Here is a 72,089-nt window from a genome sequence, read left to right as displayed (position 1 = left end):
GCAGAAACAGCTTCTGAAGTAAACCACTAGGAAAGTAACTTTGAGTTTGTCAAAGGCCATGCACAGTTGAACTCTCTGGAACAAATAAAGCTTCTTATAGTAAAATACACAATAAGGACTAAAGGTATAAAACTTTTTTACTAACATCCTTCTGAGTAACAAAATGAAAATATGCTAAACTTTTAAAATTGAGCTGGGTCTAGCAAATTCTGCAACTTTGGCAAGTACTCTCTCTGTACACACTGGTCTCCTGGTGGCTTGTGAAATTCTACTTCGTTTGTTACTTCTCTTACATCTTGGAGATGTTCAACATATTCAGCCAGATTTGATCGTGACAGCAAGGGCCTCAGGAGCTATTGTTCCAGTGACAGAATAACACGAAAAAAACCCAGAAAAATTGGTGCTGTGGAATTCTGAATAAATAAATTCTGAATTTCCTCTTGAAACTGAGAGAGTGTGGTCCTTGCCATGCCTCTTAGCATGATTCAGGAAATGTGTATTCTAATTACAGAGGGGACTGCACAGGTGCGACACTTGAAAAAGAACCTGTATATGTTCCTTCTTATTCAAAGCAACAAGGTACTCATTCCATAACCTTTTATGATTGCAACTAGGTAGATCCTGTAGTTATAAATCACCTGCTAATCTTCTCGTTGTTGCTTATGGTAAAACCAAGGAGTATCTAGAGTAACTGTAAAACCTTTAAAACTGTAGAAATTCAAAATTACTACTAAATTCATTGACGAAAGGGTGGTATTCACTGCTTTTCCTCACAATATCCAAAGAAAGGAGTGACCCTAAAGAGCATATTGATCAGAAGTACTTTCATGCTGAGGAAATTTTATGCCAGATAATGGATCTAGAAACTTTTTTCCTTACAATCCTTTTATGATTGCTCTAGGATTCTTTCTTTAAAAAATAGCTTAGTCAGTCCATGCAGAATGAAAGCAAGAAGTGGCTAGCCCGTCTTAAAAGTGTACTGAATAAAAAAAAACTATGGAAAAATATACTTCATGATGAAGTCCAGAGAGGAAATAACGAAATACAGCTCTACTTAGTGTCAGTTATCTCATTTTCATAGTCAATTTACTAAAATAAGGTCTCTGTACAAAGGCATGTTTACACTCACTTTCATATGTGTATTGTCATTGCAAGTAGATGTCCAGGGACATCATATGAAACTGCTGCCTAGATTCATGACTATTCATTTATTCCAGTAGATACAGATTTTTTCCAGGAAATCTATATCTCAGTTTTTTATTTTTTTTAAAAAAGGGTGCCAGAAATGCCAGCATTAATATTTCATGGCTAGCCAAGTTGATAAAAAGATCCAGCAAGCGCATACACCCAGACTAGATGGAGGGTAATTGAAAGGCCGATCAGTGGGAATGTTTTTTTTTTAAGATCAAGCAAAAGAATTCCTTCTTAAATATTATCTTTGTTTCCTCTTTAGAACTTTAAAGAGAAAAAATGTAGGGGATCTGAACTGCTTGGAAGAGTTCTTTTCAGATGTATTTTCACTAAAACTGATAACTGAAACACCTTTTTTGAGCCATTAGATTTTGTAGCACTGTCTAAAATTATTTCATGAAGGTTTTCAAATTAAGCATTTTCAATATTTTTTTATTCCTCTCTTTTTATTCCTCTCTTTTATTCTCTCTTTATTCCTCTCTTTATTCCTCTCTGTTTTCTCATTCTTAATAATTAACAAGATGTATTTGGACAGAATGTAAATGAAATTTGATGAGGAATGTTTTCATTTACTCAAGACTAATTTTACTGCCAGTGTTTGTTTCTCATGTATTTGAAATTTATACTGAAGTAGAAGGCATAGACACTTCATATTACTGAAGTCTCCAATTTGGTGGGCAAAGCTGAAGAACAGAGGGCTTCTGTCTGCTACTGCAAAAAGGCAGAGGTGAGAGTCCCTTGAGGATGAGCTGGGAAAGGGGCCATAGGATACATTTTTATTGACTCTCTACATATTTTACAGGTTTGAAAAAGTAGCCAGCTTAGGACTGCACTCAAACATTTGGCTTCATGGGGTAGAGTGAGTTGAATCTGTTCCCTGTTCTCCTGTGTGCTGCCCTGATATGTGCACAGAGGACTGAATTTCAGCCAAGTTTAGGTCCTGATGTAGAGAAATTGTACTGCTCAGACAAGAAAGCTCAGCACATGCCTAAACTGAGTTGAACATAATGTGAGCTAATGTTCTCTCCTGAAAAGGTATCCTGACAGGAATTTGCGAGACAGAAATGAATAGAGACAACAGGAGTTGTCTGTAAAATGCAGGCCCAAGAAAAGATGCAGTCATATCTTTGAAGATGGTAATTGTTTTGCTAGAACACAGAGATAGTCGAATTCTTGAAATCTAATAAAAGAACTTAAATCTATTTCACTTACAAGGAGATGATATGCTCTTATTAAAAGGCATCCGTGTCATACTACCAGGCATTAGTGTCTTTTGGAAGCCTGTGTTCAGATATGGCCTATGTAGGTTACTGCCTTGAAAATGTAGTAAAAAGACCTGGACAGGACACACTGATCTCACTGTTGATCAAGTATATACTGGTCTTCATTTTCCAATGCAGTATGTATGTCAAAGCTCTCCACTCTTGAAGTACTCTTAGAAGAAATCATCTTTAGTTTGTGGATACAACATCTACCACAATGTGATGCTTGCTCATGACCAGTGTGCCCAAGCACTACAGTATAGAAATAATTATAATAATGACAATAGTAATAATGATATTATTACAAGTGACTTAGATAACCAAATATCAGTCCAAAAGAAGGAACTACACAACTGCTAAGCTGTTGCCACATTGCATGGTCCAAGAGGATGTTAATAGCTCCTGGATTTCTCCCAAAGAAATCACAAGCTGACCTTCATGTAGTGTGTACATACTGTCTTCTACAGGTTCTAGATACACTGGCCATAGATATATTTCACAATTAGACTGATTTGTCTGGAGGTCATTTGAACTTAGTATCTCTTTAATTTTCAGAAGCCTTTCCTGATGTAAGAAGTTAATTTATTGCATCAAGAAATGTTAAGCTAATTTATACTAAGTGACTTATACTGCAGCCTACTTAAACTCTTTTCCAACAAAAGTCAGTTATTTTCCAAAAGAAAGGTTTTATCTGATGCATTTCTATATTTTATTTGAATTTTGTGGGTAAGATTCATTCAGAATCAGTTTGCCGAATAGACAGAAGTCTGAAGAAAAGACACTGTATATGTTAACAGAATTTTATGGGAAAGAATAAATATTGTATAGTTGCATTAAACAGCTTATACCTGCAGCTGTACCCATGGTAAGGGTAAAATAGCTACTGGGTAGGCGGTGTACCTAATGCATTTCTTACAGTAACTGCAGATCTAACTAGCCATAATGCTTTTGCAGGTGTAGAAATCCTAAGCAACCACAGGGCTATGAGCTGACTTTTCATGTTATTGAAGAAAGTTAGTCATTGATTTCCAAAATTGTTCTATAATAATTTAGTGCCTCCCAGACTGATTGTTGAAGGTTTTGTTTCGAAAAATGGCACATTTTTAACTCTCTGCTGCTGTTTGAACTGGAAGAATGGCTTTTCCAGCATTTAAGTTCCTGCTTTGGGACCTAGGTGTTTTTTTCCTATTTTGGATTTTTTTTCTTCTTACATTCCAGCATACATTTAGCCCTTGGCAGATTGAAAGGTGTCTCTGTCAGGAAACATCATCTGAGGGAACACAAGATACTTCACAGCACAAAAAAAGGTGTGGTGTAGGAGGAGAGAAAACATCAGAAGCATTGCAAAAATACCTTTATGTTTAGTGTTCCACAGCTTTGAAACTTTTCAGCAGCTTTGAACCATTAAAAAGTGTAACTTACTGACAACTTTTTACATGGAATGTCAGCTTTGTGTGATTTGAAACAGCTGAGATAATAAGTTTCAAATGAGAGGATTATAATATTGAAAGGAAATGAGTATGTATTGTACCAGCAGCACCTCTCTATAAATGACTGGTGTAGATCAGGTGATGGAATAGCCAGTCTTATATTTGTACTGTTCTTAAGAGTTAATTTTCTACTTTTTTTTTTTGCTTATCTGAATTAAAAATATATCTTTGGCACTGTAATCGAATTTATTCTGGTATTGAAAAATATGGGCTTAGTAAACAAAGATACTGTTTTCTAGCAAATGTCCTTTACTCTAAGAAAATGATAGAACAGAAATATAACTGTGTGAGCTGAGAATGGTTCTTAAAGTTTGCCATGAGGTGTCAGCAGCTCTTTAATTTTCAGAAGCCTTTTCTGACATTAGAATTTCCCAGCAACTTGCTCAAACTCTTTCAACAGTGTTGGAATATTTCCATCAAATAAAGATTTCTGTTTTAGAAGTCCTTAAATGTTTCCATATGCTAAAAGAGATGGATTTTTCTGTTTTAAATACAGATATACCTGCACATAAGTTCTTAAACAAAAGCAAAATAAATGTTTTTCTTCTAATTAGCTTAGTTAATTTACCTGCTGTCCAGTATGTTCACTGCCTCCACTAAGTTAAAAACTACATAATTTCTGTAAGAATTTTAAATGTCACATTATTAAGGAAGTCAGTAATAATATACATCAAGAGTGGCTTGGAAATAACACGTTTAACAAACTTCAGAAATTTAAAGTTAGCATGTTAAATTTCAGTGCAAATACTGTATCTTCAGGTTTCCCCAGGTGGCAAGGTGTATTAAGAAATGGATGTCTATGTCTGGAAATGCTGTTCTTGCCATTTTTATTTTCCCAGGTTAATTAAGCTGTTGAATGTAATACTAGTTTTGGGAAAGTAGAGGGAAAGTAGAACTGGAGGAAAACCATGAAAACTGTGTTTCTTTGTACAGTAGCCTCTGGGTAAAGCTAAAACCTTATCCAGGATTAAGAGATTAAATCAAAGCCTATATTCAGGTAAACTAGCTACCACTACCTATCACTGTATTATCTCTGTGTCTTGAATACATCAAAATGTAACTACACTCAGATAATTTGTTCTTGAAAAGCTCTATCCTAAAATGGAAGTTTACTGGAAAACGAAATACATTCCTGCATCAAACCCCAGCGAAATTGTAAGGAATGACCTTAAGTACTGTCATTTTTCTTTCAGATGTTAGGGCTTACCCTTCCTGCTAATCCTGCAAGTGCCTCTTACATTTAGTAACAAACCTTACAGCAGTGCTATTCCACTGATCTAGCCAAAAAAATACATAATGATCTACAAGCCTGAACTCTTAACGTTAAAAGCAACATTCAGTGTAGGGCACTGACATATCATGGCAATCTGGGTCTGTACTCAAACCTGCAGATTTCACCATGAAGGCTACAGAGAAACCAGTGGGGTTTAGTCTGATGTAGGTGGTTCCTTCTGCTTAATGGTGGGTCATCACACCTGATCGCCACATTTTTATTCTGAATGATATTTCATGGGAGTCAAGACACGGAATGTGGATAGAAAAGACTGAAGCATGCTTAATCATTTTTCTTTCTCTTGAATGAGAGACAAAAGAAGGTGTGAGGAGGATATGGCCTGAGCTGGCTAGTCTGTATTACCATCTAGCATGTGTGGAAAGTGATTTAAGGTCAATAGGTCACACTTCACTTTGAAGTTCAGATACTGCCACATCTTTTTGAAGACATGATCCTGCAAAGTGCTGAGCACCCTGGCTGAAGGCCAGGAAAACACATAAACACATGCTTAACTGTAATCATAGGACTAGGCCCCTTGTGTTAAAGTTGACATGTGTTGAAGTGCTGGTCTGGAGCAGTGCCAGAAGGTTCAGCATCCTTCAGGATTGATTCCTCAGCCAATAAACTAAGGGCTGCAGCTTAACAGTAAGCTTCAGATTCTGTTTACATTTCCTGCTTTCATTTTAAAAATAAACCAGTGGTTGTTAAACACAGAAAGTCCTTGCTCTTTTGAGAAAATAGACATAGATGGGGAACAAAAGTTCATTTTAATAGATGCAAGAAAGGAACGGGATTCTCACTTCATTTGGCTGCATGCAAATCCCCTCTTTCCCAAATAATCCCTTAATGACCTGCTAGCACATAGCCTATTCAGTGTCTGTTTATGTGGCCAATTGAAGTCGTGCCTTTGGGAGCTGGTTTTTGCAGTGGTCTCTGGTTGCAGTACTCTGTTCCTGAACTTCCACGGTAGGATTTAAGTTCATTCCCACTGCTGAATAGGGGATTTTGCCATTTTAGAATGGTCAAGTGGTTGTCACAGCTTTCTTCTGATGGTTTCTGTCAGATGCAGAAGGCAAGAGCTAAAACTGAGGCTTACAGAAAATTGGGATTTCCAATGGGCTGAAGTTCAGTCCTGCCTAGAAAGAGTTTATATCCTTAAACTGTGAACACATATGCTGGATCTGGGATGCATAGTTATGAACTAGGCTTTCAAGTCTGAAAAAAATTGCAATCAGGTTAGAAGACAATTCTACAGACTACTGTGCAATATCAAATGTATGTACAAACCACCACTATTTCATCTCCGGGCTATCATCCTCCTTCCGCCGTCAACCAAATGTTGCACAAGCATTGCTGTAGCCAGAAAGGTTTAAGATGAACATACCTCATTGTCCAACTAAATCAGCACTAAGAGAAGTATTTAATATGATTACAGTTCATGGTGGTTTCTCCATGGAACATACAAAAGATTGGCTTAAGTTTGCTTTGGTTGCTAAGATCATAGCAAAACTGGTTTTGAAACTGTTTTCTAAATAATTGGAAACTAAATCAAACAAGATAAAACAAAAATGTAGATATTATTGAATCATTTCTTAAGGTTTAACAATCTTGAAATTGTCTAACTGCTTTAATTACATAATTTTTTCTGACACTAAATACGTTGAAGTACTATGAGAAAAGCCATTCTAACTGACAGTAAGAATTATCTAATTCCACGTAAAAATCTGTTCCTGCAAGATGTCTCTCTGTCAGACTCAATTTTTCAAACACTAGAGGATGACCTAGGCCTTAGGTACTTATCAGATGGATCCAAAAGAACTTCCAGATGTTACTGATCCAATTTTCATGAATATGAGAATGAGAAATCATTGCCTAAGTGGTAATGCATCTCCTTCTATAGTTTCCAAACTGTATTAAAAGAATGACTCTTTACTACTGAAAGCCTTTTTCCTTCTAAAGGGTTACAGAAGTGCTAGCCAAACACAGTAAAACCTTGTTGATTTTTGTTTGTTTGAACTCAGTTATTGGCAAATGATGTTAAAACCAGGAATTATTTTTTTCTTTTTGACTGAAACATTAAAGTCACTCTCAGAAGTTCAGAGTTAGTTCAGAAGCCACATTTCGTGTCTCTTTCTTCAGATGTATAATAGGAATTCCCTTTTCTAGCTTAATGTATTTTTGAATAGGTGTCTGGTACCTAAACCTTTTGGTAGAAAGTGGCTCGACTAGATGATTCACAATGTCCATTTAAGGCACATATTTATCTGTGGACTCTACAGGGTCTTAAGAGTACCCTTAATATGAATTGTTAACACATCATCATAGTTAGGCTTCTCACTCCAGGCACAATTAGAATAAAATTATTGAATAACATTTTTTGGTCCATTCACCCTACAGTGCTAGAAAATTACATCACCTTGCAGTTAATCCAGAGGCAGAAACCTAAGGAATAGACGGTGCTTTTGTATCTTCTGCCATCAGTTCTGCCCCTTCGTACTGGGACTCCATAATGGTGTCTGAAAAACACACATCATGTGACTGTACTTGGAACATCTCCAATGTTACCAGGTTTCACAAGTAGAAGCACCACTGATTTCTTTGCCCTGGTATTGTTTTGGGGGGAAGGGGACTAGCTGAATCAAAGATAGAATTTCTAAACTGATTCAGATTAGCTTGATCTGATTGTGTGAAGGAAGTTATTTTAGAGCATTTCCTTTATTTTTCTTAAAAGAGTAGCCTAAAAGGATCTTTTACGGGGATCCTTTTCATGCTCTGTCTTTGTTTAGCTGTTGTCTGCTGGTACAAAGTTGTTCAAACAGACCTGAACTATGAGTTGTGGCACTGTGGTAAACTGCCTCCTCTGGAAGATTTTTAGAAGCCCTTCTTTGAAGGTTTGGCCTTTAGCCTATGAAGGTCAAAACACATTTGGGAACTTATATTATTTGTCACCAGGGAGAGGCTAGGGTAAGCCTAGAAGCATATTTCCTTTCTGAATCCACATGATTAAAATTAAAATAGTATGTCTGGTATGTATACGGAAAAAAACACTGGATTTTCTTCTGTGTCTTCAAATAGATCCAGCAGGCAACTAATCCAACATAATATGTATCATATATGGAATATGTTTGTATATGTGTGTATATATGTCTGTATATATAAAACATATGCAAAATTTCCATGTCAATACATAACTACATTAATAGATTAGCCCAACAGATCTTTGCAGGCAAAGTCCTGATTCCATTAGTTTAAAACTTTGGAATTGCCTGGGAAACTTGTGCAGCCAGCTCCACTGGAAATGATGGTTCACAGATATTTTATCTCCAAGTTACAAACAGTAGCTTTGCCATAGGGTATTGCTACTGAACTGATGATGAAATTCAGCAGAAGAATGCCTCAGATGCACCTTTCATATACAGAGTGAGCTTTAAATTTCAAATTTAATATCTAAAACACTGACAGATAGGAATACATTCTTCTTGAACTGGTCTATAACATAAAAAAAGAATTATTGCACAACAGTAATTTTTAGCATCATTGTCGATCACTAATCTTCAAAACTGATAAGATTGGTAGGAGAATATAATAGTTCTGTAAAACAAACATCCTTGCATTTAAAAGCAGCCAAAATTTTTTTTACAAATTTAGGATTAGACTTTAATAGCATGAGAGAATCTTGATGGGATGTGGAGTTGGCCCAATTATTCTGCACTAATTTTCTGTTTTGTCCAGGAAATCACTAAAAAGAAATGGCAAACCCAAAGATTTATTTTATTTTAGATGTATTATATAGATGCTATGAGCTGAATCAATTCAGAGCTCTGGATCTGATGCTCCATATCTCCACATATTAAAATGCAAAAGAAATTGAGTAAGGGGAAAGAAAATTCTTTGTAAACTGATCCATAATATTTTTCATAAACTTTGCTCTAGCATACTACATTACATGCAAGAGCTAATGAGTCACTAACTCAGAAATCAGGAGATTTGTATTATATTACTTACTCCATCATTAATCTGTTTTATAGTCTAAGCAAGATACTTCCCTTTGTCTGACTGAATTATCCTTTTCCCTTTTTCTTTTCTATATAGAATGTAAACATTTTTAAGATTAAACTGACAGGCTATATTTTGATTACATATATATGCCCTAGGACTCCAAGTGCTGGATCAAAATCATCTCACCTGCATGATTTGAAACACTTCTCCAGTATAAACTCACTCTGAAGATACACTTTTGGGGTTTACTTGTTTGTTTGTTTTTTGGAATGACCTGGTATTAGCAACCTGTAAGTACACTAGGTCTACATTGTATTTTTGCATTTATTTGTGCTGTAGGCTTTTTAGAGGAAAATGAAGGTCCATTGAATAACAGTGAGATTTGCATCTTACACTTTTGACAGAGATTATATAATATTGTCAACATTCATGTAATATGGAAATGTGAAGTGTAACATTTACCAATAGCTTATTAAAGTGATCAGTGGAAATAATTTCTCTTAAACAAAGTTAGATGCACTCATTCCTCTCTCACTCCCTCCCTTCTCTTCCTTCAGAGAAGAATCACAATTACACCTCTGAAAAGAGGTCTAGTGTTCACACTTCATCAAAGGAAGATCAAACACTTTAAACTGTTCCTTTTTAAGTTAATAGTTTCCAGACTATCATTAGTACTGTCTTACTTTTAAGTGAGAAAAATCATATAACTGAAAATAAAAGCCATATCCAAAGATTGCAAAAGTTTGATCTACAATATCAAGTAGACAACTTTATTGTGACTTAAAAAGTGTAGGACAGAAATTGTACAGAATTTTAATTGGGTCTGGTCCTGTTTAACATCTTTATTCATGATCTGGATATGGGGATTGAGTGCACCCTCAGTAAATTTGCAGACAACATAAAGTCGGGTGGGAGAGTTGATCTGCTCAAACGTAGGAAGGCTCTGCAGAGGGACCTGGACAGATTAAATCAATGGGTTTAAGACAACTGCATGAGGTTCAATAAGGGGAAGTACTGGGTCCCCCGACTTGGGTCACAGCAACTCCATGCAGCACTACAGGCTGGGAGAGCTGTTCAGCAGAAAGGAAGTTGGGACTGCTGTTTGACAACCAGCTCAGTATGAGCCAACAGTGTGCCCAGGTTGCCAAGAAGGCCAGTGGTATGTTGGCTTGTATCAAGAATAGTGTAGCCAGCAGGACTAGGGAAGTGATCATCCCTCTCTACTCACCACTAGTGAGGCCACACCTCGAATACTGCGTTCAGTTCTGGGTCTCTCACTTTAAAAGAACATTGAGGTGCTGGAGTGTGTCAGTGAAGGGCAACAAGGCTCATGAAAGATGTAGAAAACATGTCTTATGAGGAACATGTCTTATGAGGGAGCTGGGTTTGTCTAGTCTTGGGAAGAGGAGGCTCAGGGGGGACCTCGTTGCTCTCTACAACCACCTGAAAGGAGGTTGTAGTGAGGTGGGGCCCGATCTCTTCTGCCATGCCTATGGTGAGAGGACCAGAGGAAACTGCCTTAAGCTGAGACAGGGAAGATTCAGATTAGATATTAGAAAAAATGTTTTCACTGTTAGGGTGGTCAGGCAATGGAATAGGTTGCCCAGGGAGGTGGTGAAGTCACCATTCCTGGAGGTGTTTAAGGGGCATCTGGATCTGGTGGTGGGTGACACGATTTAGTGATTTAGGGGTTACTGTGGTAGCGCTGTTTTGATGACTGGACTTGATGATCTTCCAGGTTTCTTCCAACTTTGATGATTCTATGAAATACTGCCAAGTTATGGACTTTATGTGCTCAATATAAGTTTTTAATGCTTCTGTTGTGCTATTTCTCTCATTGCTTGTATAGGAAATAATATTCAGGGTGATGTTTTGTACATCAAACAGCATTGCCCAGTCTGGATTTAGAAGAGTATTTTATCAAGTTGTAAATAGAAGCAATTGCATGATAAACATTTATTGAGGAGTCTTTTTATGTATTCTTTCCATCCTTCTGTGTTGCCAAGGTGACCATACAGAGATAAACCAGCTTAAAATGTAAATAATCATATCCCTGAATATTTCAAATTCAGAATGTCTACTGAGTAACATTAGAACTGTCAGACTTACACAAGTCTGAAAGATCTTGCAGCTTTTAGTTACATGTCTTTTAAGGTTATAGCCTCACAAGAAGGCAATCCACTGAATTATGTTTTTCCTCCCATAACTTGCAATGCAGCAGTATTCTGCTATAAGAAATGAATTGTTCAGAAAAAGTAACTGAAGGGTAAGACTCAGAATTACTGTGATGTCATACTATGATGACAGTCTCCGACAACCAGTCTTAAGCTGATAACCTTCAATGTACAGTTTTTACAGAAGTTCACCTGACTGTCAGCAGCTAAACTGCCATCAAGCACTGGCTTAGGTTTTCTTTCAAACACTTTTTCATTTCTTTAGATTTCAGCTTCATGGAAAAAAAATACTCCCACAAAAGACTTAACTGAGGCATGTAGCTCCAGGGACACTTCACAGCTGAAAGTCTCAAGGTTATCATATTCATCCCTCCCATGCTGTACCACAAATGCCATAGGAGATACACTATTTCACCCAGTTGAAAGACCAAGTTTCAGAGGTTAGTTAATGTCCAGCTTCCAGAAAAGCACTCTGGCACAAGAGCTCTAAAAACTTTTCCTAAAAGTGCCAGTAGCACATTAAAAAATCCATACAGAAAAATCAATGATTTCTTTGTTTTTCAGATTCAGTAAAGTGTGGTTTCCAAAGATCACACAGTATTCATGTGCATTTATATTATGCTCTTTTAAGAATATGACTCTTAACATAGATCAGCCAGTGACATAGGCCAGGTAGCCCGGTCTGGTACTTAGTTTTTTGGCAATTTCCAGGCTTTTAAGTTCTGCTATTGATGCATAGGCAGAGCATTCAGAGCAATCAAGTTCCTACAAAAAGATCCTATGAATTCAGGATACTAACTTATGCTTACGTCTTAAGATCTGTATGGCATGGAAGAGAACAAGATTCCTATCTTCTCCATGACGGTCTGCTAGCTATGGCATTTACCCGGGAAGTAGAAGAACAAAGTTCAGAGTCTTTCTCAGACAAAAATTTTCCTTTTCCTGCTTGTCAGAACAAAGTCTTGTCCAGAAGGTTGCAAGCAGGCTGTAACTCAGCTGGTCCCTCCTGTTCTTTTCTCCACCTCCGCTGTGCTGGACTGGATTCCACACATTTGGCAGATGTTACCATAACTGTTGTGCCACGTAAAGGAGACTGCAGGGTTAATCGATGCATAGGTAGCTGAAGTCTTCCTCACCTCTCAGGAAAGAGGAACAGAGAATTTACTGTGTTGCACCATGGTAGCAGTCAACTCATGAGCACTGGCATGGGCATGGTCCATATTCATGTTACCAATCTCCTTTGGTAGTATATTATGCCCACCAGGAAGCGGTGGAGCCTTCAGTTATCTGTGTAAAACATGGCTTCTGCATTTTTCCTTTAAGTGCACCACTAGATTAGGGAAGCCATCTCAGAATGTTATGAAAATTTTATAAAGATTACATATTTTTTTTGTACCTGTAAAACAATAGGAAAAAACACCATAAGCTTTTGAGGGGCAAGGCGAGAAAATCTGTTCAGAACCAGAGATGAGATTCAGAGTAAGATGAAGCAGAACTGAAGAGAGACAAGTCAGAAAGTGCAACCAGGAAGAAGGAAATACTCAGGTACACAGATGCAGGCATCAAATACAATTAGAAGAATGTGTCAGTGGTAGGATCACCTCAATGAGTAGATGGAGAAACATCCATTAGTCACACTCACAGCCTAGTTCTCCGGTGGTGACATCTTTAAGTGTCATTTAATTGTTCTTAGCCAGAAAGACATTTAATAGGCCTAATGTACTCTAGCAATTAAAATGTATACACAGAAAAAGGGTATGCAATAATTTTTTTTTTCCTCAAAATGAAGATTGTAAACTACTTGACAATATTTAGATAAACAGGTACTAGCATGGACACTGAAAAAGTTGCAAAGTGTGCCTGGCACTCTCTAGAAGCAACCAAACTTTGTGTCAGCAGCCTAAATAGCTTTCTAATACACGAGATAATCATCTCTCATATTGGCTGTGACTTTGGTCTGGCTCAGTGACTGGATCAGTGTTGCCAGAAGCAGTTTGTTCTGAGAAATGATGGAGAAGAGGGCAAATAGTGTGGGAAAGAATAGATGGCTACCACAAACCAGATATTTTATAGCAGGAATTCACACTGAGAGGCTGTTGAAATAGTGTTCAGTGAATGGCAGTGATTTAAATACTATTCTTGTTATAGATGCAGGGACTGATTCACAGAGGGCATAAGCAGGTGCAGCTTCATTGAAGTCAATAGTGCAGCACCCACTGGGCCTGAATTTAGATCACAGTAGGACTTACTGAGAAGTGTATTACACTAATGATAGCTATGGCAACATACTGTTTTCTGCATGACCTAGATGCATTTGCCCCACATAGATGTTTTCACACCAAGACAGTGTTCTTTCTAAGTTTCTTACCAGGAAGAAGATGAAATTGAGAGATGCATTTTTAGGCCCTAGATTATGCCTTACTGTGGGTTTTAACCCATTTGTTGAAGGACTATACAGTGCTCCCCTTTGTGGCTAGTAGGCCTTTTGCAAATAGGCTTTCTAAAGCCTAGTCCACATCAATAGCTTCACAAAGTTAACTGCAATTTTCAATTGTTCAATGATTTTAGTTCACAATACACAGTTTTTAAAGGCAGCATTTTTTTTAATCAACTTCTTCCCAGTGATATTTATTTACCAATAATCAGATTACACGTTTCTTCCTCAGTAGAAGATATCCAGAGAATTATGTGTTTTAGGTTTGGGAAAGAAGATTTCTTGAGATATATAGATAGAAAGATATTTTGTTGGTAAAATTCTGGTTATCAAAGTAGAACATGCACTTATACCTTGCCATGTCTAAAGTAAGGCACAAATCTTTAATCTGATTTTTAGTGTTTTACCTCCACTATTTCTGCTTCAGGGAAAATTCAGATAATCAAAAGGTTGTGGTTTCCCATGCAAGCTGTGTAAGACTTCACAGTTTATTTTTGAGGGTTTTTTTTTCTTCATTTTAAGCTACACAATAAATTTATGTGATACATATTGGCTTCTTTCCTGTAAACCCGGTTCTCTCCACATTACTCAAAACATATTGTTCTGTTCTGTTTTCAATTTTTCTTTCTATTAACAAGACAAAGAAAAAAATTGATAAGTTATAAACAGTGCTTGTTTGTTTCCTAAAGTTGCAGCATATTTACTGAGTATATAATGTTTGTCAGAACAGTCCACCCTTCCTTTAGCTCCAAAACTATCACAGTATGAAATAACATTATGAAAGTCTTCCATAATGTGCAGTTCCAGAAAAATGTAGAGGAACAATAATTCTCATCATATAATTGTAAAAATAAACATATGAGCAGCAAATAATGTCAACATAAAATTCAATAAAAATAACATCCAAAAAATATAATTTTTGCTTCCAATTAATTAAGCAAGCATTTGACTAGAAATGAAGTAGACTACAGGTAAATTACAGAACAAGTTTATCCATCAGACTTCTTTAGTTTATTCAAACTATGGAATTCAAATTATGGAATTGATTGTTCATCTTAGATTTACTGGATGCTCTCTAGTCTAATCTAATCTCCTCGTGTATACTTGTAAATCACTTACAAAATGGTTACCTCAACATAGATCATGATTTAGACCTACAGGAGGAATCTACATCAAAAATCAGTGCAGGTGCTGAATGGAAATGTGGTCCTCAATTGTGCCATGAGGTGTTGTGTCAGTTTGAGACAATTTATAGGGGCAGAGACCTCAGACAGAAGCCTCCTCTCTTGACTTCAATACCCCTGGTTTCTCCAATGCAGACCAAATACGCCTGGATATAAGTGAAAAAAACCCTCTTTATCAAGAATCATTCTAATAACAATACCGATAAAACTGGGTTAAACCAACCAATGAGGAGGAACTTCCCAAGCCCCACTTACCAGACCAAACTGAAATGATGGCCAGCCTCATCCCCAGGAAAAAAACCACGTGGCCACAGAATAGAGACAAGGTGGTCATCCTTCCATGTGGTTTGCCTCTCCCACGCCCAGAAACCCTACAGGAACAGCAGGAGAGTCAGAACTGGCAGGAAACAGCAGATGAGCTGGGATTTAATACCAGCAGATGCTTGCGTGTTGCTGGAGTGAGGCTGAGGTGCTGGTACAGGCAGTCGGAGCAGGACTGTGGACCCCCCAGGGGACCAGAAGGACCTGCAAGACACCTGTTGGATCCAGCAATGAGGCCATTGGCCTTCCTAGCCAGCTGTGCACACTACTGGCTTATGTTCAGTGGCTGTTGACCAGCACCCCCCAGGTCCTTTTCCTCCATTCAGCTTTCCAGCCTCTGTCCCAAGCCTGTAGCATTGCATGGGGAAGCATAACATTGCAAGAAGGATCATCCAGAAAAGGGTGATACAAATGGTTATGCTCGTCACTGGGGCACAGCTAGAACAATTTGGTACAGAATGGTAAATTTTTTATTTTTGCAAATAAAATAACTTGTTTACATGCATTTTAATGTGGTTTTGATATGTATATACCGACTGTGCATTAAACCTACTACATTACACAGTATTCAAAGATAGCAATCATGTCAAGATTCTTAATTGACTGAACAAAATGTTTTAAATGAAAACAAAATGAAACATCAGCGAAATGTAACAATGATGAAATGAAGAGGAAGCCAATTTCTTTCATAAAATTATTCAGTTTTACTTCTGTTTTGCTAAAGAGGATTGACTTCTGAGAAATACTTATTAGCTGAAACCAACATTTTTTCAAATAAAATTTATTCATCCTTCCAAATTGTGAGATTTCTCAAGGACCTGTGGAAAGAAATCACCACAGATTTTATGAGTTTCATGCAAAATTTATGAACTTTGTTATAAGATTCTAATTGTAATCTTTCCCTTTTTGGTAACGCAAGGTGGAAACTGAAGTTTATAATGAGATTCAGTCTCTTATTCAAAATCGTTGACATTATGTGAGAAATCAGATATTTGCTTTTAATTATGATACTTGAAACATTTTTAAAAGTTTTGGATTCATCCAGGTTTGTGAAGTTTAAAGTGTTGTGCCATTTTGGCAGTTCTGTGTTTGAATCTGGAATGCAATCTTGCACGTGTAAATGTAAGCATTTCAACTTGTGCTACAATGATTCTTTTTCTCAAAAGCAGGCAAGATTTTCAGATGTGCTTGGTTAAAATGCCGAGGAATTTAGTTGACTGATTCCCTTGTGGTCACTTGAAAAAACTGCATACTTAAAGGCACTAAAATCCAATATTCAATTCAAAAACTTTGATTTTACGTAATATAATTGTGTGAAATTTTGTGTCTCTGTTATATTTATGGAACAATCACACTGCATTTCACATATGGTAATATATGTTGAGTCTGGGATATTGCAACGCCTGTTGCTGTATAATTGGAGATATATCAGGATGTGAAAAACTGAAGACTACACAGAAAGCTGTAGCAGAATGGGAGAATCTCAAGTTACAAAACTATGGATAAGCAACTGGATGTTCCAGGGTGAAAGATCACTTGATGACTAGGATTTCACGTAATGAACAACCACAGAAGAATGACACAAGGACAAAGAATATTTATTTATGGTGCTGTAAATAAAACTGCCAGTTGCTGCAATATGAAAAGCTTCCTGGTATAACATGACTACATGTCCAAAACCACAAGCTGTTCACTCATTTCCCTTTCCCCTCAGGAAGCTGCAAAGGAGAACTGGAGGCACAAAAGGTAAAGATCATGGGTTGAGATAGGAACAATTTACTGGAAACAGCAATGAGATAAGAAAACAAACAGTAACAGTAAAAATTTTAATAACATAAGCATACAAAAGAGACAGTGTGGAGCTCGATCTGACTGCAGCCACACCATCCAAACTGCTCCCTCTGGTTGGGACCAGCATTATCTCTCTGTCCAGAGCGCTTGCTCCACTGGAAAGGGACAGTCTTCTTCCCAGAAGCAAGAGAGAGAGACCCCCTTTCCTCTGCCCTGGTGCAATCAGGTGAGATGGTATAGAATAACATTAGGGTCTTGGCCACACCCACATGGCTACAGGCTCCGCCCCCTCATGGCTACTGCAAAAAATTAACTCTGCCCTTGGCCGACACCAGGACACTACGCTTAAAAAAACCCCGACAGTAAGGGACACACTTCTTACATTGCCAAGGGTAGTTGAATTTCTTCATAGTGTTTACAGTATTAAGAATAAAACCACGTATCTCAAACCGTGTACTGTTTTTTCCTTCAGCTTTTTTTGACTTTCATTGTGTGGGGTTTTTATTTCATCTCTCCAAGTCAGGAAAAACGATTAAGAGAGAAATAGATTTCTCTAATGAGTCTACAGGTAATACAAAATTCATATGCCTTCATGTGTAGCTGGGCAATGCATAACACGGTGTACAAATAAGAAAGAAAATTTTCCCTCATTTTCTGGAGGTAAGAACTCAGATTATTACTGGTCATCATGACCCACCGGTTCATTTTTAGGAAGAAGTGGATACTTTCCATGGGAGAAGCTTAAGCATCAAATTTGCTCCTTGGAGCATTAATAAAGGGGCTCGGTTAGCTTCATCTCATTATTTTACTATGAGTATTGACTTTGGCCTAGAGTCATGTGTAGATAAAATGGTGCAAGGGCTTGTCCTAAGTGATTACTCAGAATTACAAATCATTTCACATGTAACTGAATACCGCAGCCTAGCTAGCACTCTGCCCCTTTCTTTTCCCACCTTCAGCTCTCCAGCATCGCATTCGTCCCTCTTTCCTGCCCCAGTAAGAGAATCAATTTAATTTTGGCTGAATGGACAATTAATCTTACTAAGTGAAAGTGGAATTTTAATTCACCAGCACAAGGAGGATATACATGCCTATCACAAAGCATTATGCCAACAAAGATTTCAGAAAAATATTTAATGGTAGCTGAGTAAAAGGGAGACGATGGGAAGTATGTAACACTGTATGTGCCCTTTCTCTAACAAAGTAAACTCTAATTAGATAAGGGTTTTTTTGTTGTTAGAAATTGCTCATCATGTCTGACTGTGTAAAAGGTTATCCACTAAATGTATGTGTTTTAAAAAGGAATGAGCAAGAAAGTAAGAAAGATAAATTTTAGTTGCACTGGGATTCTAAGACCCATTATTTTTAAGAGTGCAGAGAGGATCAATAAAATAAAGAGACACATAAAAGCTCAAGATACTCTTGGTACATCCAAATAAAATAAAATTGAAAGTGCAGTGTTCAGCTTACAGAATACAAGGTGGGAGATGAGAAGAGAGTTTGTTAGGGATATACCAGGTTTCCTGAGTGCATCTTCTGTGGTATATTACAGCAATTTCCCCCTGAGCAAGATCCTAGCATCTGTCTAAGGGTTGTTTCATATCTAGACTTTGTGTGAAGGAAGAAGAATCTTGAAAGAGTTACTTTGCACAAGTGCCTATCAGTAATGATATGATTTAATATATATTCTTGCTTAGTCAAATTCCAATAAGGTCACAGAGCATTTTTCTTCCAGTTTTGTACAGCTCTAAACAGAATAAAAATCGTTTTTGTCAGCCACATGGTATATCATGATATATAATGTAACAAAATGCCTGAAAGTGCCTACTCACAGAGAAAAGCCAAAGTTCAGTAAAGAAAAAAAACCTTAATAATTTTTAATTTATTTATTATGGTAATATGTTTTATGGTAATATTTTTATTATTATTTCTACATTACAAACAGATTAAAATACAGAAAACGCATAAGATTTGAGCAAAGCAGACCTTACTAACTTTAGAATTGATATGCCAATGTTTTACACTCAGCTTTAGGAAAAACTACCAAAATATTCCAAATACAGCAAGCAACTTATTGTCAGTGAAGCTTTGACCTTGCCAAATTAAAGCCTAAAATTGCTAATGATCAACATTAACAATATATAATGGATTTATAATGACAATAATTGTTTTGCTGAGGTGTATGCATTTTTTTTTAATTGAAGGATCATACTTTTTTTTCCTGTTCAGTTGTGTATCATACTAAGTTTGATCTGGAGGGTACTACTGAACTTAAACATTTTCAGCAATTGGGAAAATAGTGTCATAGAGATAATTTGAAATTTGGCATTTTGTTTAAAATATCAATATTTATGCAGCTCACAGACCTGTGTTTAACCCCTTAGGGGGACCAGCTCTGTTGCTTGCATCATGGCTGAATGTGTAAGTCTCAGAAGAATTGAGCCTCCTGAAAGAATTGGCTAACCTTGCCATTTTGGGAGATAATCTGATGAGCTTTCTTGACAGAGTTGGCGTGGAATATATGTGGTTATTATAATTATTTTAACTAGCTGAAGGTCCATTACACAGCAACATATACTTAATAAATCATTTGCCAGTTGTGGTTGCTCCACCTGTCAAATCATATTTCAGCTAACTACTGAGTGTGTGTGGTTTTTTGGTGGTGGTGTTCTAATCTGTTTCCACTTCTTTATTATGTTTAGAGGATTACTATTCCTAATTTTTATTATAACATAAAAACAATCTCTTTCAACCTAAATAAAGAAAGAGAGGAAAAGGTCAAGATACATCCTGAATACCTTACTGCTGAGAGAAATATCTGTACAGAGTAGTATGATGCAAATGAACTGGACAAAGACAAATATCTCCCTTTTCAGTAAATTCACGTGACAAGTCAAGTATGCTAGCTGGTCATGATGGGATCATTTTGAAGAATTTAATAAACTACAGGAGCTCTTCCTACAAATATTTGGACAGAATCAAAACCATGAACTCCTTTATACTTGTAAAAATTTCTCTGTGTACAATAACTGCAATTTAATTTATTACTGGAATGTACTTTTATAGATAAATTCACTAAAACAATATATTTTGAAAACATGGACCCTAAATATACACTAACAAAACAATGTCAAGATCTGTTTAGGTCATGACTAGAGTCTCAACTATGCCATGTTATTTCCACCCTTTGCTCCAACTATTCCATCATAATGAGGATGGTCTCTCCTATGGAGACATGGAACTTATCATCAGTAAGAAACTTAATCCACTCATATAACTTAAACTACTGAGCACTTGCTACTTTTGGCAGTTCATATAAAGGACTTTATGTTCATTTTTACCCACAAAACTGGTAAAAAACAATGAACAAAATCCACAATGTGTAGTCATTTGGATGGTCATTTATTATTATGTGACAGAAAGTTATTCAAGGAAAATCTGTTTCTTACGGTTTAATCATTTATAGATAATGCAATATTTTACACTCTGATGTTTTAGAATCAAAGAGATTTGTTTCCCCATATTTCAGTAGTGCTGAGAAAATCAGGAAGTGACAAATAACCTGAAGCAGGGAAAACGAGCATATATTTCACAGAAAAACATATTTAAAGTGTACTATGGCTTCAAAGACTACCTACACGTGAATTGTAGACAATGTCCAAATGAAGTTTGTTTGTCCACCCCATGTATGTGCACCGTTTACACCTGTCTGCCTTGCTTAGCACTGTCCTTGAGTTGATGGGTTACTAAGAGTGAAAACAAGCCCATCTCTGGGAAAGAAGACACATTTGAAACAAAGTTATGCTTTAATATTTTTATTAACCACAGTGGTAGAGGAAAGATTCTGACGTGTGGTGTTTTAACATCCCTTAATGAAGGAGATCTGGCACCCTGACCATAGGCTGGGCCAGCCTGGCAGGAAGCTCTTAAACAGAGCTCTAAGGCATCCTCCAGAGTTTGCCAGCTGTTAAGCCTAGCGAAAAGGAGGTGTTCAGCTGGTAAAACACTCAGTATTGAATCTCATTATTAAAATAATTTCTTTGTAGCCACTCAACATACTATATTCTCTATATGACCATTGCCTTCAGGGTCTACACTGGAGAGGTGTCTGCAAGAGGCAAAAGTAGCTGCTGCTCATGCACTCTTATTTACACAGAGTTTTTGTAGGAGGAAGGTTATATGCTGAAATGTAGCCTACTTTTGATCTGTTTGGTATCACAGTGTCTCAGTATCTCCAGGGTAACTTTCAGGCACCCTCTCAGAACACTTCTCTTTGCAAGCAATACTGGCAAGTTAGGTTCTCCAAAAGACTAAGTGCTATAAATAATTGTCATCTTCACCATTTTTTGAGTAGATATTCTACTTTTGAGTCCCAATGCCCAGTGCCACCCTGAATCTAGTCTTACTTCTTCTCTTTCATAGATGAAGAAAACAAATGAAAAGTTCATTGGTGGAACGGAAGCACTGAAGAGTACATAAGCATTATTCTAGCAGAGACTTCATTATTACTACAGATTACAGGGAAAAAAAAGACTGTAACAAAAACTTAAATGATTACCGTCTCATTTAAAATTCCCACCTTATTTTCATGCCTGGGTCTTTCTTTATTTTTCAGCATCTGGAAGAAAAGAGACAAGACAATGTAGGTATAGTTAATTCCATTACTGAAGGTCGCTTGACTTCATGGCTGGATTTTATTAAACGTAAAGGAAAAAGACAGAGTAAACGAAATTGGTGTGTTACTTGCTTGTAGCTTTGATAACCTCTCACATCTAATTACAAATAAAAGGCTTCTCTATATCTATTGTCAAAATTTAAAAAATGGATATTTTCTACTTTCTCTCTAGCCTTTTCAGACATCTTCTGAAACTACAACAGGGTGCCGAAGTTCTATCCCTGTCTGGGTGACTTCTTTGCAAATGAAGATGGATGGAGTTTTTCCATTTTAATTAGCAAGACCAGCTGCTCTCTAAAAGAGAGAGTGGGTTGGGTTTTTGCAGGTCTTTCAGCTAATGTATCATCAGAGTTTTAGTGATTGATTAAATAACTCACTGGTCTAAGTTTCCACAGACAAGCCATCTCAGCAAAAACAGACATCATTCAAATGAAAAAAGTCTTCTATTCATCCATATATATTTGTAGATATATACATGTCTGGTAGAAAATATATTTATTTCTGTCCCATTCTGACAGTCTTTTTTTAAAGTTTAAAAAATTAACTTTTTTTTTTTTTGCATTTGTTTATCATATCTCTTAAATTGTCATCCCCCAACCTTTTTTCACTGAAAATAGACTTTTTGTGATCAAAATTATGTTGATGCCACTGAAAATGTTGTTGCATGATTCATAATGTTTCTTTTCAGACCCATTTGGTTTTTTCTCTCAGCCACTTTTGCAGACATCTTGGAGTGCTAAAGCTCTGTTTAACTACCAGAGAATGTTGCTACAAGAACAAATTAGATGACCCTTTCCCTGAAGGAACCCCTTTGCATTTTGATAGACTTGTATCTATCCATGGATCTCTTGTAATAGGTGATACTTAGTTAAATCTGAAATGTCTACATCTCAGTTCAGAATGCAGGCTGAGAATGATACTTTAAACTGTTGTTTTCTACTAAGCTGCGTTAGCCTGTAAGTTTTTCTTGGTTTTCCTACTATACAGTTTTTCCTACTGCCCTCTGTTTTAAAACTTAATAAGTTTTAACTGCTTATATTATAGCCCCATAATTGAAAGTATGCAATGATTCTTAGAAAGGGGTGGTTCATTCCTGTTACAGATAGCCCATGTGCTGGTGTCATAAATGGCCATTTTATAGATGGATAATGTACTATAGTCATAATTCTTTATTGCTGATGGTTATTGCACTAGATCATGACCCTTGGATATTGAGAGACAGTTTTTAATATCACAACCGTTTACAGAGGTTAATGGACTAGGTTTTGCAGCTTTTGACCTTTTGATGGTGAGGGTTAGGAGGTTGCATTTGTGCACTAAACTGTCAGAAAATATCTGTTTATTTATCTTAGTTATAATAAGCATGGTTACTGCTTATAATCAAGAAGCTAAGAGCAATGTGACTTGCATGAATTGGAATTATTTGAGCTGCATCTTCTAAGGTACACTTACTACAAGCTTTTCAATTCTTATTAATTAGAAAGTCAATGTTTGTTAACATTCAATCTTTACTATGTTTCATCTAAATAAATAAAGTTGAAATTGAATTATGTTAGCTAGAAAATATTTGATAACCATGGCTGTCAATACAGAATGTTTTTGAGGATCACAATTATGTTTACAATTTGGCTAGGTTACCTGTACATGGCTTGCTTAGGAGGTGCTTAGGGTACTGATCAGAAACAGTCACAGCAGGTTGGTCACAAGGGTAAGTTTTCTGATGGAAGTATATGAAGTCTTCTCTTTCAGAAAGCATTTTTCATAGGCTATAAAATGCCTGCAATATGAGGCAGCCATTTTAATGCTTCTCCAACAATGAAACAAGTATCAAGTCTGCAGTATCAAGAGTAGCATAGACCACAAAAGTAAAGAATTAAAATTTATCTCTTTTCCTTTTAAAAGTTCAAGTTAACTTTGTCAGCTACCTAGGAAGTAAAACATGGGGGTGAGGAGAAGAGAAAAAACTCAGAAGCAAAAGCAGGAGAACCCAATAATTATTCTGAAGTCAATACTTAAAAAGAATAACTAATGTTAAATATGGGGAATATTAAAAGACCCTGTCTATATTTAAAATAAACTTACAAAAGAAATTTATGATTTGATTTTCTTAGATGCTCATCCAAAAAGGTGGTGAAACTATGGCAGAAAGAAGTGGGAACATTGAATTAAAAATAGTAGAAGCACAGTGAGTTTTCTAAGTTTAGACCAGGAACTGATGCTATGACCTAGGTTTCTAAATACTGGTCAAATATTTATAAGTTAATTCTTGGAACTAGACACTTAGAGGTTTCATACTTCGTCTCTAATCAGGAAAGGTTTTGCAGTTTCTGATTTCTTAGCATTATTTTTACTACTATTTCTTCTAAAAATGTTTTGAGTACCAGGTAATTCCAGTAGGCTCGTAGGAAATTTGTTCATCCTAGCCTGAGAGAACTTGTAAAGCTGTTCAACCACAATGGTTTTTTTTATTCCTATTTATCCTTCTTACAGCTTTTATCCTCCCTTCCCCCTCTTCTTTACTCCCTCTTCTTTGCTATCATAGCAGTGTGGGTGGGAGTGCTGCATTTTGTTTGCTGAGCCTGTGATGCTGAATGATTCCAATATAATCAAACTACACTTTTATAGTGTTACTTTATACCATGCAGCCCAGGGTGCTAACAGAATAATAAAATTAGCAGCTCAGATAATGATGAGCAAGGCAGGTCAAGCAAATAATCTTTTAGACCTGGAATTGAAACTGGAATGATATGAGAGTTGCAAACAGCCAGAGGCAGTGATGACATATGAGGCAGTGCTTAACAAAGCCCCAAGCACAGATATTTGGGCAGTGTTTTGGAGATCTGATCACAGATGATACTGAGTGCTTCCTGCAAGCCTAGACAAAGTAAATAGGATACATCCACAGTAGTGATACTGACAAGTACTCAGTATTTGAAAGAATTGGACAGTAATACCCAACCTAGATTTTTATTTTTAATCAGTATTGTGTTTTGAGGTACCTAGGGGCAATGGTATTTCTACTCTACCTCATCTGTAGTTGATTATCTCATTTTACCTTCAGCTTGACTCCATTTACAATGAAAAAAAATAGTATCAGTTAACCAAACATTGCTGATGTGATGAACTACTTACATGGATTTCTTTAATAGAGTGTTTGGGGAGGTAAAAGCCAACAGTGCATTTGCAGTTTGAAATCATGTAAATTTCCTCTTTTACAGTCAGGCAGCTTGCAAGTCTCATAGCACAAGATGAAATGTTTCTTCTATTATGTGGGGCTCGTCCAAATCTGTCAAGAAGCTGCCTTCTAAAAGTGTAGGGGATTCTTTAAGATTTACGCTGGTTAAGTGCAAGTGCTTTTCACTTATATAATGGCCGACGGTCAGATCAATTAACTACAGTATATAGTACTTAAAGTGATGAAGAAAGACATTGGATGGTCTAATGATTAATGTCAAGCTATCCATTTTGATGTTCAAAATCCTAATTGTGTTTAGCTCTGACCTCCACCCTCATTGTTACCAATATAGTTACAGGATCTCATCTAAATGAGATGGACTTGGAAAAAAAAAAGGGAAATTGCTGTGTTTAGTTTTTCTTCAGAAGATTCTTTTAAATCTACGCACAGAAACCAGTTAAATACATCATTCTTTTGGACGTCTAAAATATGCTCTTAGGAGGTAATAGCACTTCATTGATGAAGTTACACATTTGTATTTCTTTCTTTCTCTTTTTCTCTCCCTCTCTCTCTTGTAAGTTGCTTACTCTTTTGTTTGTACAATGTTCTCTTATCCTGAGCTATATAACATTTTAGTTCTTGTAATAAATGCCTTCGTGTGAGGCAGTTCAGCTAAGAGAATGTTATTAGACTGTGCTCTCAGGCAGTGCACCTTCACACGATCAATACGAATCTGAGCCTCTGTTCATTCCCTCTTTGCTTAAATTCTCTGCAAATGTGCAGGGGAAGCAGCAGAGGGTGTCATCAATCATGGGCTACTCTGACATGCTCTGAAACCTGACCAATGCTGAGATGTTTTAATAAGGCATCCATTAAAACCCTCAAATAAATTGCAATTTGAAAACAGAATGTAATACCAGCCAAGTTTTCCTCATCCATCTTGTGGCATGTCATGTAATGTAATTGCACTGTTAATTTATCCAAGAACTTTCTCTGTACATGTTTTCATTGGTGTTGCTTAATTTCCCCGCAGACTATTTGAGTGTGTATGGCTGCATGGAGGTGAGCATACACGCATGTGTTGTGCATATATGTATATGTATCTGTTCCTGCTTTAGGGGAGATAACGGTTCTGTTTAGCATGCCATTAGCAGAAGAAACAATCAAGGATTTGAAATGTTTGACATTTTGTCAATGGCTCCTGAGCTTTCTGATATTTCCTAACCAGTTCTTGCCTGGAGCAGGCCCCCCTTTTCCTGCCTTCCCAGCTTGCCATTGGTTTATGCCCCTCAAGAGTGGGATCACTCAAAGCGCCTGTGGATCCCATCAATAAATATTGACAAAAGGGTTGGGAGACCATTTAAGATCGCAAAGCAATGGCAGTCAAAACAAGACAATGCTGATTTCTGTTTCTGTGCTTAGGAGGCATGCATGAAGTTTTGACAAGGGCAAGGAAAGTGAGAAGTAAATCAATAGGACAGAATGAAAAAGTGCTTGTGTAAAATAATGTTAAAGCAATTACATTTAATTTTCGGTTTTTTAAACATAAGTTCTGGGAGGGAAGATACAGGCAGAAGCTCCTATAGATTTCTTTGTCTCCCATGCATAAATCTAAAAAGAAAGCTGTTTCTCATCTATGGCTGCATCAGCAGTTTCTTCACTTTTTATTCTAGGTTTCTCTTAATCCTTTATCTGTCTTTGCTGTGAAAAAAACATGTTCACAGGTGTAAAACAAAACAATGCTGTCATGCATAATACTTTAAATATGGTATTCCATTCTAACTTTAATACAAATTATGATTTTGTTTGTTTCAATCAGTTTCTATTTTGGAGTCAATAATTACCATGTTAAAAAAAAAAGACAAAAACCACAAATAAAAAACCTAAACCAAACCCTAATTTTTTTTCATTACAGTGAAATTGAATCAAATGCTAATAAAAAACTTTTTAAACGAAATAAATCAGGACAATTGCACTTGATTTCTACAGTTTGATACTCCATAGTGCAATGCACCCTGAATCTATTTTTTCACTTCTGTGTTTTCAGTTACATTTCAGACATGTAGAAGGATATATTCAGTATCTGTATAGAATCAAAGGCCTGGCTTTCTGAGTCACTGAGCACTCCAGTTTCTGAATGCCACAGAAACTACAGGGCTCAGTACTGATGATAATAACATCTCAAATGTGCCTGTGCAAGGTTACTAATACTCCAGCCACTGTAGTGTCAGCATCTTAAATCTTTATGGAAGTAGTTTTAAATCATTGGGGAAAAAAACCCTTAAGATTTAATTTTTTAAGCACTTGATTCCATTTTTTACTTATGTGTTCAGGCATCAGCATAGAACATTTTAAAAAGGACATGAAGCAATATTACTATTATTGCCGCAACCCCTCACAAGGGCTTCTTTCCATGCTGACATTCAAACAACTGAAAAATATACATGTTACTGAGGCCCAGAGAATCAAATAATATTGCTTTCAGCCTCAGACTGAAATGTCTCCCACAGACAGCATTCAAAAAAGTGTGAATATACCTGCAAAAAATATGTGTGTCTATTTTCTCACCATTTTTCCAATAAAATTATTGTAAATGTAAATTCAAATTAAGCAAACACAGATTTTCCAGATGATTCAGTTTTGTTAATTTTCTTACATATAAGGCAGAGTTTTATATCTTTGTTTCTGTTTAATCAACCTTAAGATCAACACTGCAAATATACAAAGGATTTAGTCAGGTACTTGATCAATTATTCAGTAATCATCCCTGAAATGCTCATTTTGATATCAAAATGATGACACTGTAATCACTGAGTAATCATTGCTTCACTTACTCACTCTTTCTATATTTAATATTCCTAAGACTGCAAATATTACAGATGAGAAAAATTAACAGAGATCTATTAGTAGTGATTTGTTTAGATGTGTAGGTATAAACTATCATTTTTTATATACACATAGGATTAATGAAATATTAATACACTGAGAACACTGAATTCAGTTCTTTTAGTTTACTTTAAGGGGAAAAAATGAATATGAGTCTTAAAATGATATAAAAACCCATAAAATAGAAATGTTCTTGTTAAATAAAATTAAACAGATTTTATGTGTCTGTTTCCCGCGCACTGGGCACGATTCCACATTCCCTAAGGATACTATACATCACTTTGGTAGTGTAAAGGGAGTATAAATCATATTTACACTTACTTCATGGCTGCTTTATACTGCCAGAGTCATGTAAATCAGTGCAGGTGTAAATGAAGTTTGAAATAAAAGGAAATGCAACAAAATTCCGTAAGCACAGGTAAAGCACAAAAGACACACTCATGTATTTCTGGTACTTGGAACTACAGCCATTATGGAAATCAATTGAGGGACTATTTAATTTTTTCCTTAGAAACACAAGAACATTCAAAGAAAAAGGGCTTGACTGTTGAGTCCACTGTGGCCTGCCCCATTTAACCCTGTGATGTTTTTAAAGGGACTGATTTGTTTTACTTTTTGATTTCCTTCCTCTGAGCTCTTTCTTGAACTGATTTATAATTCTTGCATCTATTGCTGCCTTCAGCAATGTGTTCCATAATTCAGCTACCCTTTGTGTAATTAAATTCTACTAGAATTGCTTATAGGCTTGTACTGCTTGTAAGATTTCTCCTTAATTTCTGTCCATGATCTCTTGTTTCTGAGTTAAAACTGTATTGAGTATATAAGGAATAATGTAGTTTGACTACTAAAATACCTGTGTCTGAATTCAGTCTGAATCTCAAATAAGCAGGTAAGAAAAATTTCTGTAAAATTACATTTGAATTGACATTTTGGTCCTTAGAATTTTCTAGTCTTGATGTGTGACAGTTGAAATCTATGGAAATAAAATATGTGACACTATAAACACTCCATCAAAAATAAAATAAAATTTTCAACTCTGGTCTGGTAACATTTCCCATATTTTCTTAATTCCTCAGTCCAAATTTGAATATGCCTGAATGTTTAAAATTACCATTTGTGCTATTTATATTATGCATTTTTATATGCTTTCCTAATGCTTTGGTAGTTATGTGTTTCTAAAAGAAACTGATTTCTTCCCTCTCCTCCTCCCCCCTTCACTTTGAAAAAAACCTCGGGAAAATATGCCAGTAAACCAAGATGACCACATGCAGTGATATTTTCAAGAAAATCTCAGGAGAAAACCACTTCTATTTCATAGCATAAATCTAAACTCTTGGCCAGCCCTCCATTTGCAAGTCGCCTGCCCAAGTCTCATGCTACTTCTCCACCAAACCTCCAGTTTTATGAAAGCTATATTTTATCTGTTTGGTTCTTTGCAATCACATGAGAGTTGGAAAAGGAATATTAGCACCACTCACATTTTATAGTGGGAGTCACAGTACTTGGTTGACCCCTTTTTCAGTTCCTATTGAATTTCCTATACAAAGGAAATGAAAATGTTTTATATTTAATACAGCAGCATATAACAAGAGGTTTAGTTATTACACATAGTGCTGCAATTTTCTGCCTTTTGTTTCAGTTGCCTGAACTGAAATTTCAAAGCACACCGTTTGTTGGTTTTTTTTAATGTTGAGGCTTCGGACAGAAGGAACAAGGAACACTGTTATACGTATGCAATTTACTCCGAGCGAGTAACACGGAAATCAGAGAATACAAACACTGTATGCACCTTTTGTTATTTGACCCCAAACCTCAGTTAGAATATATTTGAGATACCTTTTCAGTGAGGTCTTGTTATTGTAGATCTCTTCATAAATAGGTAAAATGATAAGTGTTAAATTATCCTGATCCCTTCACCTACCCGCTTTCTTCCACCTGTCCTGAGAGTAATTTTAGCATTTCTGTAATTCTGTCCCCTGAATCATCTTTTCTAATCTGTTAATCTGTAAATGTGAACAAAAAAGTCAATTCAGTATCTAAATTACATCAGCTGCATATAATAGGACTAAATTCTACTTTGTGCGGCAAGCAAATAAAACGCGTGTCCCCATAAGGAATTTAGTACTGATCCACAAAGTCACTGTTATAATTTAGACAATTTAGATACATTAAAACCTCAAAACTGTGAAATTCTAATTCTGGGATTTAAACCATTAGTTTCAATGGGTCAGAATATTTGAAAAGCCAAATATTTGGCAAGCCTGGAATAGATAGTAAGATATGTGTGCAGATAAGCTTCTTTTACAGTGGGTGAAAGAACCCATTTTTGGGACAAAAAGATACTACAAATTCTTATCCCAGGGCATTGCTTACAAAATATAAAAGTCCAGACAACTGCAATGGGAAACAGTGCCAAGTACATGCTTAAGAGACATTACAGGCAAAACAATAAAGTTATAAAAAGCCTAGTTGAAAGAAACCTCACTTCAGACAGATGCTATGAGTATTTGAAATAGAATATGATGAAACAGAAGTCACATACCTTCAAGGATAAATATAAGATTACAATAATAGAGACAAAACCAAGTTCATGGCATGAAAATGTAAGATATCACAAAATAAAACTGAGAGAAAAAATGGGTTGGAGGTTATTTTTGATTTGTTGATTTTTTATGCTTGTGGGGTTTTTGGGGTTTTTTTTGTTTGTTTGTGTTTCTTTCTTAAAGGAAAGATCAGTAGTATGACTAACAGTTTACATGCAGAGTTTGCAGTTTAACAGTATCTGTAATCCTAGAATTAGGATTTTCTTGCAACATTTAACGTCTTTCTGTAGTGTTTTACTTATAAGCAACCAAATTTTCAAGGTTTTCTGGATACAAGAAAACCTAGATTTATTACCTCCCTTTTGGGTTCCTTCACCAATCAGTGGCCTGCTCTTCAATCCTGCCATCCTTTCCATCAGCATGGCTGCATACTTAATTTAACATCATTAAGTTTAAGGGAGGAAGCACTGCAGACATGACTATTTCACTGACCATGGCAACACATACCACAGCACTGGTGCTGCCTGGGTTTGGTTCAAACATTCATTTTGTTCATCCCAATGAATCTAATGCTTATCTACACGATTATACTTATCTAATCTTTATCTATACATTTATTCCTTTTTTAATGAGCTGCAAATATGAGTGCTCATGACCACTCTCCTTGCCTCACACACTCCAAGACTATCTATGCCTAAAGGGGCAAAGTGTTTCCAAGTGGTGTGCTGCTTACCCTAGAACTAATTGAAATTTGATGAGACCTGTATTGTCCTTTGACTTACAAAATGCTGACAAGACAGACAATGTTGAAAAGGAGAGAAATCCAGGTCATGCGAACAGACAAGCAAGACTGAGATTATGATACAATCAAACATTGGTGACACTTAGGAATGTTGTTTCTAATGGAGACCATAAGGAAAGTTTGAAATCAGGTTTGGATTCCAAATATCAGTGTTTCGGGGAGATTGGATACTGTAGGTTTTTTTCAGACCCATTTGAAGGAAATATTAAAGCTTTTTTATTTAGTTTTTTGGAGGTTTTCTCTCTCTCTAGTAGTAAGGCACTGTCACCATGAGGAAACAAAGCTTTTTGGTGGTCAACATTATTCCTAATAATTTCATAAATTTGCAGCATATTGAAACATGATTTTTTCAGAATTACCTTTACTAACTTTTTTTCTCAGTCTTCGGTAGGCAAAAGCCATAGATGGTGTAGATATTGAAGGACTTAACTCTCCAACAAGAACAGCAGACTTCACCTTTCTACCCCTAATATCATGGGCAAGCAATCCACTGTTGAAGATATTGAGGCTCATGAACTGATCTGAGGAAACTTCTCCCCACATGCACTGTACAAGTTATCTAATGGCAAGAAGTGAGGTACAGGTAATTTGAGCTTCAAAAAATTGGGAAGGGAGGGAAAACTGAAATTTTAGGAAGAAAGAAGGAACTAAACATTTCTTGGGAATATTTTTTTACTAACTTCTTGAACATAATAAAATACTGGAATGTTATCCTCAGCTCCTTCTCTTGTTAGGGGTGGCTATGCAGCCTATGCAGAACTGTCATCTATTCATTTTCACTGGCAACAGTTATAAAAATATGTCCATCGCAGCTGAATTGTTTTTATTTGCTATTCACACGTAGTTCCGCAGCAGGGACTTTATAATGTCAGGGCCTGATCTGTGGCATACAAGTTGGACCAAATGGGTGATAAACTATAAATGTGAACCCATGTAAGTAAAGTACTATATTTTTCTACACGGTGTACCTTCTCTTACAACACTGGCTATTATTGTAAAACAAAGCAGGAACAAAGCTGATTTTCAGGCCTGTATTTTTTCTGTGTGTGTGTAGCAAATATGAATTCTGATCTTTCATGGTGATTTCTGTCACCTACCATTTCCTTACACCTCTCAATGAAGAGGCCATCTGCTGTATCTGCTCAAGATCCTGAAGAAGCTGAGTGCTACTGTCTGACTAGGGAATATCTGCACTCTCAACTGCCTTGTGCTGCCTTTTTGGTCAACAACATTCAGTATTGTTGCTGATGTATGGGAAAGTGAAAATTGCTCATTCTCAATTACTTTAATCAGAGACACATCTTGATCTTTAGCTGCAATGTCCTGTCTAAAACAGTATTGCTCATATGACACACAGTAATTTCTGGATCAAATCTAACATTTCTTTTGAAATCCTTCAGGAAGGTATTCATCCTTGACATAATAGCTGTTTGACATTGTGTGCATCACTGAGAATGCACCTCAGGAAAGTATTCACTGTTGTTACGGGAGATTTATTTTACCTTCAACAGCACTGTATGTGTTGGCACAATCCTGCATAATCTCAGTTCTTTATGAAATTGTCAATTATACAACGTATCAGTGACTTTAAACTGTTAAATTCATTAAAGAGCAGAGAAATATTTGTCTTCCAGTACGCATAAGTAAGTGCAAAGAAAGAAGGTATCTGTCTGCTAAATACTGGTATAATCTCGGAATTCTGATACTTCAAAATAGAATGTAGACATCACATTCAAAATAAGTCAATTTCTTTGATGGTATCAGGTCTACAGAGGAAATGGGTGCAAATATTTTGCCAAACACAAAGATTAATTGGAGACATGTTAAGGAAAATAGAGATCACTTGTCCTAAGGGTTTCTGGATTTGCTTTAGACCTTCTGCCTACGAAATAAAATTACACTTAATAGATGCAACGAAACTTGTGAAGGATACAAGTTTTAATCCACAGACTTGTTTTCATTAAAATATATGAGAAAAAGCCTGGGCTAAAGATTAGAACTCAGTTTCTAGTAGAAAATACTGCAGTTGATCAAAACTTTAAAATAGTTTTAAGCAGCAAGACGGAAGCCTTTAGGGTTATAGTAAAAGTCTGGTAAATATTAGGCACTGAAGTGAAAGTGTAGCTTTCTATTGAGCTGAGTTTGGTGTAGGTGTATAAACATTTTGGTGGTTGAATAAGGTTTCCTTCAATTTTGTTTAACTACCCATGTTTAATCTTAAAAAAAACCAAAAAACCAAAACCACAAAACAAAAGCACTACTTTTTTGCAGTGTACAGAACTCACAAAGTAAAATCAAAAATGTGTTTGAATACTTGTGCAATTTTAAAAGAAGTTATTAGTTCCCTTCAAGTGGGTTGCTCAGCCCTACAGAGAAAATGAAAGAGTCACAAAAAAATATTTAAATGAAAATTAAATATGTTCATGTCTCTGATTTATTAAACCTTTTACATTTAGAAAGGCACATTATAATTCTGGTTTCTTTTTCTTCCTTTATCAGTCTGTTTTAGAGCATACAACCCAGAAGACAGGTTACAATACTTTGATGGGGATAATTTTCAGTAGCATGAATATTTTCAGAATATCTGCATCCAATGACACACAAGCAAACATAAGAATAAATGAAAAGTTTTAGATTAAATTAAAACTTAGAAGCAAACTCTTGATTTATGAAGTATGGTTTCTTAGTTCAATAAAGCCTGAGTTAAACAGTTCTTTTTTTTTTAATTTAATTTATATCCCAAAGTCTCATATTTATTCGACTCTTAAGTTTTTTGGTGTTTTCTAGGGTAATATGACCTACCATCAATCAGGGTCTGAATTAAGAATTGTTAAAAATCTAGCCTTATGTTCTGTGAAATACAATTGAGGAATTTTCTCATCCAGATCATAACCAATGATTGAGTTAAATTATAACTTTTAAACAGAAATATAATCCTGCTCTTAGGCTTTTGTCTTGGAGACAACATGACATCCTTAAATAGAGTTTCAATGTTTTATGATATAAGTAATTAAAAAATAGGGCATTTTTTTAAGAGAAAAATATAGTCATTAGATGTCCTAAAATGGACAGGTTTCTGTCTCATAACCATCGGACTAGAAAATACTTATCTTAATGCGATATCAATATGATACAACACAACTTTCTAAATTCAAGTTTAAATATTTATTGAATACTACAAATTGTTTCTTTTTCAGTTGCACATTGTATCATCTTAACTCTTTATATCTAAGAAATAACTTTCAGAGTTCATAAGCACTACACTAGGCTTGATTAGGAAGAAAAATTTACATGTTTACATTTGCACAGTTCATATATGAGGGAGAAAATTTTAAAATGTCATGAGAAAAGTCTGTACAGCTCTCAGTGCTAACCTAGAAATTCCAAAATGAACTTAATTTACACAAAAGTGAGTTCATATTTGTAATAAATATAGATAGTAAATAATTCTTTGACCATCCCAAATTGTCATTAACTTGCCTGTATTTTACTTCAACCACACTACACCCATTCTCATTTCATTTCTACGCAAGTGAAATAATCCAACTTTTACTCCTTTTAAAATTTCTTAGTTGTAGCAGGTCTGTGCTTTCCAATTAGTGAGAGTTCTAAAAACATAATTATTAACTACTGATTTCTTTCTGTCGTCATAACTGTATCACATCAGCATTACATTTGTCTGGTAAGACCACACTGGAGAGAGGTAGTCAAAACTTGAACATATAAAGTGCTTCTTCCATTTTACTACTCTAGCTGACCCCTAGCTTTCCCCAAAAGTGAGGACCTTTGACAGACCATTATAAAGTATATTGTCAAATACAAGTGCTATTTCAAGAAGAAAACCACAATATTAAAAACTGTGAGACAGATGCCTGTATACTGTAAGCAGATGCTATGTAAATATGGATGAAAAAGACAATTTTTGCCCCAGAAATCATACTGCTTGTAAAGTAGCAGCAGACTGTGTGCATAAAGCCCAGCAGAAGAGTTTGTGGAAACAATGTAAGATACTTCTGGTTCTCGTAAGCTGTGCTGCAAACAGCAGTCTAATGCACATCAAATTTGCTCTTAAATTCAGATGCTGTTGTAGGACTAATCTTCAGATTTATGCATATCGCACATAAAGCTTATTTATATTTTCTTGAAGGTAAATGGATTTTTCAATAGCAAAGCTATTTTTAAAAGGTGTTGAAGTTTGTTCATAAGCAATCACACCCAAATTAATGCCTACCATGCTTTAAAAAGAAAGTAGAAATTTCAAGAGGTGTAGGGAGCAAGTAAGTAAATAATATATTAATAAATAAGACTGTTAAATATAGTTGAGGCAGAACAATGCCAAGGAAACTTGGGACTTTTACAGCCTTTTGGGGAATTCTTTTCTCCTTTTAAAAATTTCCATAGAAACTGCTAAATGTAAATGGGAAGTCTAACTAAATAAATGTAGGTGTGAGCTAGAATAAGAAGTGATGCAATTTTGTTCAATTTTTACATTAAAAACTGCAAGAGAAACTCCAATTACATTGGAAGATATTGTTAAAAATACTGAAACTTATTGGACTAATACATCTAGACATTTTCTTCCAGTCTTTTGAATTGATTCAGTTCAGGGAAACGCAGTACAGTTAGCATTCAACTTTAATTGCAATGAGGTGAAAACATACTGGGTAATGAGTTGTTTATGAGTTGTAGATGTGTTTACAATGAGTTGACAATGTGTTGGATAAAGTGTTCTTCTAAAGTTGTAGATCTATTTACAGTGAGCAGTGGGGGAATGTGCATTAGTTGTCGATTTATTTGTTTACATTGTTTTCGATTTGCAATTGCTATAAAACAAATCACAGACTGATGAAGGATGATTGTGTGCTTTAATGATTTACTGTAGTAGCTTGTCTGAAAAAGTACTTAACTCTGCTTCATCTGTCAGTTCTCACTGCAAAAGCTCCCAGTCACAATAGTTTTATTAGCACAGCATGGGCCATTTGTAAGAACATTATGCGTCTAAAAAATCTCAGTGCTTTCGTGCTCAGTCTGTTGTATTTTGGCTGGCTGAGCTGAACTGAATTCCTTCTGCTCTGTACAAGTTTATGTCGTTTAATATGTACCTCGATGTGCACTTGAAGCTATACATATACCATCCCTGGAAATACTTTCCCTGATATGTCCTAAAAAAGATCACATGCTCGAAGTTAAATTACTCTACTCTTTCTTACTGCTGCTAAAAACAGCTTAAAAATAATCTACCATCAGGTTATACTGGATTACATGACATGAAGAAAAACAAATATACATTAGAGGATACTGGCTGTTAGGTTACAGAATCTTTCAGCAGTATGTAGCAATTTTGCAAGATAAACATTTTTGACTGTTTTGTTCCCACATTATTTTATCCCAATCACTGTTCCTGTGGCCTAGAACGAGCATGTTTCATAGGTTTCCTCTTTATTATTTCCCAATACTATGTGGCATGTTTCCCCCTTTCATCTTCCCTCCCTCTGCATCTTTTTCTTGAGTAAGTTCTTGCAACCTATATCTTATGGGTTTCTCCAGGATGTAAACGTATTTTGTCCTCAAATATCAGCAACAAAAGCTCCCAAAAGAGCTGAAGGAGTCTAAGAGAAGTCTGAGGTCTGGATTACATCTGATAAATCTCTGAAATCTTAAATACGTTAGAGAGATCTGGAAACCAAGAAGGCCAAATATATATAATATAGCATTTAGAAATGGTAGACTGCTGTCTATAATGTGAATGCATAACCAGTGTCCTGACTTTTTATCTTCCTTCCTCAGTATGTCCTTATCATTAGTTTGTAATTAATGATTCAATTGTTTGGAATTTATGTACTGTAATTCTCAATACTTGTCCCCACAGTAACCACGCATAAAGGATGAAAGCTATATCTGCAGGGAGAGGTGCCAACTCCCTGATAGTCCACTCCTTTGGGAGCAAGGTTTAGCCACAGTTGGGGAAGGAGGAAGAGAAGATGGATAGGAACACCAGCTAGACTCTCCCACTGTTGAAGAGAATCTGGCCACTAAACAAGAAGTGGCCAACTAGCTAATTCATCTGCATTTTTATGTTACCTGAGTTTTCTTGTCATATCACAGAATCACAGAATATGCTGAGTTGGAAGGGACCCACAAGGATCATCGAGTCTAACTCCTAGATCTGCACAGGACCATCCCCAAGAGTCACACCATACGCCTGAGAGTATTGTCCAAATGCTTCCTGAACTCTGTCAGCGTTGGTGCTGTGACCATTTCCCTAGGGAGCCTGTTCCAGCACCCAACCACCCTCTGGGTGAAGAACCTTTTTCTAATACCCAATCCAAACCTCCTCTGACACAATTTCAGGCCATTCTCTCAGTTCTGTCACTGATCACCATAGAGAAGAGAGAAGTGCCTGCCTCTCCTCTTCCCCTCACAAGGAAATTGTAACTGCAATGAGGTCTCCCCTCAGTCTCCTCTTCGTCAAGCTGAACAACCAAGTGATCTCAGCCACTCATACGGCTTCCCCTCAAGGCCCTTCACCATCTTCGTTGCACTCCTTTGGATGCTCTCCAATACTTTAATACCTTTCTTATATTGTGGTGCCCAAAACTGCACACAATATTCAAGGTGAGGCCACACCAGTGCAGAGTAGAGCAGACCAAGACAATCCCCTCCCTTGACTGGTTGGTGATGCTTTGCCTGATGCCCCCCAGGACAGGGTTGGCCCTTCTGGCTGCCAGGGCACTGCTGACTCATGTTCAACTTGCCACTGACCTTGACTCCCAGGTCCCTTTCCACGGCACTGCTTTCCAGCCTCTCATTCCCTAGTCTGTATGAACATCCCAGATTGCCCCATCCCAGGTGCAGAATCCGACACTTCCTCTTGTTGAACTTCATATGGTTGGTGTTTGCCCAGTCCTGGCAATTTGCTGAGGTCTCTCTGCAGGACCTCCCTGCCTTCAAGGGTGTCAACAGCTCCTCCCAGTTTTATGTTGTCTGCAAACTTGTTCAGTATTCCTTCGAGTCCTGCATCCAAGTAATTTATGAAGATGTTGAAGAGCACAGGGTCCAAAATGGAGCCCTGTGGAACCCCACTAGTGACAGGTCACCAGTCTGTTAGTACCCCATACTCTATTACCCTCTGTGCTTGACTCGTGAGCCAACTGGTCACCCACCACATGACATATTTACCCAGCAGTGTGCTGGACATTTTGTCTGGAAGGATCCTGGGAGAGACAGTGTTGAAAGCTTTACTGAAATCTAAAAAGATTCCATCTGCTGGCTTCCCTTGATCATCTCGGTGGGTTACCATGTTATAAAAGGAAATCAGGTTTGATAAGCAGGCCTTTCCTCTCCTGAAGCTGTGCTGGTTGTGACCAATACTTCCCAAAATAATCCTCACCATTACTTTACAAGGCACTGAAGTGAGACTGACAGGCCTGTAGTTTCCAAGGTCCTGCTTCTTGTCCTTCTTGAAAATGAGGACAATATCAGTTTTGACGTTAATGCATTGAAGCTCAGAGGCTGACAAGCAGGGGCAGCGTGTTTCCACAAGAACTTTCATACCTCTGTATGGCTATAGATCTCAGATGGCTTTTTTGATATAAATCCTTTGACTTTTTGAGAAGGAGAAAAGGAATGGGAGATCAGCAGGAAAAAAATAAATAACTTTTCCCCAAGTGGAAACTTGGGTATTTTGGCAACTAGACCTCATTCTGTGAATGACCTCAGCATTAGGAACGTTGTCCATGTTGATACAGTGTTAAGTCTGAATATTTTTATCCCTTTTTTATCCCATTAGCAAATAATGCCTCTATAGAGGAGTAAAAATAAAATCATGATATTGTCTATCATTGACAAATACCATGAACATTTGACTTCAATAAAATACACCTAGGGAAACTCAGTATGTCCATTTGTCTGGAATAAAAAATTATATTGAATTTAATGTACTTTTCTATTGGCTTTTTAGGGAAGATCAGCATTGTAAGACATGTATATGTGCCTTATCTTTCACAGTCATAACATTTAAAACTAGAATATATTATTTTTATGCCTCTAGATCACATTATACCACATTTATACTAAAATGGGACACTTTTTCAGAGTATATTTTTTTAAATTCCAGTCCTATACAAATAATACTGATTAAAAACCTTATCATGTCCTTTTATACATAATACTTTCTCTGCCATGGTAAAAGTTCTTGTTTTCTTCAGTTACTCAATAATTTGCTAGTGATATTAATTCTAATCAAGGGAAATAGAAAATATTGCAAAATCATCTACAAATGTTAGAAACCTAGTTCAGGATTATTTTCTCTCACTGGGTAGTATTTCAACATATAAGGCCAGGTTGATGGGCCTCTGAGCAATCTGGTCTAGTGGAAGGTGTCTGGGCCCATGGCAGAGGGGTTGGAACTAGATGATCTTCGAGGTCCCTTCCAACCCAAGCCATTCTAAGATGCTCTATGAGCTATTACTTTTCACATTAGGAAATAAACAAATAAATAAGGAAATAAAGCAGATTTTTATGACAGACAATTAGAGGGTAATTTTCTAAGGCATGAGTGAAAGGCAGTCATAGAAATCCCACTAACTAATAATCGAAGCTGTGGGTATGCATCTATTCACATTTCTTTTGAAAATATACCCAAAGATGAATAATTTCCATATGTACAGTAAGTTCACAGCTGATGCTTTATTGTCCACTAAGCCATCTTTTTCCTCATCTGGGAAATTGGCTTATGCACATGTTTTTACATCAAGAAGAAAGGTAGTGCTCTTATTTACTAATATGAGATGTCATAAAACTTTGAAAAGAATTTTAATGACATTTGCAAATTACATGAGTCTAAAACTCACCTAGCAGCAAAGAATACAGAGAAGGTAATAGAGAAACTGCTGTTCATGTAATTTTCATAGCTTCTTACATATTCATGTTCCAAAAGGATTTCTCTCACAGAAGCTTATGCTCATCTAACCAGACATTTTGTAAGTAAAAATGCATGAAATTTAAACCATCTTTTCGTATGGACATTTTTTTATGGTTGAGTGTTTTAGCAATCCAGCAATGGTAGACACCTATAAGGTGGATTAGATTGTAATGCAGTCTGGATGCATATGGAGGTGGTGTTTGCCCTTCAGTGCAAATCCATTTTAATGTCAAAAATACTCCATTGGAATTAATAGTGCATTGTCCAGGCAATGAGTAAGACATCACAGTAGTTTTTTCATTTGGAAAAGAATCCAAATCTTGCTCCTATTTATAACAATTATGACAAAGGATAAAGCTACTGCAAATGAGGAAATACTAAGAAAATCAAAATAACATTGGATAGGTTTGGATTCCTGGTTTGAACCTGGTTTTAAAATGGGCATTTTAAAGAATTTGTTAAAGAAGATTTGCTCTCTTCATGATTTGTCAAAGCACAATGCAAAACCAGCCACAAACTTACACCTTACACAGACATGCATGAATTTGGAGCATGTCAACCTGCGCAACTTGGAAAAATTAAACCAAAATAGTTGAAAGGTACGAATGTAAAGCTTGTTATGTAAAGTGCTTTACAATTGTGTGAATACGCTCTCTGAAATCTAAAATGTTTTTGAAGCTTTTCAGCAGTAAGACCATCTTGTTTCTCTGCAGGACTCAAAGGCTTTAAACTGAGGCCTACATACACATGCTTAGGCAACTCAGTTAAGCTTTTCTGAGAGTCTTCTGGGAAGTGTATCCCTAATTTAAATGCTATATTAGGAAGTATTATTTGATAGAAAAAATGCCCCAAATTGGTTTCATTTCTGTGTGACCTATATATACTTTTAGATTATTCATATGTTTAAAATAAGGATTCATATGTTTAAAATTAAGTACTGTGCTAAATTTCAATACACCTAAGAAAATTTTAGTGGAACCCTCAGGATAAAAAGGAATAAAGTGATGTCCCCTTGTGATGTCTCCACTAAAAAACAGTGCACAAGCAAGTCTCATAAATGACTCAATAGTACTGGTACCAAACATTCTGTTCAACAAAAGTTTTTACTCTTTCCCAAATTCCCAAAAATGGTTAAGAAGAAAGACATTTTAAAACACAAAAAGCCTTCTATTTTTTTTCAGCACTCTGTTTTAATTTCAAAGATGGTAAAAATGTTGCTTCAAAAGCAAAAAAAGAATAATTTAATTTTACAAATTACTTATATAAGTCCTTATGGCTACAGGTCTCAGAATAATGAACTGCAAAAAAAAAAAAAAAATCCTCAGCAGATATTTGGATTAGAGAAAAAGCTGTAAGTGCACATCCAGCTCCCTTTAAATCGAAAAAATTACTTTTCTCCTAAATTCAATTACAACAATCTTATATTACCTTTTCAGTATTATGTTCAAAATTTTGAAATGTAAACAAGTTATCCATATTTCTGGTACATGCAGTTTCTGTCAGCATATTAATTGTCCACTTTTTAAATCCGAATCAAGCTTGTCCCAAAATCTTACACATGTAACATATGAAAAATTACAAAATTTCATTTTTTCAAAGTTCTTCTGGGATATAGAGAGTTGTCCATTACTGTTGTCATGGTTTAACCCCAGCCAGCCAACAAACACCACCTGAGTTAGAAAAACTCATGAGATAAAGACAGTTGAATAGCGAAAGCAAAAGCTGCACATGCAAACAAAGCGAAACAAGAATTAATTCACTGCTTTTCATGGGCAGGCAGGTGTTCAGCCATCCCCAGCAGAGTAAGGTTCCATTGTGGGTAATTGTTACTTGGGAAGACAAATGCCATCATCACAAATGTCCCCCCTTCTTACTTCTTCCCCCTCACTTCATATACTGAGCATGATGTCGTGGTCAGGAATACAGCTTTGGTCAGCTTGGGGTCACCTGTCCTGGCTGTGTCTCCTCCCAGCCTCCCATGCACCCCCAACTTCCTCATGACTGTGGAAGTATGAAAAGCTGAAAAGGCCTTGGATCTGTGTAATCCCTGCTTAGCAACAATAAAAACATCTCTACATTATAAATCCTATATTCAGCACAAATCCAAACCATACCCCCCTACTAGTCATTGTGAAGAAAATTACATCTACTCCAGCCAAAATCAGGACAACTATAAAGTCACAGATGGACAGGAATGGTAACATAATGGTAAAAATGCAATCTATGCTTTCAGGTTGCTGATTGAAAATGAATAGTTTAAATTTTTTTTAATAACTTTTCAACCTTAAAAAAAAGCCCTCTGCAATACTTGATTAGTTATTGAAAATCTTTTTCTTTTTTCCAACACAAACCTTTTCAAAATAGAAATTATATTCAAACGGCCTGTCAAGTAATACTGTGAGTGCCAACAAGATATTTTCCTCTCTTTTCTAATTGGGTAACACAGCTAATTACTGTTGTCTGTGGAATCATGTTTGATTGGCAGCCTGAATGTAAACAGAAACCATAATTTCAGATGATATTGTATAAACATTTGGAATAGGGATGTGCTAGCAGTGAAACTTCAGGCAAGGGAAATGTATATTCTAGATAAAAAAAGTTACCTGTGTATTATAGTTATCTAATCTCTGATAACAATTCTTTAAAAATATATGGATTACTGACAAATGCCCACAACAGTTTCAAAAAAATCGTTTGGCAAACTAGTTATCAAAAAAGCCAGAAATGTACTGGAAATTACACAGGAAACATGAAAACCAGATATCAAGTAAAGTAGTCTTTGGATACATTTTAAAACTCTTCTAGATTAGGTCTATAAAAAACTAGGGAAACAGAGGTGTGATCTATAGTACAAAAGCATAAGAATGAGATGTTAAAACTAAGTTTGAAAATATCTCCTAAAATACTGTATACAAATTGAGAAGTACTAAGATTATTGATAGAAAGGACCTGTGTCACGAATATTATTAATATGTCAGACCTCATAATTCATAATTGTACTCCAGAACACTCTCTCCTAGTTTCCTTCATCATCCTTTTTGATATTAAGAAAGAAAACAGAATTGAGTGTGCTATGTAAACAGTTCAACACAGTTTATGTAGCTCATAGGTCAAATGATACTCGAACAAGATACTTGGGACTGGAGAGGAAGGAAGAGATTGAGTCTTGATTTTTTTTTACCCAAAAATTTTATCCAGGACATGAAAAGCATACAGTGCAAAAACCAATAAAATGGGTGAATGCCTGAAACATTTATTTGGCAAATTTCCTTCACGTTTGCTTTATCTACTGTTTTACCAAATTAACTTAACCTCTGCTCTTCAGATTCCCAGACCTTTATTTGAATGTTTGTATTTCATTTAATGAAGACTTTTACAGAATGTTCAGAATTGCTGTTAATTCAGTGGAAGTCCTGCCGGACAATTCTAAGTGCTTCAACACGTAACCAAGAACCTGTGAAAATGCTGAGAAGAAATTTGGAAGCCCTCTTAATTCTAAAATTTATTCTTTCTACCAAAATCACCCAGTAAAAGAACTTTGTATAGTTTCCTCTAAGGATTTTGTGTTCTTGAAACTGACCTCTCTAAATTTCATATTTGAAGAAGAGAAGGGGAAAACGTATATACCACTTAAATAATTTAAAAAAGAAAAAGGATCTTTCTATATATAAAATATTTCAACATTCTCAAAATTAAATATAATAACAGTCCCAAAGGAAGTCCAGCTTCTGTTGAAGTTCTATTTTTTCAGAGAAAAACATCATTGTGAAATGGTCTGTTGAAGCCATGAAAACATGGAAGTTGAAGTTTTGAGTTGTAATTGCCAATTAGAAGGGTTAAGCAGTGAAATTTTAGCTAAAATTGGTTCATTGAAGCTTATTCTAAAGGTTCTGCCTGATTGTTATGAGGCATTATTTTTCCAGAGCCAAGAGATTCTGTGCCTTGTACTCTGATATGCACTGGGACAAGAATGATCTAGAATGTCACACATTGTCTCTTGAAAGCCATCATTTGAGAGCAATGGCATCTAGCAGCAAATGATGCAAAACATGTCTATGTGACAATTCAGGCACTGAATGGTGGTGTACTACTTCAAATGGCAATTGTCCTACTGAGTGTTTTCAGTTTGTGAAATTTTTGAGAAGCTAAGATACTGCAGAATATTGAGTGATCTATCCCTTGTGCCTCCTCTCCTTTGAGTCTGGCTGAATAGTTCTATCTGCAGTCCTTGATTTATTCACAAAGTAGGGAGCTCTCATACTGAATTATTCTCTCAAGCCTGTAATGCTTGCTTGCAATGTAGCAGAATTTGTACTACAAAACCCCCACAACTGTAGTTGTCTTATGTGTAAATGATCACTTGCTTTTGTAATAAATATTTTTGCATATGTAAAATGGTAAAAGCATATATAATTTTGATAGCTGTACATTAAAATGAAACATTTTTTTGACATATTAAATTTTACATACTGCTTCCTTTTGAAAACACAAACCTTGGCTTTACTGAGAATCTCATTACATCTTCCTTTTTTAAAGTTTTTGTCATGTACTATTGTTCTTTTCTAATTATTTTGCTCTGGATAGGTTCACCTCCAGATTTTGAAAATTTAAGACACCATGTGGCTTTAAGTATTTTTAGCTCAGTGCATATTTTTAATGTACTGGTCTAGATAGCATTACTGGGAATTGAATTAAAATGTGGATATATGGAAAAAAACAAACTGATTTATTAAAGGCCAAAAATTACATTATATAATGACTTAGCTGAGCAACAGAAGTTAATGTGATATATCTGCTAAGAAGTGAATCTGCTTTCATGACAGGAGACTGATAGCTCAGCAGGAGGAGGAAGCACATGGGAACAGCTCACTCACAACAGGCAGCAGCAGCTGGTACACTGCAGCTAAGGAGATTGTAGAAGGGTTTTCTACCATGATGTGCAGTACACAACCATGACGACCTAATCTGCAAAATACTTCCTAAGCATAGACTCACAGGGAGATGTCAGACCTAAAAAGCACTACCCTTACTTGTAAGGGCTTTTCTCTGTAAAAATCTTGAGTATATCACAGGGTTCACTGTCCTGTCCTGCCCCGCCCCGAAAAAGGGCCAAATCCCTCTTCCCTCTTTCATTCTCAAATAAGATGTTTGGCCAATTGCCAGCAGCATGTTTGGTCAGAGATTTGGATACTACTATATGCTAAGTATTTGTTTAAAAAATGCAGCTTCAAAAAGGAAATGAAATTCCAGCTTTTCTCACTATTATAGTCACTGACTTTTAGAACAACAGCTACAGGCTATCTTCTGCTGTCTTTGCAAAAAAAGCTTCTTACTTCTTTATTAAGCATTGGAAAGAATTAAAAAATGCAAGATAAATAATCTATTGATATTTAAAAAAAAAACCCCTTTGCCATGTCACTAATAAAATTGTGCTTGATGTGTAATTTGATAGATAAGGTCTATATTAGTATATATTGCTCTCAGATCCAAGTATAGTTGATGCTTATATCAGCAACAGATTTATCCTCAATATGGATGTTCTATTTCCTTCCACAAACCCTTTATTATCCATACAGAATCTTAGATCTTCTTTTTACAGACAAATATTAATACAGATTCTACCAGAGCTGACTTTGTTTGTGATATAACAAAGACCATTTGGAGGGGTTAAGTGACATCCTATTACTCAGTATAATAAACATAAATTGCAAGTTGAGCTCAATACAACAAATAAAAGGCAGAAAATTTAGTGAACCTCTCAGTATATGAATGCAAAGTTAGGCCTTGCTACCTGGCAAGAAGACTTAGGGCTGATGAATGCCTATAAGTTTTACAGCTATAAGTGTAGGTTATTTAGCTGTATGCTTGCAAGCTTTTTAGCTGATAAAAGTTAATCTTCAACAATCCTACTATAAGTAGAAGTGGAGAAATTAAATATCATATTGCTGAAACTTGTGATATTTAAAATCTTCTACAGAATAGAAAGAAAGGGTTTAGTCTCAAACACTTTTGCTTATATTCTTATACATTTGCTCCTACTTCTTACTTTATCAAAGGAATTGGGTTTTCTTTACGAATGATTTAAGCCATGATAAAACCAAAGAACACATCTGGAAACCATTTTTGATTAATCATCTAGGAAGCTTTCTAGATCAGACATCCTCTGAACAAGTCACTGTATACAAAGTACCAGCACTAAGATATCTGTCTGCCTCCATTACAGAAAAAAAAAAAAAAAAAAGATAATTTATTTAAAGATTTTGTGCTTTGGAGATACCAAGACTTTAATTAGAAGCCATCAAGTCATCCAATGCAAACATTTATTTTATATGCATGTTCTCCCTCCGTAAACTGATAAGTTTTGCTAGTTAAAAAACCACAAAACCAAACTAATATTTCAAGCTTCTTTTTTTCTGCACCTTATAGTAAATCAAATATGAGTTCTGAGCAGTGAACAACCCTTAGAAAAACAGTTGAATGAAGGTCATATAATATTCAAGGAAATAATTCAACAAGATGTTCAAGAAAATAATTTCCTCTAAAACATAAGGTAAGATTTGAGTTGCTGACTGGCTAGCCTAACCATTTCAGCTGTTTCTTTGGTAAGCATGTTTGTAAATAGTAATCAGAAATACAATTTATTTCATTGTATTTGATCACAACTCACTTTTTCATTTCATCATTCTATTAGGAAAATTGCTTATTGGAATAGTCACAGAAGCTAAAGGAAGGCAAAGCACATGTCTATGGTCTGTTATTATCTAAAAAGAACTTGCTTTAGAGCATTTCTTCATCTTGCAGGCAGAAGCATAATGTCCAATGATTGAAGGTAGAAGTCAGTAAAGTGCAAACTGGAAGAAAAAGGCAATTTTTGATGGTGAGGACAATTCACTATTGAAACATTTTTCCAAGGAATACAGTAATCTTTTTCATCGCTTGGAATCTTTAAATCAAAATGGGTGTGTTTCCTAAAGAAAATCTATTATGCCTCTGTGGTTTATTGCCTGCTATGGGAAAACTGAATGAAATGTCTGACCTTTTTTGTGCAAGAAGTCAGACAACATGCTTGTAATGGCACCCTCAAAATACATTAGTGTACGCATTTAGCCTTCTAAAATTTGAACTAATATTAACAGGTTTTTAAAAAAAAAAATTATTTCTGTTTTTTAGTGTATTCTGGTCTAAAAATGACTGTCATGTTTGTGACATTAATAGAAACAGCATTCAAACACCTTAATTTTCTTTGTTACAATCACTCAGATGCCAAACAGGGAGTAGCTTCCACCTTCTGCTTCAGTGCTGTATCACCCACAGGTAATCTGTAAATAACAGTGACTGGCTATGCCAAAGTTTGTCCCTGTAACAAAAAGCAGACAGTTGAAGAAAGGAGGCAGGGGAAATTCTGCACAGCCAGTGCCAGTTTGGGGATCTGTCGGTGTCAAATTATCATTTCCATTTTGTCTTGTGATTGTAACTTTCATTGTGAATTAGTGCACTCATTTTGTAGCAGCATCTTGACATGTAGTGAAGGAATCATGATAGTGTATGACAGAGCAATCAGCAGCTGAGTTGAACCAGTACTGAGAGGCTGTTCCTTACTAGAGCAATGATATTCAGACTGTTAGAGCCATTAACTGTAAATAACTATGGAGGCAACAGAGGGAAAATGATGGCAAAGGTTTGGAGCTGAAATCTGGACCTTTCCTGCCCACTCCCAACACCTAACATGTAATCCAGATGGGAAAAAAAAGAAAAAACATCTCCCCAAGCAAGGCAGGCCATCTAGCAGCAGAGGCAATAAGACAAAGCAAAGTACCACAGGGGATCTACTTGATTTAAGTCAAATGTAGGTCAATCTGAGGAATCCCAGGCGTAGCAATATCTAGTCCTATAGGCCACTAATCAAGAAAATAGTGTTCTTCGTATAACCATTTTTACTGCAAATATCCTAAAGAAGATAAGAAGAGGTGTGGAGGAAATGTTTCATTTTCTGTTAATTCTCTCATTAATTTTGCTTCTTCAATGACAGCAATAAGGTGTTTTTTCCCTTATAATTGCCACAAGAAGCAACTCACTTAGCTATATTCATCAGAACACAGCTCAGTGCTGGAGGGAAGTTTCAAAACTAAAAATGGCCAACCACTGTGTAACATTCTGTCTGTTGGTGTACTGGAAAACTCCATTTTAATTGACTGGAGCTCTATATAGTCAAATACATATTTGCTCAAAGTAGCTCACTTGCACATTTTTCTACTACACATTCTTTCTTTAAAAAACAACATTAAGTATATAAGATAGTGATTCTACAGAACTAGTAATTGTTATATAAATAAAAAAAATACAAAACAATTCATTAATTAGAAAACATTCCCATAAAAATTCCTTTGCCAAAAAGTAGCTATCTATAGGTTCATTTAAATTGAGTTTTCTAGTAAATGTGATTTGTTAATTGTGCAGTACTAAGAATTACAACTGAGTTTTCTTTATTTTCACCTGAAGAAACTGCACTAAAGGCACCAAAAGTCCATGACAGTCTCTTCATCCTAAATGTATTAGAAAAAATATTTATTAAGGGACTGTGCAGGTAATGATACGAAAAGACAAAGACCTAATCACGTAAGTTGTGAAGCATAACAGTCTTCATTGTTATACCAAGTCAGACTGTATTTCAGTGATGTTATGAAAGCACTGCTGTTCAAATTCTTTCTGCTTCTGCACTAAATCTCTCCCTGATGCACTACCACTACAATCAACAGATTTTTGCCAGGGATATATAGAGCTCATTGCCATTGAAAACTGTGTTTTGACATTTTAAAGTCTCATTTGCAAACTATTATGTCTTTCTCAAGTTTCTTAGAAATATTTCTACTGAGACCTGAATATACACAAGGGGTTTTTCTGACTAAAGAACCAGAAGAAAAGGAAACTCTCCTTCTTGGATCAACAGCCCCTGCTGAGGAATCTATCCATTCAATCAGCTTGACCAATTAGCCATTAAAGAGTTGACTATTTCCTTTATAAAAAATGACAAATTTTTTAATTCTGCAAATCCACTGCACAAGTATACCCAAGAACATCAATATGCAAAATGTATGAGGAGAAAAAGGCCATTTTAGTATCACATTCTTCTAGCCCAGTCAGTGCCTGACCGCATTTTTCTCCTCTTAAAAGTAAGAAGATGACAGTGGAAAGTTGATGGTGTCTGGTGGTTTGTTCTGAAAATTAACCATCTTCCATTATCACATCACAAAGCCTCTTTAGTATAAAAGGATGGACTAAATTATTTCTGAACAGTTCCTGAATTATTGGACATCTGATCAGTTTAGTATAGCAAGAGGCATGACTTGCATTTTTGGGTATCAGGTTTACAGTTCAATCTCATTTATAAAATATTTTTTCTCCCGTTATGCTTTCTCTTGAACATATTCCTATGTAAGCATACTAGTAGCATCAAACTCTGATGCACCTGATGTGGAAAAAAAAATCTCTCACTGTTCATACTGGTTTACTGATCAGTGGCCATATCCTGACTGGATCATCTTTTCTGCTATGTGCAGTAGGTTTATACAAAAAAAGGCCATCATTGTTCTCATGAATTTACAAGGTGCTCTCACTGGAACCCACTGTGTTTGTCTGGTGAGAGCAGGATCACCTTCCTCTCAGATTTCTGAAAGAACTGTACATGAAATTAAAAGTTCTGATACTTTTAGAAGAAAACTAACAAGTGTGATGCTTTTTGATTGTGAAATGGTGAAAGGAAGAATTTATGAAAGATTTTGAAGGAAAAGAAAAAAATTTAGATATAAAGCATAAGTAGGTTGAAATGCAGTGTAGGTTTACCAAAGCTATAATCCAACAGGATAAAAGGGTAATATACCTCATGGACAAAAGAAATGCACCAGACCTCGTCTTCATTAAAACTTATCAGATAATTCTACACTGCAAGATATTTGCCAGACAAATATTGTCAAGGAAATGGAAAGCCTTACCTTTTGACAGCAGTCTTTTGAGCATGGCTTTTGAGGCTGTGACAAAATATGATTGCTATCTACAAATATATCAGGGTGTATATACCAATGAAGGAAAAGAACCATTTAAAGATAAAATACATTTAAATTACAAGGACTGATGCCAAAATCCATTTAGAGGGAAAACACAATAAGGTTTCCAGCTGTCAGAACTTCTGGGACTTTCTTCCAATGGGAGAACATGGAAGAGTAACTTATTAGAAAGCTCTTTGTGTTTATGAAGGAAGCTAGATAAAGCAGGCTCTGCAGAAGTAAAGGGCTCCATTCAGTGATTTTGAAGCTTTATAGTTTTACTCTCTGAACAAAACGATGAAGAAATCATGCTTAAGTTGGGAGCCCTCACTTTTAGATGTCTCTTAAATATTTATTTCATTGTAGCTGTATATTCCTTCACACATGCATGCTTCAGCAATGTTTTCTAGATAATTCTAATTAGCATTCAAGACTTTCTTTCTATCAATTATCCCACCAAAAAAAAAATCCAACCTAAGTATCTGAAAGAATACTTGCCTTTAACTGAAATCTTTCTGCTAGCACCAACACTTGTATGAATAGGAAAACAGAATTTCAGTTTGTGGAAGTTGTAGTGATAGCAGGACTTTACCACCATGATAATTTCTGGTCACTGAGGCTGTCCTGGATTTATTGTTGGTGGTGAAAAATCTCATTTCCTGGACTTTTTTTCAGATTCCAGAAAGGCACAGTGAGCTAAGTCACCACATAGCAGACTTTATAACATAGTAAACATGACCTAATTATGTTGCTTGGTCTTTAGCTTTAGCTGACTTCTTACTTCATAAAGGAACAAAATTTTTCAACAAAGTTAACCAGTAGGTCATTGTTAAAAGTGCTATTGTCTTGTGCCAGAGCATGTGTAAAATTTATATTTTGCAGGCAGTATGTTTCCTGAGCTGTTGAATGCCGTCACTGAGGGAAATGTGCAGGCTGCCGGCATCAGTAGTTGATGTCATGTGAGGGTAGTAAGAAATAGTCCTCGGCACAGCATCCCTTTCCTGATATAATTTGCAATGAATGGGTGCAATAGCTAAAGAATCTCAACAGAATTTCGGATAGAAGGATTTCTTTTTGTGGCTTTATAACTGTGACATTATGATTTATGAAAATATGCAGTGTGGGCCTCACTTGACACACTATTAATACTATTATTAGATGTACTATGCTTCTGCCTTAAGCCTTGTTGCCTGCCCCAAATAAGACCCCATTACAATAGGCACTGTATAAACACGTAACGTAATGAACCTCAAACAAAAGGAAAGCAGTTGAATAAAGAAAAAGAAAAAAGAAACCAAAAAAGAGATTAGTTTTGAAATTCCTTAATTGGTTTGCTGTTCTTCCTCCTAGTGTTTAGCTTTTCCACAGATCCTTACAAATTTCATTGCCCTTGCTAGTTTTAAGAACTTGCTTTAGAATCTTTATACTCTGGGGAAATCTTCCATTTGAATGCTACTCTATAACACTTTGAATAGGTTATTTTTTAAGGCAAGTTGTGTAATTTGCAGTGCTTTCTTTTCCTCACAGCATCTACTCGAATAGTATTCTCTTTAGTTACCATTGCCCTTATCAATCTAGGTTTTCTACTCAGCTTCTCTGTTTGTTACTTAATAGCCAAGACAAGAGTGAAAATAATTTATTGACTATGATGACAGTAACAGACGTAGCATCTCAATCATACTGAATTGCAAAAGTAGCCAAACAATGTATCGCTATCCAAATAATCCTAAATATTGCTAAAGGTTTGATTTAAACAAATTCAAGCCCATTTCTCCTTCTTTAGCAAAGTACCTCTAAAAACCAGCATTCCATGTCTAGGTAATCTCTTGTTTGAAAAAATGCATGTCTTTATGCAAATATTTTTCAAAAGCTGCTTGACCAAAATGGCTTGCAAGCAAGTTTAGAATTCACTTCACACATTCTGAAGCTATAACATTCTGACATATTAGTTCAGTTGGGTTCTGAATGGTTCACACGTCTTCATTTTCCAGCGACTTGATGTTTATGGCATGTGTTCAATTGTTTTAAAGCATGACTAAAAAGTGTAAAACTGGTCTATGAAATCGCTAGCCCAGAAAAAATTCTCTGCTCTGTTGAATTCAATAAGCAGTATGTATATTCACTTTGTTTGTATATTGCCTTTTTTTTTTTTTAACCTTTTGAGTGTTTCAGAATTGTAAGGTTGGAAGAAATACGTACTCAGAAATACCAATTTTCCATATGCAAACTTTGTAGCACAGAAAACACTTTTTTAATGTGAAAATGTGGGTCTCTACAATAATTAGAGCTTTGCGAAGCAATCCACAGAATTGTACCTACTTTGTCAGGACCACTGAAAGAGGAGGAAAGATGGGGAAATATATCCTATGTCTATTCAGCATTCTGCAGTAGAGAAAGTAAAAACTGAACAGAGCACTGTAATTTGGACTTTTGAGGACAAAAAGACATAAAAGCCTGTTTACCTAGAATAGCACATGCAAAGCCCACTTTTCTTCATGGGCTTCTTCAATCTGTACATCATAAAAATGCATTGAAATGAATCTCTGAAATAACATTTCTCTTTTGGATGTTAACATCTTTTTCAAATAATCTGTTTTCCTCAATGATGAGAGAGGTACAAACTTTAAGAAAGCCAGCAGATGTTTATGGTCATTTTAAACTAAATGTACTGACTGTATCCTGTTGAACCGATGAATTGCATCCATTAGATTTCTCTTGCATAACATTCTCCATTTGCTGATTTTTTTTGGATTCCCCTGATCATTTAGGTAGCTTGTAGAGTGAAATACGTCAGATTCCCTTTTTGACCTCAGCTCTCCCAAGCTGCGAGGAAGACACAAAAAAAGGAGTTATACAAGCCATAGGCTTTTTCTAAAAAAGCTGCTTTTCAGTTGTATTAAAAGTGATAACACTGACTAAATAGAGAAATAGATTTTCTCTTCATGATAGGTTAAAAAAAAATTGAAGGCAAATGCATTTTCAGTTTCAGTACAGGTAGAAAGTACGATGCCTAGTTTTACATAGCTCTCCTAAGCAGGTACGTATGCATCACTTGAAATGGTGTCTAATGCTCCACAGATGGCAATTTCTTCCAGAGAAATGGCTAGGGACTTAATTAAAAAAGGTTGAGAGTTAGCAAACTAAAATGCTGCAGAAGAACATGAAAAATCTATATATTATGCAAGGGACTTTAGATTATTTACAAACCTAAAAGTGTCTCTAAGTTTTTCCTTCATTTCTCCACAAAAGGTTTACTCTAAAATAAAGGTTAGGCATCCCATCCATGCTAAAATTATATTTTAGCTAACAGAACCTACTACGCAACTAAGCAAAATACATTTGACTGCACAATATTGATTTTACATAAAAGCACATCAGTTAGTGAAATGTAAAAACCAATAAAGCATCACCCTTGGCTGGGATTGATATCTCTAGGCACAATTTATTTTTACATTTAAACCAATTATTTGGCTTGTTGCATTAAAAAATGTGCACCATATATCCTTACAAGGACTTTTTTATTCAATCAAATCAATTGCATTGATCTCCATATTCCATATTAAACACTAATCTTAAATTAAAGTTGACACATTTTGAAGGCCATAGTACAAGTTTCTAAGCAGAAATAAATTCTACAAGGCTTTCTTTGTGTGTTTTTATGCCCAAACATGAATACAAATATTGATTATGTTTTAACACACAATTTATAAGCTATTTCAATGCTTATTTCTTCCTAAAAATTATTCAATAATAATAATAATAATATAAACTTACAGAAACAGAATGTTCCCTGAATTTCTTTCTGTTGCACTGAATGATGATGGTTTTCACCAACAATGAAATGATAGAATAAAAATAGATCCTTAGGCATAATTGTTCATGAGGAATCTGTAACTAAAAGTACATACAACTAATCTGCCACTGGTTGAAATTATAGAATCGTAGAATCATAGAATTAACCAGATTGGAAAAGACCTCCGAGATCATCAAGTCCAACCCTTGATCCAACACCACTGTGGTTACTAGACCATGGCACTAAATGCAGATATTTGGTTTTTTTGAGCACATTACAAAAATAGTTAACATCTACCTTGAGCCTGATCAAACTGTTTTCACTCCCAAGTTGTGTCTACAAAGAGAAGCAAGACTGTAAATTCAGAGTGGCCATTCACATGGACAAAGCTATTATTCACAGGACTGGTGCTACGTATTCTTGTGGTGAAAGTCTTGGTCCAAAGAAGATAGTTTCAAAGTTCCAATTTTGTACAAAGAGGTCAGTCTGTATTTATCCAGCTGTCTTTTCTCCTTACTGCATCACCTCTCCATGCCTGGTAGAAAAAGAACTGTGCCACTTGGAAGTGACTTCTAGCTTCTCTGTGGCTCATCAGTTTCCCAGCTTTTAAAGCTCAAGTGATATTGTTTGTACTTCAGAACTTCTATCTCCCAATATCTCCCAATAGTTTTCAATTAATTTTAGTTGCATTATTCAACACTCCCGAGCTTTCCAGAGTTTACACATATTTTGCATAGAGGTAAAGTGGAAGAATCCAGACTTTGGAAATATTATCAAATAATCAGAATGTTCCCATCCTGTTAACACTCTTCCATCTCTTCATATTGCTACGTGTGTATGTTGCAGTCAAACGAACACTATAAGAACCAAGGCAGGAATTTGTCAAATACTCCAGATAGCTGCACATCACTACAGATTATGACTGCTTGGATTTAGGGAACATTTTTTTGGCTGAGAAAACATTCCAGTGGGATAGATTAATCTATGTAAACCACACAGCTCAGCTGAAACTGCTGTTCAGCATTCTAAATTGCCACCTTCGTCTTCTTTCAGCACAAAAATGTGCATTTCTTCCTATAATAAAGATATTTTATAATAGCAATAAGGCAACTCCAGGGTGCGCGGTTATCATGAGATAATCATACCCTGGAGGGATTGCAGATACTTGGCTGTGCCTCATAACACCCCATGTGTGTGTTTATCTCATGATAACCCTACTCTCTTTTGTATCTTATTGCCTAATTATCCTCTGCTAATGCAAAATACTAATTTTTTGTCTGAAACAATATGTGCAAGAATGCATTGCTAACAATCACTGGAGGACATTGACAAATAATACTGTCACTACTTTGTACTCTCTTGCAGTCAGAAATTTACATAAAGAACCAACTTCGGATATTTTTTTTTAACCCAATTTAAATCCTTTTAGGCAACATCAACTAAAATATTGGAAGTAGGCAAAAATATCTATAAAAATTCCATGTATATTCTTACAGTGATTTATATAGTTTTACTTACATAAAACACTGAATTTCTTATGTATTTACATTTCTTTACATTTCTAATTCTAATACACAGGATGTAGTTTCCTGTCTGTTGTTTACGGACCCTGAAGAGATTCCATTTTTATGCCAGGATCACCCAGTTGATATTTATCTGAGGATTACTTTTTTTTTTTAATCTGCGTATAGAGATTAATAGCTACATTTCAGATACCATTAGGAGATATTCAGAGAGAGTAAAGATTCTGGACCTCTCTTAAACAGGTGGAACTTATCTTCACTGCAACATTCAACAAAAGAGTTATAATACCTCTTTTCCACCGATGCTGAAATTTGTGATATGAAATGCTTACAGATAGTGTTTAACAACTCTTTAGTTGAATCAATGTCATAAAAATCACACACAATCACAATCCATTGAAAATAAACAAATAAAAAATTAGTTTCAATTTTTAACTGTCTTATTTTGCAATTTAAGCGTGAACATTATAAAACACTGTAAAAGGTAACAACACATCAAAATACTATGTATAAGAATTGCCTTTTCCTCTTTTCATAAAACTATATGGATTGAAAATCAGTTACTGGTCAAATTATAATCTATCTTATGTGTATCGGCATTTGTTTTATGTCTATGTACGTACATGTACATTTTTGGTTTCATCTTGTGTTTTATAATATATCATTCTTTTCCATACTCTTTGCAGTGAACAATATTCTACATTTAAGAGCACCTAAGTAAATCTGAAGGCTTTGTACTCTTATTTCTTTTGTTGTGAGCTACAGTTAATTAAATCAGGACTTTTTTCTTTCTAGAATATCTATTTATACACTCTGTTTCTATGTAAAATACTTTCATGTTCCCTGTCCTCCCACTCAGCAAGGTCTTCTGAGAGGCACGCATGTTTATCATTTTTAGCATTTCCTACAGATCTCATTTCTCAACCCTTTGTTTATTTTAGATGGCCTTCTCTGAATTCGATCTTCATGGTGCCAATGGAAGAGAATTGCCTTAATACAGTTCTCCTTAGAAGTTGCTAGCTCTGTGACTGTCTTGCCTGTGGCATTCCTGGCAGCACTTGCCATGGTACATTCCTGGAAAAGGAATCAAGGGGCATATTCCCAATGAACATATACCAAAAGAATTACAAAAAAAATACCCCTAATACTGGATGATGTTGATATGCAAAACCCACACTAATCATAGCAGCTGCTGTTTTAGAACAAAGATCTGAGCTCACAGTTTCTTTATCTTAATAGAAAAATGCCTGTAAATCATGTGAGGCAGTAAAAGGCTCAGAGAAACACTAAAATTAGCGGGATTTTCCCCTACAGTGACCACAATACTATTATTATTATTATTATTATTATTATTATTATTATATCCATGAATTTATGTGAATGTGATGCTATGAAGATGCCTTTCCTAAGAGATAGCTAGTAAGAGCTTTACAAATAACGAATAGTCCATTATGCTAGACCTGTTTTGAATTCTCTCCTTTTTTTATTATTTATGCTAATAAAATTCATCTTAGTCTTTAAAGTGGACATCAGTTTACCAGCAGTAACAGAAATTACTCTGGATAGCCAGACAAAAAGTTTTGTGCCATAGAACATGGTAGGAAATCTACCTGAAATATTCTTGATAACTGACAACTGAGGAGAATTAGACTTCAGTGACTATAGTCAGGTTTACATCTGTTGTATTACCTTTCCTGGAGAATTTTGCTAGCCTTTATCTTGAGCCACACTTTCCTGACAGACTTCAGGATTGCTCCTCCTCCACAGAAAAAACCTTCCTCTTACCAGTATTACATTAGCTGTCAATTAATATTTAAATATGACTAAATGAAAATAGCCCCAAAAGTTCCAGAGAAAATGTTTATCATTAAAACTTTATCATATGCATTATGAAAAAAAAAAATGAGGGTAAAATATTTTAGTTCAAAGAACGTTATAAGGGGGAACACCTGATGTAATAGTCACCTATAATAATTTGTAATGGAGAAGCCCTATTTTAACACATGCCATTGTCTATGGTCTTTTTTGATCAATAGAGTAATGAATATATTAAGGTTAATACCATACATTTTTCTCTGTGATCAAACAACTCCTCATGGCTTTATGATGAATTAAACCAACGACTAAATAATCTCCTGTGCTAAAAGAGAGCATGATGAATTTTGGTTCTAGTTTTTTGCTTGTTTCTGAGATTTGCATTACAAAGCTATTGAACTTAAATCAAAATAAACAGAACAAAATTATTGTTACATAATAAGTATGATTTTGAATTCCATAAGTTCAGACAGCGAAGAGATCTTATATTTCTTTGTTAAGTTCACTCCAACTATGAGTATTTGAAAACAGTCATTTGTGTTCTATGCTGACTTCATTGCTGCTTATGTGCACAAATGACCCTGGGTCAGTTGAGGTAGCACTCTAGCACTCTAGTTAGTCTCACAAGTACATTTAAGACAAGATGCAGGCAAGACCTTACCCAGGGTGGAGATAGAAACAGTTCCACTTTGACCAGGGAGTCTTCCAGATGACCTCCACAGATCCCATCTCATGCTCATTTCTATGACTCTATAAGGAGAATTTACAATGATGTGAAATTGACATGGCACTAAGATCTACCTCACAGCAAGTTGAACGGATAGGATTTGCATGCCTAATGAGAGTTATTGTCTTGACTACTGATAAAATCCATTCTGAGTTGAAATACAGGTTCCTGATTACACTGAGCAATCAGAACTGATGATCAAGACCTCATTATCAAAAGTCAGAGAAAATTGTGATTACTGTTTAAATCTGGTATAAACAGTAGCAGAAAGCAAGTCAGAATTTCTGATGAACTGTGAAAAAAATTGAAAAGGCAAATTGAATTGTATGCAGCATACGCTAAGGCTATAACAAATATTATATTTGAAGTGTAACATTTCTAGTCATCATCAAGTAACTTATCCAGATTACATCTGTGAATACAGTTTTTAAACTAGGATCTCTTTTCACTCTATTAACTTAAAAATATCCATCTGCTGAGATTAAATGCCTCGATAAGGTTACTGGCAAAATCTACAGAACCAAAAGCTTCAATGCCACGGAACACAAACTGTTATGCTTTTGGATGCCATTGGTGATTGAACCTTAAAAAAAATGGTTGGCCTTCCGTGAAATCTCCAGCACATTCCAGGTAGAACTACGAAATTAGGGATATACCGACAGCACAGTTGTGCTATTGTGACACTATTTCAGTCTAAAATTATTCACAGTAATCATCTCCTATGAATATGACAAAAAATACATTTAATGAGAGTAATAGCAATAGCTTAGGGATACATTTTTAATATTTCCTCTTCAATGTGAAAAATGGATTTTGAAATATCTGAGGTTTTTATCTTCAAATGTTGCACTTGTCATCACCATTAATAACAGGTTACTTAAAAAGAGTAAGACATCTTTACTAAGATCTTTCAAAATATACAACTCTCAACTCAGCTGTACACCAATATGTGCTTAGTAGCTTACAATTGTAAAGACAACAAAAGAGATACACGTACATAAAGCTCATTAAGATTTGCTAAGGAAGGCCTCTCAGTTCACGTTTTCACGCTCGAGTTCTACAGTAAAGCTACACCCCCCTTAAGAATGCTGTTTCAATTTCAGCATGGCCAGGATTTTCTCCTATACCCTGTTACCTTTACATACATTGGTTGTGTTGGCATTATTTCAACAAATCATTTAAGCATATATGTAAATTCATTCCTCCCAAAAATATATGTAACTTTATGTTTACCTGTAAACACCTCCTTATGCTGCATATCCTTCAGTGAAATGTAAGTATTTGCTGAGATAATGTTGTGGAATGAAGATCCAGTGAAGGCACTGCTGGCCTCAATGAAAGATTAAAATCAGGGCCTTAGCTAGATTTTAAGAAATTAAAAACATAATTTCTGAGAGTAATGCAAGACTTCAAGACCAAATTCCTCCTCAAGCATTGTTTCACTAATACTTTGCTTTCCACACCTGAAGGAATAAATTTAGACAGCTAAGTAAATATTAATAAATTAAGACTAAATTAGGATTATGGAGCTAGCATTAAAGAATTCCATGCTGCATTGCAAGAGCTATAATTCCAGGTGACAGTTGGTCTTTTCTTCTTGTGTGGCTCCAAATTCTGCCAGGACCCCAGATCTTGATTCATTCTTTTATTCATATTCATTATGAATTCTTCCAAACACATTTTCATCCTACATTGCTATTAGAACCAACCCAGAAACTGGATGAATTTTTCAATAGAGTTGTATACACATGGTACACAAATGCCCAGGTTTTCATCACTGTTCCTACTCATGCTTCAAAATACAGACTTGCTTACCTCCAGGAATTGCCAGAGACCTTCAGTTCTTGTGGATGCATTACTTTCACAGCAGATATCCTGAAGACATCAGAGTTCATAGAAACCATGGGGCTGCTATGGTTCCTCAAAGAGACGTGGCCAAATTACATTTGTTTGAGCAAAAAGTGACACCTGGTGAGACAAATACGGTCTCAGAATAACAAAACCATCACTGCAGTAAAAAAACCCCAAATAATGTCCCCCCCCAAAAAAAAAATCCTCCACAACTCTTACTAAACAAAAACTAAAAAACCAGAAAACTACTTCTAAAACTTATATTAGACACTGATTTTCAAATTACTTGGAGGAAAAGAAATAAAATTTATTCTGCACAACACTGCCATTTATAAGTTTTCAATAAGTAAATGAGTGGTCAATGAAAAATGTTGCCTATCTGCTCTCTGCTCCACTGGCTTTGCTAACCTAAGAGTGGAATCAGGTACTCAGATAAAAAGACGTCTAGAAAAGAAGGGACATGAACAAATACAGGAAAAGGGAATTTCTGTTCCAAATTAAACTGCATAGTTAAAGAAAAATATTTTAAAACATTTTCAATATATGGATATCTCCTTTCAGGCCTAGGATTCACTGGCTTGACAGTACTGGAGAAATAGACTTAAGACAGTATGCTTAAATTTTTCTGTAGTGTTTGGTGTCTGATATTACTTTCTACATGTTTAAAAGGTTTCACTTCTGCATCTACGACCAACATCTGTTTGTTTCCTGGAACAACTACACCACAACTTGAACAGTCAGTCATAAAGCTTACTGGGCTTCCCAGTCTAAGACTATTTTTATCCCTTCCTTCACAAATGTTCTTGCTTGTGATTCTTCCTCTATTATATTAAGAAATAGATGTTGGCCATCTGTTGGCCTTTATGTTTAAAGGCTTCAACTGATTGTGCACACTGAACAGTAATGTCTTGTTTTTTTATCCAGCAATTGTTGAAGTATGATTTCAAATCTTGTGTCTGAGGGAGGATTAAAGTCTGATTGTCTCACCTCTCTGGACACATAGTTGCAGTTATTTTCTGCAGAGAAGTCTTCAACTGCGATGTGCTTTTCTGAGTAGGGTGAGATTTAGGACATCTATTTCAGAAAAAAAAACTTTTGAAAGAAAAGCACCTTTTCTTGAGCAGTGCAAAGCTGCTTGCACCCTTAATTTTTGTGATTTAATTTCTTTAACATAAGTTTTCCAGAAGAGTTTAATAAATTAAAACATAAACTGTTATTGCTGAGATCACTAGGCATCAGAAAAAGAATGTGAGTGTCGTGTTCTAATCCCAGAGGAAAACCTTGTTTAAGTGATGAAACCCTTGCAGTGAAAATCTTGGGAATCTTGATGGGTGGAATTTCTCATTGTCAGAACTTTCAACAAAAGAGCAGCTGCAGATACTGAAAGCATTAAATAAAAATTACCAACAAGCTGTCTTACCTGTGTGCACTCGATAGAAAGGAAGGGCAAACATAAGCAGGTAGTGCTTGTACATCAGTCAAAACTCTGACAGCTACCATGTAACATCTGACAACACTGACATGTGCTGTACTCCCTAAGATATTCCTCTAACTGAACCATAAAAAGACAAATAAATTAGTAATAGTTCCTTGCCTGTCAATGTCCTTTCTTGCAGGCTTCTCACAGTGTTGATTAGCATTGTTTGAAGTGGTTCATCAGTACATTTACTTTTAGAGGGGAAAAAAGAGATGCTGAATTATTTTATTACTTTAAGAAAAAACAGCAAAATGAGGGGCATCTGATTCTTAATGATCACTTATTCGTTTCTAAGAAAAGGACAGACAAAAATAAGTATAATGTTTCCCTACTGGTCAAATAGATCAGCTTTTGTCTCCATTCATCTGCTGTGTGGCAGATGAAGCTCTCTTAACCAAATCAGTATTCCCATATAAGAAAGAAATCAGATGGTTAGATTTTTTCCATATGTCTACTGCACTCTAAGTTAGGACAATATTTTCTGATAGTAGTTTATTTTTTAGAAATTATATATATTTGTTAGTGATTTTTCTTAGTCTTTTTGCAGCTTGAGGCATAATTATTGTGAAAAAGAAGGTGACTGGCAGGACCCTGAGTGTGCTAATGAGTACTAATTGTCCTGACAAGCCTCATCCAGAGCTTTCACCCACTGCCTGGTCCATGGGCTGCATCTGAGTTGAGGTGTGGGGTGTGCGGCTCACAGAAAAGGAAATATGTGCAAGTAAAGAGGAGTATTTGCTCAAGTACACATTTAGTTTTGGTTGGAATATAACTGAATAACATGTGTTGGGGTTTTCAATTGCATTGAAGCCGAAGTTTGTCTTTAGAAAGAAAAAAAAAGAAAAAGGAAAGAAATAGAAGAAAGGCCTTGAATAGATTGCCTTTTCTCAGGATATCTGTAAAGAGGCAGGCACAATCTTTCATAAAGATTATGGTGCTAAAAATATTGTTTGTTGATTAAAACATTATACATGGAAATTAGATGGTGCAGGCTTGGTTTTCGTCAGATAACACAAGGATTGCATCCTGGAACTTCACTTATCATTGGGGTTAGTAAGCATACTTTATGTTACAGTCCTATCAAAAGGAAATGTTCTAATATGTTCCTGTTGAAAGATACTCCTTGAAAACTCTGCAAAGAGCAACCTCTATCTAGACCTCTTTACCGTCATATGCTTATCTCAGAATGTTTCATAAGCTAGACCCTGCACAAAGAAACAAATCCACAGTTTTTTTTAAAGTTGTCGATTTAGAAGTTTTCATCTCCTTGAAGCAATCTTTCAGTATTGTGATATTTATATAGAGTTTGTAAAAATTTTCAAATTATTTTACTTGGAAATTAAAGCAATCAGGAAAATACTTTGTAAGTGGATGTGCAGTGTGTATAGCTTAATATGCGAGACTTACGTTTCACTTGCTAGATAGAATGAACATTATCTGTCTTACTTAAAACCACATCATGGGATTTTGCACGCCATGCAAATGAAGCAAAAGACACCTTCAAGTCAACCAGCCATCATGCTCACCAAGATAGAGTATATGATGCCACAGGACACAAAGAGAAAAATGAAGATGAAATAAAAGTTCTTCTTCTTTGCCAGACAGATAATGCAGTTGTAAAAATTACTGGCCAGCTACCAGATGTAAAGAATTGTCATGGTTTAACTCCAGCCAGCAACTAACCCCCCCACAGCTGCTCACTCATTTCCTCTGTGTAGGGTTATGGGAGAGAACTGCAAGAGTAAGAGTGAGAAAACTTGTGGGTTCAGATCAATATGGTTTAATTGATAAGGAAAAATCTGCACATGCAAGCAAAGTAAAACAAGAAATTCATTCCCCACTTCAATGTGCAGGCAAGTGTTCAGACATCTCACACATAACGATGACAATTTGAGATTTTGCTCCCACATTTTACAAAGATCACATTCAGCAAATTGTTTGAAATCCACTTCAGAAAAATGATTCTGTTCATCTCTTCTATGAATCTGAACAGTAGAGACTAATTGCTGGTGAAGTGCGTTTGATGGTCCTGAGTTTTCTTTGGATGGTATTGGAGGCTACCCATTCTATCATAAAAGTTGTGTAAATTTAAACAGGGCCAGCTTCATGCTGTTGGATCTCCTTATTTTTCATACCTCATATAAAGGTTGTGTACTCACACCAGAAAAAAAGCTAAAAAAAATACTGTCATCATATTACAAATGAATCAACAAGATATATATTGATGTCAGTAGTCAAGAATTTGGTTCTAATAATCTAGCTTTGACCCCAGAATAAAACCAGACTGCCACTGATTGATTTCTGCTGTAAAAATGCACATGTTTAACAGAAGAATTCAGAACCATTTTGGAAATAAGGATTCTACTGATAGATTTATATCCTTTATATGTTTTTGCATCTGCTCGTGGGCATGCAGATATTTCTTTGGGCATTTATTTCTTTGACGCATCCAAAATCAGATGAGCATGCCTTCTCATTATTCAGGGTTTAATTTCTTCATTGTTAAAACAAATGAAATGTTCTCTAGTCTCTTTAGAACAGATTTAAGACAAAAGACAGTTGAACTGTTTTTTAGTTTCTATGTATTTTTGTGAGATAAGTTTGCTGAAATATTCTGTGAGATATTCTGACTGAAAATCAAGAACATTCAGTCTTGGTCTGCATGTACTGGACCTCTGTCACCTTTCACTTGAAAGTAGGAAAGGTAAATTGAATAGACTTCCTCCACTATCATCTCCCTAATAATTTGAAAAATATGGGCTCCTACTTGGGAAAAGAAATAACTATTTTCTTTACCATTGTCTCAACAATTCAAAAGAAATGTAGCTGTCCACTTGTTCAGGCATTCTCCAGAGCTAGGGAGCAATTCTATTCCATCTCAGTGGCGACTCGTTCAGTTTGCCACAGCTTAGCTCTCCTGCATAACCCTCCCAATCTGCTTTTCATCATGAACAGCCAGACAACAAAATTTAAAGGGAGAAACTAAGAGTGCAAGATTTTCAGCCCTGCCAGCTGGGATTTTTCACGTGATTCAGGGTTTCCTCTGAAAACATGCTTAACATGAAGTTCTGGGCTCTGTTTATCCTAGTCTGGGTTGAAAAGGTAATGTCTAGTGTCTGAATCTTTGCAGTTCCAGATAATGTTAACAGCAAGAATGTTATTGGGTTTTGTCTAGAATAAAACACTGTTTTCTTGTTGTACATTGTGATGTCAGCGGTTACCTCAGTAACCGTAATTATGAATAATAATTTTTGATACTTTTTAATGCAGATTCCCATATGTCCTATGCATTAATTAACCATCACATGACTCTGTATCCGAAGCTGTCACTAGCTGATGAAAAAAACTGAAGCAGTGAGGCATAGATTCACCTCTCTTAAATGTTGGTTCAGGCATTTAAGTTAAAAACATAGGTATCTGCTAAAGACAGTGGAGAACGAGGTTGTTCTAGAGAGCCTGAACTGCAGTTGGGTGCTGTTAAAGTTAGGAAGGATGAAATTGGGTACAAAATGTTAAGTCACTTAAGTATCCTTTAATTCTCAAAGCACTAAAGAAGATATGCAGCTAACCTAAGAAGTGACTTTAAGTCAGTTCCCATTGTCTTCCTTTTTCTTCCACAGACTGTGTACTCAGAGGAAAAAGATTTAGATATGGATGGGACAGTCCTATTAAAGCTTAGGCTTCCACACTGCAGTCAAGACATATTTTAATGATAGCCTCCCAAATCACAAATTTGCAGAATCTAAAATTACAATACATCTGGTAATGAAAACTAAATCCCTCTTTACATCTAAAACTAATACCTAAGCAGAAAAAATAATTTTTAAAAGGGCTTTTTAATTATTCTCCACAGTAACCTTTTCTTTTAGGATCACCATATGTATCCCATTATCCAGTGATCTCACTTTAAATTTGTATGACACATTAGGGGCTTATCATTCTGCATTGTAAAGGAATACATTAAAATGCCACATATTTTACTATTTATGTTTCCTTGGCAATTAAGAAAACAACACACCATGCCATTAACAGTGATTAGTACTAAGGTCACTTTTTCATTTTAAGAAACAAAAGCATCAGAAAGCTAATAAAAGCAGCTCAGAAGTGTAACTGGACAGAATTTTGGAGGGAGGGAGTTGCAAAATTCAGTCTTGTTGGTTGCAGTTATGATCCAGTTATTAAAATTATTAGAGAAATGCTTCTGCCTAAATTAAGGTGCAAACGAGATCATATGCCAAAGTCAATAGTATGGATTTTATTTAACAGAAAATGTGGGGTATAGAGAGAGACAGAAAGAAATAGGAAAAAGAACATGTGGGGAAGAAAGTGGCAGAGAGAGAGACTGAATAGAAAATATATTACCACTCCATGGAATCCAGTGGGGTCCTGTGGGTCCTGTTCTTCTTGTCTTCTAAGTGGGGACAGTCCAACAAAACACAGAGTCTAATGGATTAATACATCCAGGAGATGCCCAGGCACCTCCCCTGAGGTGGGGGGAAGCTTTACAGTCTCTTGCAACAAACTATGGATTTGTTGCATCACTTGGATCACAAGCAGTCCTTTGCAAGTGCTGGAAGGCCTCAGGAATGAGTCTGGGGGACTTTTTGTGTGTTTTTGATAGTTTATGACCCCTTCTCAGCTGCCTCTCACATGACTGTCCTGTGAGCATGTGGTGTTCCCAGAGGGTGAGTTTACTCCCTCTGTTTTGTGTGGAGAGATTTCACCATGACACACCCAAATACCCCCCCTTCTCCACCTGGCGAGCCCAGCTAGAGCTGATTCTTAGCATAGCTGCTGAGTTTGGCTTACTTTGTGGATACATTATTCTTCTCTGAGTCTTGTTTACTTCTCCTTAGACCTGAGATAATTGGACAATAGTCTTATCTCAAATTGGAAGATGGGCAGTTGCTTCTTCAAATTTTCACAGAAAGTCTTTCTAAGTTTTTGACGGTGTTTAAGATATTAATAACATTTCAGTCTATCACAGCTGCTGACACCATAACATGAATTAAATTATCAGTTACTAAGACCATACCAGAAATACTGCTTTCTGTTTGCCATTAGGTTCCTTCATCTTCCACTTAGCTTCCAATTATAGGCTTTAATATTTGACATTAGTTAGGATTTTGGTGATCATGTATAACACCAATACTAGAAGATAAGGTCCCTGGGTTAATCAGCTGGAAGTCATTCCTGGAAGTTCCAGCTAATCAAATTTGTACATGCAATCCAGTGATTATATTGCCACAGTAAGTTTTAGAACAGATGTCTGATGCCATAAAAACCTCTTTATAGTAGAATTTAAATTCCCCCTTTTCAGTAATGATGTTGGTTATTAAAACACACTTTTTTGGTGACCTAATTAAAGCATTCTATCAAAAACAATCAAAGCATCCACCCTTCCAAACTCTAAATGAAGCCCTGATGAAAGCACAGCATGACAAATGGACAAAATTATGATTTCTGCTGAGAAAATAGCCTTCAGCACTTGTTAATAAAGGCAAATAAGAATTCACATGCCAACACGTAAACTTTGTAAGTGTGGATTCTCTTTTATTGCCTTTTGTAGCAGGTAGACTGTTAAAATTATCACTAAAAAGTCTTATAATTATCACTTTGGAATTGTTGTTATTAAACAACAATTCCAAAGTGATAATTATAAGACTTTTTAGTGACAGGAACCCTATGAGTTAGACCACGGGCTCTTACTAATACGGCTGTCTGTCTCCTGGGTAAGCTGCTGGACTTTTTTAAACACACTCTTAGTTTTTCTGCAGTTACTGAGTGCAGTTTCTGGGTTTTGGATGCTGCTACTCAGTGGAAGATTCGCTATGCATCTGGAAGCAGTAGTAAGATTTATGTTGGATTTATTGCTCAGGGACATAAAATAGGATTCTTCTCACAATGCTCAAATAGAAGAGATCCTAGTCAATCTGAAAAGGTTACTGCAAACTGTCCTTCCGACTCTGTCTTTCAGACTATTTTCTGAAGCTATGTTTTCTTAAGTTGATCATCATTGCTAACAAGCCTAAGAGAAACTGTAGTACCCACTTTACCTTTTCAGTCCAATTCACAAAAATCTTGAAAAAATATTTGAAAATTAATTTAAACTACTGCAATTTTGAAATTTAAAAACTCCAGATCATGTAATGGATCTTGCTTGACACAATTATAAATGAGATTTATCCTTCATTGTAGATATCACGAATAGCCTTTTATCTATCTCTCTTTCCCAACTCCATGCCCAAATTAGATAGTGAGGAAAAAAGATTTTTCAAGGCCTATGACTAAATAATTTTTAACCTTTTAATATTTGCACTACAGCAGATAAGTCTTAGTTTAGAAAACGTTGTAGCTCAGAAATTTATCCATTCCAAGATTTGTAGGAAACCAGGAAGAAAAAATAAAGTAGTGAAGAAAATACCCCATGATTATTCTTCTCTCAGATAATCTGTTCTTATTCAAAGATCTCAGAATAGTTATGGAGTTCTTTCACATTTCCTTCTGTGACTCTGATGCTAATGATACATCTCAGTTTTCATTTATTTGGCTAAACTGTGGTGTAAATTTATCATCCAAAAAGGATTGGTCTCAACCAAACAGTCTACCAGGGACGGACAGTCACATATGCTATTCCCCAACTCATGAGCTAACATTATCTGGGAGAATACTACCTACCATGGAAAAGCAACATACCAATCTGTGTGCTGATACTTAAAGAATAGGGACAAATGAACAACAATGCCCTGGCTTGTGCCTTTATTGTGCTTTATCTGCTTATACAGACAGAGCCACGAAGGCTATATGAGCACTGTAAATATCTCAGTAAGATAAGCAGATAAATCTTCAGTGTTACAAGGATTCATTCCCTCCCTACAGCATGTGGCCTCTAGATATTTGCTTCACATCACTAAAAGAACAAGTATGTCTGTCTGACTATGCCCAATGTGATCCCTCCCACCTAATATTCTGAGATAATTTTCACTATTCTAATTTTTCTCTCTTTTTTTTTTTCTTTAACTGACTGGTATTAGTTCAGTATTTTCATTTTGGCACAGCTCTCATGCTATTAACATGCTATTCTCTTAGTATGATGGGAGACAGCTCTATCTGGAGCCTTAGAAAGTAAAGCAACAATGAACCTCTGTAATTGAAATAGTAATCAACTTTAAAGCATCTTATTTTTAATAAAGTTAAAGAGAGTATTAATTTAATCTGAAAACTAGAATAGGAGCCATTCAAAATGCTGACTGTCGAGAAGTGTCTCTTTCTAACATCGGATTTACATTCGAGTTGAATATTGGTTAGAGGACATCTTTGTTTGGGATTTTGTTTGCTCTGTTTCACAGAGAGGCAACATTACCAGTTTGAACTATAAACTAACAGACAAGATCTTCAGAATCCAAACAGCATATACCACTCTGGACTAATGGGAAAATGCCAGCTAGAAAAAGATGTTATGAACTTTCTGTCCACTGTGTGCAAACTCAGTCCCTTTATGCCTTTGGTTAGATTATAACACAATGGAAAAAAAAATTGGTTTTGGAACTAATTGTGTTTCCATCCGCTACCTCAGACACTTTGCAAACTCATTTTAGACCCACAAACTTACTACAGTGTGCTTTATGACACACTAAAGAGATAAACTAGGTTGCCAGATTTTTGTCCATGCTATCTACTAGTGTTTTCTGAAAATAATGCAGTTGCATATGAGGAGAGCCCTATTGCTGAATAATGCATATGAAGTCTATCACCCATTATATCTGACACACACACCTGAGCACGAACAAGAAAAGTAACATGTCATTCATTTGAAAAACCCTCAGAAGGAAGTGATTGTTTTCTCTTATGTCTTTCCTTACGTTTTCAGGAAAACAACTGGGATGTCCCTATGTTCTGAGCAAGCAATGCAGAAAGAATGCACGAAGACAAAAATGTTGCTGCACAGATATTCAAAATAATAAGGTATGTGATTGGGTTATTGCTGTGGAACAGTAAAAAAAAATATTTTTAAAAACTTTCATAAAAGTTTTAATCATTTGACTTTTGGACATTACTTTACTGCTGTCCTTTAGCCTGGGCATTATATTCCATATTTTTTGTTAGGTACTTATTTATTATTACCTAACTTCCCTACACAGTTATTTTGAAGAACAGTACATTTTATTAGCATACTATTGGACAAAGATGAATTTTACTATTTTAAGAACAGAAAAAGTATGAAGTACAAACTTCAGACTAATTTTTTTTCACTTGCCTTCAGTAAACAACCTTTAGCCACTTATGGACTGATATGGGAAGTAGAAGACACAACATCTCAAAATTTATCCTCTGGAAAATCTGACCACACTACTGTCTCACCAAAAAGATTTGTAAACATCACAAACTTAATTCTTCCAGGACATGACCTTTTTGCACTTTTCAGATTTAGCTTTTTGAAAACTAGCCAATGTAAATGAAATAGTATAGGGTCTAAATGTAAGTTCTTGAGTCCTGATAACCCTAAAAATTGAATTTTAAGCCACTAATACTAAGAAATTGAATATTGATTTAGTTGTGTTTTAGGGCTGATGCATTTGCTTACCTACAGTCTTTCCAAGTGGCATAACTGCAAACACCATTGAGGTAGAAAAATTAGATGAATGATAGTAACATTCATCTCCTTCAACCTTACTTGAACAAATTTTATCATGTCTGATAAAACCAGTCTCACTAATATGCAATCCATGTAATGCTTGACACACCAGAAATATATTACCAAATAAAATTTGTATTCTTCTGAGAGAATATTTCTGTAGAATGGAAAAGCTAATCTATGAGTATGCTTTTAGAAGTTATATGTACACTCAATGCCATAGGTGTAAATTTCCTGTGCAAAATTATTTTAATTTTTGCTTGTAAGAAGGTTTGGAAGCTTTAGACTCAGTTTTTGATTTTTAGTTGTTTTTAATTTTTTGCTTCCTGCCTCTCTTTTTATATTTTTTTACTAAGAAATAACCATATAATAATTAATAATTATTAGCAATATGTGTCTAATTACAAAACCTACACTTTTTGTTGAAATTTAAAGAGAAGATCATTATCAGTGAAGTCACTAACTCATGAAAGGATTAAAAAGTTTTGTAATGTCACACTTCAACACTTTGACATACTAAATACCAGTTTTCCAGTTCAAGACGTGCTTTAGCTTTGAAATTTAAAACAGTCTAATAGATTAGAACAAATATCTTCATAGAACTTTATGGAGTTCTTCCTCTTTTTTTTTTTTTTTTTTTTTTTTTTTTTTTTTTTTTTTTTTTTCATATTTAGAACCTTTTGGGTCATTCTTGAGTCCCATGCAAGTATGTTAATGACTACAGGAGACATGAAGAACTGATGCATCTCCTTCAAGTTCTCCGATTAATACCTTACATTTTAAAGCTCTGTTAGTAGAACAGCATGGTTTGCTAATGGTCAATAATTTTATAAAATTTATTGTACTTATCCCGTAAAATGAGTTCAAAGGTAATAATCTCCAGTGAATAGAGTCTTCTCAAGATGGATTTTTATAATCACTTTGCACATACATTCTTGGAAAAAAATCTAGACCAAAATCTACCAAAGTAATTTAGCTATATATGTTTATAAAACATTTGTATGATGCACAGTGTTGTTTATCTGGGAACAGAATTCCTCATACTTGTTCTTAGGTCTTGTAGATTATGCATAAGAAAAGGTGTACAATTAAGTTGTTTGACCCTTTTTCCTGATGTTATTAATTCGAGTTAGTTGAGAAGCACACAGTGCATCTTTTTTTATCTATATAACAAATGGTCTGTATAGCACCTGTGTGCAAGTTCAGCATATGTATCTATCTGCTGATCCACACCCACATAACATGCGCCTTGCACTACATAAATTACTAATAAGTAGTAGGTCAAGTTGACCAATAAATTCCAGCTGCTTTGTACTGCCCCATCCAATATAAACCTGCTGTATGCAAGTGTCATCTGGCTGATTCAGGTGGATTTACAGTCATTTTGGGCTTGGTGACACCATGCAAATCAGTCCACATATATTGATGAGACTTGGCCAATACCTCCTCTGAAATTGTGCAATGCAAAAGAAAATTTAACCTTCCAACAATTATTTTAAACATCCACCTTAAAAATCAGAATCTGAAGGGATAAGATCATATTAGTGAAGATAGCCAGTAAAGGTTAACCATTTAAATCATACATCTGTAGGAAGTTAAAGTACACTACAGCAATTAAATTCATGAATATAGGTCAACACTTTAATCCCATGTATAGTTTAATCTGATCTACAAAAAGGACAACTTTTAAACATTTTTTTCTGAGTGTAAATTCACTGTAAAGTTCAATGTGAAATCACAATATCTGAAAAAGGGATGAAATCCATTTTGTTAGCAAAACAAACTTCATCAGAGACAATCTTGTAAATGATCTGTAGCTTAAAACCTAATTTCTGCCTATTCTTAAAAAGGATATTCATAAGATCAGAGGCCCATTAAAAAGCAGAAATGTTCAACATCTGTTTCTGTGTTTCATGAAGGCAAGACAAAGATAAATTAATACCATATGTGGGGGAATACGTTTTAAAAACCCAGATTTGTTGGAATCTCCAAAAATAGATTTCTAGGTTTGTATAATAAATAAAATCAAATATAAAGGAATTTTTTTTAATTCTTATCCTGAAAAATTAAGAAATCCTTCCATTGAAAAATAAAAGAGCAAGTCC

The sequence above is a fragment of the Chiroxiphia lanceolata genome, chromosome 6 (assembly GCF_009829145.1).
Source record: "Chiroxiphia lanceolata isolate bChiLan1 chromosome 6, bChiLan1.pri, whole genome shotgun sequence".
NCBI lineage: Eukaryota > Metazoa > Chordata > Aves > Passeriformes > Pipridae > Chiroxiphia > Chiroxiphia lanceolata.
The sequence above is the reverse complement of the archived record's forward strand: the minus strand, read 5'-3'. Positions refer to the sequence as shown.